This window comes from Pararge aegeria, chromosome 20, assembly GCF_905163445.1.
Source record: "Pararge aegeria chromosome 20, ilParAegt1.1, whole genome shotgun sequence".
Lineage (NCBI taxonomy): Eukaryota > Metazoa > Arthropoda > Insecta > Lepidoptera > Nymphalidae > Pararge > Pararge aegeria.
In genome coordinates, this window is record NC_053199.1 from 13,019,219 (window position 1) to 13,091,307 (window position 72,089).

Consider the following 72,089-nt stretch of genomic DNA (forward strand, 5'->3'; position numbering starts at 1 on the left):
ATAATAAGTATTTATATATATTATTCATTAAAATATTCATCAGTCATCTTATTACTTACCCATAACACAAGCTACGCTTACTTTGGGGCTAGAAGGCAAATGCCAGTAGGACTCGCACAAGTAGGGCTACGTGCCAATATTTATAAAAACGGCAAAAAAATCACGTTTTTTGTATGCGAGCGAGCAAAAAACACAAGGTTTGCTATATGGGAGCAAAATATGTAACAATAACTCATAAAAATATGTAGTGCAGAATATTTTGGCAAGTATATAAAATGAATTACTTTAAGTGAATTCAACTTGGAAGACCGAAATGTATCCAAGAATTTAATTCCGCCTTTCCTCCGAATGAAAGTTTTAACAAAACAATATACTTTGAACTACAACGCTGAATTGTAACCATTGCAGCTAGGGAGAAGTCACACAAAATCGTGTGATATATCACATAATTCATACATAATTATTTAATTTGTCATGCATAAGCATGCAAATATAATGCATTTCCTATTCTTTGTATTCGTATTTTCCTTGTAACTAAAACCAAAGTTTTATAGAATGCTACGCGAACGAGTTAGTAATCGAAAATATAAAGCGCTTCATAACAGAAATTGTCGGAAAGTCGGTTACTAACGTCACGGCCCAAAATAGTGACATAATTATTTAGAGTATGATCTGGCTAGAAAATGGCTCAGTTAAATTTTAGCGTCAATATAACTTAGTATTAAAAATAATTATTAACATCCAAATATATCATCAATCTTCCGAAAAAATCATAGAGTGATAGTTCCCCACTCTTCTTTGATTCCCATTTATGAAAAAAAAAGTTTGAACCTATTAGAAACAGAAAGGCGTAAGTTTGACGTATCTGTATGCGTGCGTGACTTGACTAGTAGAATAATGTACATTATATTGAAAAAAGGCGGTTATTAATTCTTCATTAAATTTATTACTATAACGTCAGTCGAATCGATAAATAATATAAAATATATACTAATTAACTTGCTAGTTTCGTTTACCTTAAAACAGAGCTTACCAAAGTATGCTGCATGTTAGCGGCATGGCCGAAGCTCTCGAGCTCCACAATGTAGCTATTTGGAACTCTCCATCAATTTATGATTTAAAAAAAATATTAACAGCAATGAAAGTTACGAATAGGTGCAGTTAGTCCCCAATCTAACATAAGATTCCGCAAATGTCTTTAAGAGGAGAAAACTTTCCCGATTCATTACAACTTCGGCACCTCGTTCTGGTGAGGCGAACTTACACGTCAGTTTATCTACTAGAGTGGATTCGATACCGCCATATTGGAAATCTTGATTAAGATTTAAGATTAAGGTATTGCCAATATACAGTGTAAGTTTTCGAAAGAATATGGCTAAGGAACAAAAATATTATGGCTTCAGGCGGCTACTGTATTATTTATTATTAAAAATTCTAATTAAGAAAACAATATCTGTAGAGTTTTTATTGTAAAAAAAAATTGCCCTTTTATAATTCTTTTTTTATTATAGGCATATTATATTTTATACGAGCAATTTTTTTCAAATATTAAAAATGCCAAAGTGTGTTCATTTGTTTGAACTTGATTTTTGACATAGATTTAGTTGAAAGTATGAATAGACACATATGCTACTTTTAATCCCAGGACAAAAAATGTATCCAATGGGAATTATAGAAAAACGTAATAAACGCGGTCGAAGAATGCGGGTAACAGCTAGTAATTCATAAACTATCAAAACCTTTTCGTACGGGACTCTAATACTACTAATAATCACACTTACGATCCCACTACTGGGCATCGGTATCCTTTGACATAAGAGATTGCAATGGAGAATCACGGGAATCAAATAAGGGTTAAAGAGGTGACAGTTATCAGGACTGACGCCTTAACTTGCTCTCCGAGACAAGTGAGTATGAATAAACTCACTAACCTAACCTAACCAATGTTTCTACTCCACCCGGAGTAGAAAAATTGGTTAGGTTACAAATCTTAATTGGTTAGGTCAAAAAAAGAACTTACAAATCTTCCCCCGATCTGAAAACCTAACCTCCTCAAAATCCGTTGTTAAAGAAACACCCATTAAGATCAACATATAAATTATTAAATGTTTATTGTTGTTATTAATTATTATTAATTTTTATTGTAAATAATTAGTAATAATATCAGGATTCAGAACATACAGAAACCGTGTAAACGGCTAATAACGAAGTATCAAAAACCACTCAACTTTAAAATACTTTCTTTAACAAACAGTCACTTCATACCATTTAGCAGAAGGCAGTTATTATTTCAACTTACATTCTAAACGTTTACCATAAAATGGGAAAATGGGAAAAAAATTGTGAGCTAGCAACATTCCGAGGGGCGTGGGGTGTTTTCCCTGATTTTGGACACAATACACCTCATACAATAATGGCTGGATAGGGATTCGGTATATTCTTAAAATCATTCGAAATGTGGTTATGCAGAAAAATGCTCAAAATAAAGTGGCAAAGTTTCACATCCAATAAGAAAGTACTAAAACTAGAAGGGAAAGACCGAGAACTGATGTCCACCATTATGCGCAGAAAAGTAGCTTTCTTTGGCCAGCTACAAAGAGGAGACCAAGTTTCCTTTCCAAAACTTGTACTAGAAGGTAAAATAGTTCGGAAAAGATCTCCAGGACGTCAGAGACGCAAATGGTTGGACGATATAAGGGGTTGGACCGGACTTTGTTACCGAGCTCTAAAGAAAGCGGCACTTAATAGGGAGGATTTTCGATTCTTGAACGCCAAACTTCAATTAAAAGAATATGGCACCTGATGATGAAGATGATAATGAATTATAAACTTGAAAGCCCACCAACCAGCATTGGGACGGCGTAGTGAGTCTACGCTCTAGATCCCTGGCCCAGCATTGTGACTTTAAAAAGCTAATATTATCCTGAAAAACTATGTTAGGTAATAAAGGGAAATGAAGGTGACCTCTAAATCGGTGTTAGACATCGACATTTAGTGTAGAAACATAAATCACAGAAAGTGTTCTTACAATATTTGATAAGCTTAATGTTCCCCAAATTCCCAATACCATTTTCATAGACAATAATCTTGTCATAATAAAATCGACAATCCAAATAATAACTAAGTGTTGGACAAACACCGAGCATGGAGGGTCTAAATGAAATTTCGAACTTCCCTTTATTTTCACAAAGGCTTCAGTTTTATTGTTTTTGCTTGGACTCGGGCCAAATGGCTTTACTATTCCTTAGATTGATGTCTTAATACGGGAAAAATATCATGGAAAGATGTTAATCCTGATGTAATTGGTAAAAAAGTGGTGAAAATGGGAAAAACACATGAAAAACAACGTTTTTTCAACGTGCTATAAGATCAATACCACATTATACTGCCTTTTCACCTAGAATGTAGTATAAGGAATACATTTCGTAGTACCCACTTATAGTTTCAATGTGTTTTCGTAGCATACCTTATCATAGTTGTAGTAGAAATGGGTCAATGCTTAGTTCGTTACTTACATTTTTGCTGAATGATGTTTCCGCCGCGTTGCGTTCACAGTTGCTATAGAGTCTTTTTTATGAACCAAATAATTAATTATTTGATTTTATGTGTGTGTTTATGAAATTTTTATTTTTCTAGCTAAATTATTGTAAGCTCTTCTTGTAAAGAACATATCCCTTTAGCATTAAAAGCAATAGATACTAGATCTATTGAGCAACATAGAGTGTTATTGGCTGCAAGTCACTTCTTTTCCTCTAACGAAGTGGTAGGCAGACATTTTCTATGTATAAAAAAGGTATGCAGAAAGAAAAGAATAAAATATAAAAGAATAGAATACATTCTTCCTTTCTGTTATAATGTTCGGTAATATGATATCCCAGTTTTCTTCAAGGTATGACACCTTGAAGAAAACCGTAATCATATTACCGACGTCGCAGTTTGAAGGTGATTCAAGTTGTAGCTCTGTTTTGGAACGGAACGATGGGTAACTTTCTACGCGAATGAAGTTGATGATTGTTACAAACCATTCGAGATTCACTTTTACATAAATCGACATGTGATTAGAAAGTTACTTACACTTATCCATATTAATCGACGAATCTCTACATTGTATCCAAGTGGTTCTTGGTATACAATAGATTTGTTTAAATACATTTTACTCCCGCACATTTCACAAACGGCTCTTACACGTTTCACAACTAAGCTCCGGTCTCTCGCACGACTAAGCTATCTCACTCACCCTTTATGGAAAGGCAGCCTAAAACACGGATGTCATGAATGGTAAAGTTAATGGTGGATTTGATTTATAAATCGAAAATAACATAGGTCGGTCGTTAAATTGTTAAGCGGAAGCCAGAATTATTTAGTTGTTATTCGACTTATCGTGTTTTGGGGATTTTGTTGGTCGAAAATATCACGTAGGTAATAACATGAAGTTACGAAATAGCTTGACCTCGTCACGTATCTAACTGTACAGAATATACGTACAAACAGTAAATTGATTATTTATTTCCTTATTTTTATGTAAAGTAAGAAAATAACTAACAATTATTTACTTAACAATCATTAATTGCAATTTCAACATCTCCTGAGGTTGCTCCGGTGTCGGAACGAAACGTGCGTAGAGGGCACATTGCCAAAGATCTGTTTGGTGTGGAATATAAAGATTGAACAAATTATAAATTGCACCATACAAATTCTTTTCGCGCAGTAGAGCAAATTAAGCTTAACTTTTATTACATATCATGACATTCCGTCGGCCGATTGGCGCAGTTTGCAGCGACCCTGCTTTCTGAGCCCAAGGCCGTAGGTTCGATTCCCACTACTAATGTTTGTGTAATGAGCATGAATGAGTTTCAGTGTCTGAGTTTCAGTGTCTGAGTTCAGTTTATACGTATATTCTAAGTAGTTATGTATATTATTCATAAAAAAAAATATTCATCAGTCATCTTAGTACCCATAACACAAGCTACGCTTACTTTGGGGCTAGGTGGCGATGTGTGCATTGTCTTATTCAAATTCAAATTTTCAAATTCAAAATTTCTTTATTCATGTAGGCCTATCACAGGCACTTATGAAGCGTTCATACATATTTGTTTACATAATTGTAACGGGATGGTGATAACTTCGTTCGCCAACTTAAATCTAAAGCTACGAGGGTTCCAAACGCGCCCTGGTTTAGACCGTTTGGAAGAGCCCACAACAAACTTAGCCGGGTAAAACAAACTTAACTTAACTTAGTTTATTTATTTATTTATTTTATTCAATTCCGCAATGTAACGCCTGCTTCTATCCAATTATTTAAATAAAAAAAATATTCCCAATTTTTGTCTTCACGATTGTATTCAAGTAAACTCGGACCGGCGTACCTGCGTTAAAAACTTTGTAGCAACTTGAAATCGGACTTATTAATTTGCTATATCCAACATCTTTACATTATCGTTTTTAATAGTTATTTTTAGAATGTCGTAGTTTTTTTTAGAATGTTGTTACAGTCATTTGCTTCTGTGACTTATGAATAAAAAAAATAAATATGAAGATGACACGCGGCATAGTAATGTTACCGCTATAAACTTATTACCTATCATCATCTTTAACTCATTACCGGCCCACTACTGGGCACGGGTCTCGTCTCAGAGTGAAAAGGGTTTAACGCGTAGTCAGTAGTCACACAACGCTGGCCAAGTACGGATTGAAAGGCTTCACATAACTAAGAGAAAGTTAAGGAGAACTCTCAGACATGCAGCGCGATGTTCATTTCCTCGCGATGTTTTCCTTCACCTTTAGAGCGAATTGATATTTTAATAGCTTAAATTAAAAATGCACAAAACTCGGGAAAGTTAGGGTCTCCCGACAAAGAGACTGAAGTTTTAACCACTAGGCTATCCACCACCACCACTTCTATTAACAAGTTTCCGGTTCATCCCACTACAGCGCACTTAGCCCTTTACTCCTCCCACAATAAGAAGGGCTTAAAGCCTTAGTCCACGACGCTGGCCCAGTGTGGATTGGTGGATGCCACACACCTTTGAGAAAATAATGTAAAATTTTCAGGCATGCAGGTTTCCTCACGATTTTTTCCTTCACCGTCGAAGCAAGTGATATTTGAATTACTTAAAACGCACATAAACTAGAAAAGTTAGAGGTGCGTGCTGGGATTCGAACTCGGCCCCCCGAATGTGGTCAAGCTCCTACCCAATGCGCTATCGCCGCTTCAAGACTTTGCTTATATCAAGATAAATACGGAGCTCTATATCTAAATAAAGCTTTATTTATTAATTAAACTCCCCAAACTACAGTTGTCCATCTTAACACAATTTCTCACATCAGGGGTTACTGTCCCTTAGTCTCCGAACAATTATGGCGACATTAATTTTTGTGCCATTCCCGATCCTCATTTCATTTGACATCTCTCGTGTGGATAGGGGATGTGTTTTCCTTGATAGGTACAAAACAAAATTGTATTTCGTATAATATTATATGTGGTTAAAGCCAACTTTTAGTGGAAGCCTGCGAATTCGTCCGGGTTATTTTGGTTTTTTTTCATACCGCAGGAAACTTTTTATTTTCCCGGGGTATCTCCGTGCTATTTAGCATTCCTATCCAAAATTTTAACAAGATAAGTTAAGCGATCAAACCATGCATGGGAATAAATACTATTGTTTAATCCTGTGGATAACTCTTACAAGCTGATTTTCGGGATAAATAAAATAAGAAAAAATATATAGTACAACAACTATTAGGTACCTCGTGAACACAAGTTGCACATACGTCTCAGTTTCTAAGCACATGTTAATGCACGTAAAGCTGAAACTCTTATGATGATTAATTGAACGCCGACGATTTGATCTTGCGACCATTTGCTTCGTTTTCAAAACAGGGCCAAAAATTAGATAACAAAAAAAAAGCCCCCATCTCCATCTTTTGACGACCGATGAACGGTGGGTAGCGACCCTGCTTTCTGAAACCAAGGTATTGGTGTGATGAACATTAATGTTTCTCAGTGTCTGGGTGTTTCTATTAATACTTATTATATACAATAATAAGTATTTACGAGTATGTATATAGGTCATAAAAATATTTTCATCTGTTATATTAGTATCCATAACACCAGCTACGCTTACTTTGGGGCTAGATGTCGATGTGTGTTTTCTTGTAGTATATTTGTTTATCTAAACAAACTTACTGATACTGACTTTATAATTCTAACATGACTCTGAAATTATGTCAGGCTCCAAAATCTTTTTATGACTGTTTTATTTTTGAGCTTCAACCAACCTTTATTTCACTTTGCAATTCTCTCGGGCGGAAAAAGGGGTGTATTTTCCTTGATAAGTACTTAGCAAAAGAAACGTGTACGGTCGGGGTAAGGACGAAGTCCCCGTCAAGGACGAGGTTTATCACGCCTTAGTTTCTACTGGGAATTTAATCTAATATTATTTAATTGTTTACATTTATTGAAGGAACGGGATCTTAGAGTTACCTTGGCCAAAGATGGTTTAAGGTAACCTGCTAGCATCTTGGGTACTATACGGTGGTACCGAAGGTGATTTAGATTTAACTTAATTTTGTTTCGGAACACAGTGTTAGCAAATTAATTTCGAAGACGACCAAAATTTGTGAACTAATCTTAGTCGGTGTTAGTCATTATATAAACACCAGCTTATGATAATAAAAAAATACCTACTTATTGATGAAATGTTGTGTCCTATCAGGAATCAGTGTTATTACAACAGACATTTGTATTTATAAAAACATTTTTACAACAAAAATTACGTAAACATGTTATGTAATTAGAAAAAGTATGTTGATAGATAAGTAGTTAGGTAGATAATTTCCAGCCAATTTATGAAAGAGTTAAGATAAGATAGATCTTACTTTTCTAACGAATGTAGATTATCAGTGACCAATCAGTCAGTATCAACTTAATCTGGAGTAGTGAATAAAATAACAACATTTACAAGACATTAATTATTGATTACCAAAATAGGCCTATAAAATATCTATAAAGTAGTGAATATATTTCGAACACAAATAGTACTTATCTAATAGGAATAGTGTTACTTGGTACACCCACAAATATAGGGTAATTCAATAAATGTTAAGGCCAGTGCAGTTACTCTTAATAGTATTTCCCGGTCTACTGGTGACCGTCCCTTGGCCTCTAAATAATTAACAAAACGACGTTCATTGTCTTTATTCGTCCTATTTCTGTTTTACTTGGCTTAACTCGTGTAATTATTTGGATGTGAATTTTCAGTAAGTATTTTTATTTTATTATAACTTAAGTCCTATCTGATAAAAAAGATATTTAAAACACAAAATTCGTCGTAATATAGAATTATCACTGCATTCATTTATTGATTCTGCATTATTCTTCTTGCGTTGCCTCTCCGACTAGCGTAGGTTGGCAGTTAGCTTTGTAAATTCTTGTATATTTTTCGCGAGGCAAATTCGCCACTCTTTGATTTTACGATACCAGGTCTCATCCTTAGCAGTTAAAGATTACGCACGACAAGCATTCGTATCTTCATTAGCATTCAAATTTAAATTCAATATCTTTATTCATATCACAGGAACTTATGAAGCTTACAAAACTGTGACGTGATAACCACGTTCGCCAACTACGAGGGTTCTAAAAGCCCGCTACGCCAAGAAGAGCCCACATCAAACTTTTTTTTTTGTTATCACTAGCTCACAGTCAATTAATGTTAAACTATGCATTTAGAGCAATTAACACCCAAGCTTTCATATCGTTTAAGTTAAACGTTAATATTATAATAAGAGTTATCTATTAACTTTGAACTTATTGAGAGATATCTCATAGATTTCATTCGGTAATTTGTTATTAAATAATATACAATTTCCCTTGAATGAATTACTAATTTTATGTAGCCTAGTAAACTGCACAATGAGTTTATTTTTACTTCTAATATTCGCATTGTGACAATTCAATTCATTTCTCTTTAAATTAATTTTGTTACATTATTATGTACATAAATTAAATTTTCAAATATGTGCTGACTATACACCGTCATTATTTCAACTTCTTACGATTCGATTCGATAATACCTCGCTGGTACATGATTCATCCAACCTAGATTCTAAGCTCTCAATGAAACCTCGTTTGTTTGTAACAATATGAATTAGATCACACCTTAAAAAGTAGCCAAGGTATCAAACTTTGTCTGACTAGAAAAAATGACTAAGGCGATAATAATTTGTATTCAGAATAATATGATACCGAAATGTCTTCCTTAAACTAGGCAATCTTTATGATTCTAACTAACCAAAACTATTTCCAAAGTATGTATGTATATTTTCTTTTTAGGTAATTTGATCGCAAATAACGCTTTAATTTTCAGGCCAGGGTAATACAATTTCCCGCTCCGGCGGCGAAAGTCCCCCGGTCTCTAAACAATTAGTAAGACTACATTTATTTTTGTTCCGCGACATTCTTGATCGGTGTATCTTTAGACATTCCTATGTATATAACAAAACTCATAGACAGTGTAGGAGACACTGTCTACTTTTTCAAAGTTCAAAAAAATCAAAATTAAAAATTCATTTATTTCATGTTGGCCTAATATGAGCACCTTTGAAACTTCAAGTATGTCTGTTTGTAGTGACTCTACCACCGGTTCAGAATTCAGATTTTACTGATAAGAAGCCGGCAAGAAACTCAGCAGTTGTTCTTTTCCAATATTTTACAATTTAACAATCATTGTTCTATCTTATGTGAGATGAAAGCGGAGCGGCTTGGTTCCTTGTTATTAAGAAGAAGTAACCTCTATGTATTTAATGTGTTTTTATACATTCTTTAAACTTATGTTATGGTAAATCTAATATAACCTGCACTTATCATGTTATAAAAGCATAAACTAAGCCCCACAAAATGTTTCTGTATTTTCAACCAAGACGATATGCTGATTTAACAAATTTATGACCGTTTCTAGTGAGTCGATAGATTACTTTTTTTTTTTTATAAAACTTCTCTACGAGCTTACCGCACCGAAGTAATTATGCCTGGTTATTGTTTTTTTATAGAAAATTCAATGGCGAATTTGCTTAGGCGCTTCATAATCTTGTTCTTCCAGCACCATTCTACCACAAAACAGCGAGACCCCGCTGTATTTATGTGTATCTCTAAGGTTGGGAACGCTCCTCCGACATTGTTGTTTTCTGCCACATACAACATGAATGCCTCCAAGGCAAGAGTAAACAGGCAATTTCTAGGCAAACACGTCCCAACTTAGCATGAGCTTATTGCTCTCCATCAAGTATGGAAGTCGACAAGCATAAGCCTCTATGTAAAAAAAAATATATAAGGGATGTATCATCATTATAGGTAAAAAACGAAGAAAGGAATAAATTAACTTTTATATACTACAGGGCACGGGTGGTGGACTTCAAACGTCTTTAACAGCATTATGGAGAGATTTCGCGGTTTTCCTTCACCGTTAAAGCAAGTGATATTTAATTGTTTTGAACGCACGTAACATCTAAAATTAAGACTGGTATGAGCGAGTCGGAACTCGGGCCCCCCAAATCGCTTTAAATATTGATCAATACAATGCGTTCTGTTCGATTATTCTTAGTGTTGGATATCGTTAAGATAGGATGTAGGAATTTTAGGTCGCTGGGTTTTGATGTAAATTCTGTCCAGCCTTCGTCGTACGTGTAGATAATAGAATATAACTTAGACTTACCAAAAAGGGACAGTTCAGCGCTATACCACACGAGCACACCAATGGTTTTAATCTATGAATTAATTCTTCACAAAGCCGGCCGGCACATCTTTTCTTGGTTAATAAAAACAAGATTATTAAATAATTTAAACATGTGAGGAGGATATTCCCTTCACACCGTAGTTCTTGTAACCAGTCACTTGAACTTCTAATGGCCACGGTAACAGTTCGCACGAACTTCTCTCACACCCGATTGGCTGTTGTTATGTTGGTACTATTAAGTAATACAGGGAGGACAGCGTAAAAAAAAAAAGATAAAGTATAAAACATAATGTCATAGACAATTTAAGTAAAACATATAGATAATTGAATAGTGTATACAAGCTGTTGCTCCCGACTTCGTCTGCGTTTGATTTTGTTTTTTATGTGGCCTTAAATTTAGTTGTAGATCTTATAAAATTTAAAGTATTCAGTATCGCTAAGCCTTAAATGAGGGGTTTGCTGCTGTTCGCTGAGGAGTTCTGTCCTCTATCTCCAACTACATTCAGATCCATACAAAGTTTTGGCAAAATTAAACACATAATATAACCTCTAGAGTACAAAAATAATTATTTAAATCAGTTATAGTTTGTCGGAGTTATGGTGTGAAATCGTCATACACTTTCATCCCCTCTCCCAAAGGAACCGAGCTTAATATCGAGATAAAAAGTATCCTATATTACTTCTAACACTTCCGAGAATGTGTGTACAAAGTTTCATGAGGATCGGTTAAATAGTTTTTGCGTGAAAGCGCAACAAACAAACTTACATTGACATTTATAATATTAGTAGGGATAGGGATTAACTAACAAACTGAATATTAAGAAACTGAACACTTAGTATTATCGTCTATCCAAACCTAGAGTCAAATATATAGAATTTACTTTCATCGAATTATAATTAAACCGTGCTGTGTTGTGACGGCAGATCAGAATACATTTGTCACACCTCTTCTTCCCGCGGGTGTCATACGAGGCGACTAAAGGAATGGAATGGACAGCGGGAAGCAACGTCCTCTGTGCTACTACTACTATCTACTGCGATCACCGCTTGTTTAGCGTGGTGATAATGGGCAAGTCCTCAAGTCAGGAAAGGCCTTTAGTCCAGCAGTGGACTTTAATAGGCCGTTGATGATGGAGATGATGACTTATAATTAAGACATAGGTTCTACGAGTTTAATTTGATTTCGCAAGACTGACAATGTTTACGACCTAACAAACCCAGCAATACATTTACATAATTGGTTTTAGTCAGATCGTTACACAAATTATTGTCGCTGTGTAAGCCAATTTGCTTGTCTTTGTCGTATTAGCTATGCCAATTTTCCCATTAAGTTATATTATGTCGTATAACATGTTTAAAAAAATACCCTCAATGTAATGCGCATAATAAAAGTTGACCAATAAAATCTATCTGCAATAGTGAAAGGAGCTTCGCTATTAGGCTTGAAGAATCATCATCAAATTATATCATCATCATTATATCATCTTAATAGTTTTAAGCAATTAAAATACCAATTACTTGTACAGTACAGTGAAAAAAAACATATTGAAGAAACCGGCATGCCTGAGTTCTCTTTAATATTCTCAAAGGTGTGTGGAGTCTGCCAATCCGCACAGGGCCAGCGTGGTACGACCTAAGCCCTTCTAATTCTAAGAGATGACGGGATACTAGATCGTGTCGTACGCTGACCTTTAACATGCCGTTACACAAAATTAAGTTTTACAAGCATTCGCTCATTGCCAAAGCTACTGAATTGTGGAATGCACTCTCAATGACCATAAGACAGTCTAAGACACTCGTCATCATCAACATCACTCCAACCAATTGAAGTCCACTGTTCCAAAATCCACGGTCCTGGGCCGATAGTTTGCATCGGCTCCCAGCGACTCGTTTTATGTCGTCTGTCCACCTCGTTAGGGGCCAACCAACGCTGCGTTTATCTGTGCGGGTTCAGCATTCAAGCACCTTGGAACCCCAATGTCCATCGGTTCTCCGAGTTATGTGCGATACCCATTTCCACTTAAGCTTTGCTACTCACGGAGCTATGTCGGTAACTCTGGTTCTTCTACGGACCTCCTCACTCCTGATTTGATCACGTAGAGATTACTCCCAACATTGCTAACTCAAGCATATATAAGTATTTATGGTATGCTTTTTTTATATTTATATAATAGTATTGTTGTAATGTAATAATAATAATATTAATAAAAGCTTTGACCAACATCTTAAGAAGCTTTCGCTTGGTTGTTGGATCAAGAGTCGGATACAGAAGGCAGTAGTCCTTGAAACGGCGCGTATTGTGAGGAGGTTCCTCACTCTGGAGCCCTGACCGCCGGTTGCTTGGGCATTCAAAAGCCCCGCCCCGCAAGCTGAGGGTGGATGTATTTTTTTTATAAATTTTTGATAGTGTTTTTTATTTTATTTTTAAGCATTGTTAAGAATTTAAAAAAAAAATTAAAAAGAATAAATGATAGAAAAAAAAATTAATAATATCTTTATTTTATCAAAATAAACGTATACATTTCATGAGTGGGAAGCCCTGTCTTCTGCGGTAGTTTACACTGTGTTGCAGGACGCAGTGTCTTCCCTATGTCTATGAACTTATTAACAAACGTTTGACTATTTCACAGGGAAAATTATATAAAGGAAAAAAACAAATTAATAAATGAAAAAAAAGAGAATTATATAAATGTGTATTCTGGTTTATGTATTAGTATGTAGTTATTTGTATGTATGTTTTTAAACAGTGTACCCAACTATTCGTTTTCTTTTTAGTTTTCCTAATCCCAACTTGTCAACAACTCGTTACTTAGCGATAAGGCCGCCTTTTGTATCCTACTACGTAAGTACTTAGTTGGGTACAAAATCGTGTGTTCTTTTTTTGTTTTCTTAATTTGATGTGGTGTACATATAAAGAGTATAAATAAATAAATACAAATAAAACTTGATGTTTATGGAAAACAAAGCTATCCATGTAATCTGATCTGGATAAACTTTAACGGGTTAACGTATTAATATTATTTTACAGGGACTCAAATAATAATAAAGATAGAGCCACTTAAACTGTAGAACATCAACCTATCATAGCCCATCAAACGACTGGCCCTAGCGATATCGCTAATATAAGGGGACTTTTGTAAATTTTATTATACGCTTCAGTCATTATGCAGCACTGAATAGTCATAATAATTAAACTTTTGTCCTTTGGGACAGACCTAAATTTAATTACTTATTTGACCTACCTCCAGAGGACAAACTAATGAGAAGATCACAGATTATTTAGCGGCAGCTATTAATTCGTTACAAGCAAAATTGGTATTTAGCATAAGATATAAGAATAATATTTGAGTGTAAATATACAATATTGTTTATTTTTTGCGTGCTGTCCCTACCTTCTGTTATTTCACTGTATTGGTTAGCCCAATATATGAATTCGCCTGTATCTGAGACATTTGTGATGGAAATAAAATAAATAAATGTATGTTTCTTCCGATATTGGCAATTTAAATGTAAGGTAAGGTGTATTGTATTATTCTATTTACCTGTTACCTACTTGATAGGAATACCTTCTTAAATCTTTAATGTAAGATAACATTATTTTGAGAGTGTGTGGCGTTCACAATATGAACGATATTGAATGATATTGTAGACCACCTCGCGTTATCTAGTTTGGTTACGTAGAGACCGCTACATAAACAATATGACTTCGAAATAAAATGTCTCACTTTTTAATGTAACTGTATATTTTAAATTATTGAACTCTGATTTTAAAATATATTTTAATGCGCGTTTTTATTTGTGAAAGTTGGATAATAAATAAATATATTCGAGTTTCATATTTTTACAACACTTGCATTACTTAATTGTAAGAGTTCAGCCCTACGTGGGCAAACGGCGTAATGGGACAGAAACAGATGCGAGAGCGACGAAGTGAAACTACCGTGAAAGCAAAGCGCGGCGTGGTGGGAACGAATGCATCAAACGTGGCGTCGTGGAAAAGCAGATATTAGTGCGTCTATTACAAGAAACATCCTTCAAGAGCAAGAAAAAAAAATTGCATTACAATCAAGAAATAGCGAATTAATTATAGTACATAAAGCATATCAGTACATATTATATTTATGTATCATTTTTAGTCATACCAAAAATAATCGCTATTGAACACACTAAGCTAAGCTTGTTTTTGTGTTTGCTAGTTTATAGGTATATTGTGTGCGTATTTAATATTACTAAATCTTAAAATTCAACATTACGTAATAATATATACACGTAATACAGATTATTACTAATTTACCTAGGATCACAAAATCCCAGCGCGTGCAGCACCAATTTATTTTTAGTAAATACTGGGTACTGAAAGTTCACCTAGCTTCTACAGTAACGTATTCACATTGAGCTAACAAATGTGCTGAAGAGCCAACAGTGAGCGGTAAAAGGTAATTGTTTGCTGGCGTCTGCCTTTTCAGTTTCGTCGATACTAGATAGTCAATAACGAACCGTTGCTAACTGCCTTTCCGATACTCGATACCGCACATCGGTTCCATAAACGCACGAGAAAATACTTTTAAAATAGCTTCATTTTTAACTTTTTACAGCGGCGCCATTTTCTGTAATTACCAGAACTGCGTATGCATGGTAATGACGTAATGCGAATCAAAGATGCTCAATTGATTGCGCAATTAGTGTTCGCGGATTCTCCTGCACTAATAATATCACGAGGACTACTATACGAGGATACTTAGCCGTGATTATTTACATTTGAACTCAGAGCAAATGCAGATAATAAAATAGAACGTAAACGATTACAATGTAAAAGATAAAAAAATAAAAAAGGTTCGAATTTAATTTTGAATTTTCAGACACACAACTCTTAACATTCAGATGTTACGTGCGTTTTAAGCAATAAAATATCGCTTGCTTTATTTCTACGTATAACAAGCGAAGCGCTTACGGAAACTGCCCAGACAGAAGAAGAAGAAGATCGCTTGCTTTAACGGGGAAGGAAGTCGTCGCGAGAAAACCTGCATACCTGATCTATAATGCCCATAGATCAGGCCTTTCCAATCTGCATGATGATGAAAGATGATGGCTAAATAGTTTTTTGCGTATATCTTTGACTTACCTACCTTCAACTTGTTTTAAATTGTAGTTTCATTGATGTTTTAAGAAGACAGTTCTAAAAAAGACCAACAATTTTTGATGGGCTAGTATTAATAATATAGTTACGAAGCCAACTTCTAGGCAGTTACACCTATAATAAACAGACCTACATTCCGACATATCAACTTAATGGCAGCTATAAACATGCCTTACGGATATGAGAACACATTTCCCTTCAGCTTTAGGTCAAGGCACTTGCCCTATAGGAAAAAGGGCAATACAATACCATAACAGTAATGCCCCGATACATTCCCTGTACAGAATTCAATAAATTCCGGTACTTAGAACTAAGAACAGTGATTGGTACGGTAAGGACATCTTGATATAAGATTGATATGCTGACAACCGTAACTTTGCTTTCGAGTGTAGAAACAGTCGTTGAAGTAAAATAAACTCAATATTACTCGATAACTAAAGGGTTCTAAGACTCCTCTGTCCGTCTGTCTGTCCATCTGTAACCAGGTGGTATCTCATAAACCGTGATAGTTAGACAGTTGAAATTTTCACGGATGATGCATTTCTGTTGCCGCTATAACAACAAATAGTAAAAAACAATAAAATAAATATTGAAGGGGCTCCCATACAACAAACGTGTTTTTTTACCCGTTTTATATTGATAATGGAAATAGGTAGACGCTTTAAATATTTACAGAACATTTAGTTATATAATTACTATATATATTAAAGGGACGGAAAGGGAAATACAACAGACGTAGTTTCTTCCGTTTTGATAGATAATGGTATGAAACTTTCGTGTGCGAGTCCGAATTGCACTTGGCTGATTTTTTTACAACATGTTCACCTAGAACTCGTAACATTGTAAATGAAAGTGAGCTTTAATGCCATTACTAAAAAGTTCATTTTACTTTGTTATTGTAGTGTTTCTATACTATAAAACGACCCTACGATAGCGAGCCACTTAGCCGCACTCGTCCAACCAGACAGTTACACTCAAACAAACGTAGCCACTACAAAATATGAAATGATTTGTATTGATAGTGCCGTGGCCTACCGCTAATTACGCACAGCTAGCAGCACTAACCACGGTCCTCGTGTATAGTATATTCATCGTCTATACTTTAAACATACACATAAATTATTTAAATGACGAAGCTGTTGGGTGAACAAATATTATTTTTCATTTCTAATGTTACTTATAAGGATTGCTAATCGAATTAAATGTTTATGTGTCGGTGAATTTAACTTGTTTTCATTTAATATCACTTGGCATTCAGTTTAACTGATAAATGATTTTTTTTTAAATTATATTGTGATGCTGCAGAATTGAAGAAAGAAAGAAAAACCGATAATTACTATATACCATGACAAGACCGTTGATAAAGATTTCTATTTATTTGGTTTTACTTAGAGAAGACTAATATTTAAACAAAGAGAAAGATTTTCGTATTCGAATTAAAAAATGTTTTATTCATGTAGACCTTATCACAAGCACTTATGAAGCATTCATACATTTAAAAGTTTACACTTATGTTAGCACATGATGATAACTGCATTCGTTAGCTTGAAACTAAAGCTAGGAAGGTTCTGGTCTAAGAAGAGCCCACCACAAACTTAGCCAGGTTTTTTTTTTGTTATTACCATCTCACAGTTTAGTTTATGTTGAGCTATGAAGTTAGAGCAATTCATACCCAAGATTTTTTATCATACGCTATTTAAAAGCTTACGTTTTATATCAACTTTGAACTTACGAGAGACATGTCAAGGATTTCATCTGGTTCGGTTCTGGTTTTCATTAGAATCTGGAACTGCTTGAGCGGTAATAATCCTGCTTGCAATTCTCCCAATATCTTAATTAATCTCCGTATACCCAAGTAATTTCCCATTAATACACTTGCATACATTAATACAGCGCCTACACATTTGTCACACGGATCTGCATTATTGACGTAATGAGAGACGTAACCACTGGACACGGCTGAGTGCATAAATTAATTTGCTCTGGTTCACGGACCATAAATCTTGCTTGAATAACCATGTTCGTACAACAAAGTGCTATATGACCTGTTAAAGTTTACATTGACTTTACTTGATTCATTAAGCATATTTTATGCTAGAGGGTGGACCCCTAGTTACATGCCATTATCATACGTTATGTTGGCACAACATGTGTTGTGTGCGCATATGTTGATCTCTAACATCAGTCGTTAAGAACATGGTAAACAGTAAAAAATATATTTTTCTTTTCAAAATTGAAGTAAGGATAAGCCCACATATCCACAGTTATAACGTGAGGGTACTAAGAGTTGCGTATAGCTCTTAAAATAAAATGAAAACCAATAATTTAATTAAAGCTTGAAAAGGCAAAATGAAATAGAATAGGGAAAATTCTATTTTATATTTTCATTGCATTCCGGAAACGCCATTGCGTTGCGGTATCATAGGTAAACTGGATCTCTTGTTTCAATTGTTTTTTGTAAATAATATAAATTTACCAAATATGAAGCGGTGACAGCCCAGTGGTTAGAACTTCGGATTCACTTTCGTTTGCCGAGTTCAAATACCGGCACTTTTCTAAGTTTTGTGCGTTTGAAGAAATTAAAATATTACTTGCTCCATCGGTGAAGGAAAACATCGTGAGGAAAACCGCACGCCTGAGAGTTCACGACGTCGTGTGAAGTCCACCAATCCGCATGTGTTAAACATGAATGTTTTTTAATATGTATATTATTCATTAAAATATTCGTCAGCTATCTTAATACCCTTATCACAAGCTACGCTTACTTTGGGGCTAGATGTCGATGTGTGTTTTGTCGTAGTATATTTATTTATTTTATGATATGATAATGAAACTTTTGGAAAAAAATTCTACACAAAATTAAGAGAATTATAAAAAAATCGAAGTGGATTCTTCTTTATTATATGAATTGGATAAAATTAATATTTTTTATTCACTGTCCATAGGTGTAAGCCTATGCTAAAAGTTTCTGAATTCCCCGCGATCCACTCCAGTTTATATCCCGGAGAATGCAATTGGAATTGTTGGAAGACAGATTAGAATGTGGTTGATTTAAGATTGTGGAAGTTTGTACATTAGAATTGTTCCTTTTAGGTTAACATCAGGAGTTGAAATTTGTTCTCTATCTCGGGTAAGTACTTATTTAAAACTTATTGTTCGACCGTCATGATATTTTATTGCTTAGAGAACAAACTACATAATAAGCATCCATAGATTTTATACACAACAATATAATATTTATTTAATACATATATAATTACATATAAGCATACAAATACACTACAATAAATACATAATTTTTTTACTGTTATAACCATCGTTTAATTGAAAGATTTACCTATAGCAGAATGAGCACCGTTCCATTATGACATTGAAGTTATGATAACTTTAATAAATTTGAAAACATAATATAAAGCTATAAATATTATATTGAAACCATACAAATGAGAAGCATTAAAATAATGGACGATAAATTAAAGAGACCATAGTCGTCGAATATAAAAATTACGTTAGTGCTACGAATACATTAATTTATATAAAAGGTTTTTGGGGAAATTTTATGGTTATTGGCTATAAAACTGGCACATAAATTATGACTTTTAAATTATTTGGATTTAGCCTTAATAATAAAATGTGGATGAGCTGGCAGTGTAAGCCAAGTCTCACGAAATTTCGTTGGCAAAATATTCACCTTAAGAAATAAAATCAGGAGAGCGATTGTTAAATTAGGTATAGTATTTTTTAACAGCAAACACCTGTACCGTAGTAGTTCATTTCCAAAATATAAATTACAGTGATAGCTTCAGTAAACATTTTTAAACTGTCAAATCAAAATATACTCAGGCGAAAAAGTACCAGTTTTAGAAAGATCGAAAATATTATGATCTTTATTAAACACGGCAATTTAAAAGGGCAGAGTATAATGATATTTGTTAATCAAAATCCATACTAATGTATTAAATGTGAAAGTGCGTTTGTTTGTTTAGTTCAACCAATACAATGCATCCTTGAAGATGGACAAAATACTTATTTCCCGATTAGTAGTTGTATATTTTTATGAATTATTTACATAAATTTATATAATTATTATATAAAAATAAACGCAGACACTGAAATACATTTATGTTCATTACACAATCATTTTCCAGTTGCGGGAATCGAACCCACAGCCTTCACTCAGAAAGCAAGGTCGCTCCACACTGCACTAATCGGCCGTAAAATAAAAAAATTAAATTAAAATTGTCGAGTTGAATTGGTAGACGCGTAGCACGTCTGAGAAACCTAACGTAGCACAACAATTCTACGCAGCGTAGCACCTCGTAACTGTGACGTAGCACCATCAGTAAGTAGCACGACCAGTAACCACATCGTAGCACGACCAATAAGAATGTAGTAGCATGCCCGGTACATGCAATGTATCAATACCATTAAAGCAGCGTAGCACTACAGGGTATCTCGATGCGATCATCATCATCATCATCATCATATCAACCGATAGACGTCCACAGCTGGACATAGGTCTTTTGTAGGGAGTTCCAAATTCTACGGTTTTGTGCCGATTGAATCCAGCGGCTACCTGCGACGCGCCTAATGTCGTCCATCCACCTCGTCGGCCAACGCTGCGGTGATCGCCAGCCTGCTCATCAAAGACGCGGCAGGTTTTTGGAATATTACGTAAAAAACATCCAAACGAGCATCCGCAAACACAACCGACGCTTCTGCCACACCGACCTCAGTGACACGAAGTGCGCAGTAGGTTCTCTGCGTATGCTTGGCAGCATGTGTATAATGATTGGCAGTATGCTCTTAACAGGAGTAGGCAACACAACGTGTGTTGCGCATAGTGCAAATGTGCGGGCCAGCATTACCAGCATATTGCCTCGAGCCGACAGCGCCCGGATCTGCCGCTTAAGGTCGCTACCATCCACCGGCCTGTCAGCCTGTTAAGGCTGCCATTCCAGCATCTTGGGACCGCAACGTCCATCCCTCCTCCGAACTATGTGCCCTGCCCATTGCCACTTCAGCTTCGCGACTCGTTGAGCAATGTCGGTAACTCTGGTTCTACTACGGATCTCCACATTTCTGATTTGATCACGTAGAGATAGAGAGATTCTCTCTCCATCATTCTCTCCATCGCCCGCTCAGTAACTCTGAGCCTTCTTATGAGGCCCATAGTTAGCGAACATGTTTCGAAGCCATAGTCATCATCAATCGATGCGATATGCAGACGTTATTAGTGTGCTGTGGCATGCTCTTGGAAGGGTTCATGTCCAGCAATTAACATAAAGATACGAAAATGAGCTGAAAGTAACAAGTTCCAAGTCTTTTGATCAGTTCTTTTGTGCAACTTTAGTTCTCTACGAAACATGTAGCACACAGCGAATATTTCATAGTCATCCTTTTTCGCAAGAATTGAATTAAAAATGGCTGCATGGAAGTACTGTTTTTTACACAGTTCACTAGAATTTTCGCAAATGGACAATAATCTATTTTCAGCCAGCATAAAGTTGAATTTTAAGGTTTTAATGAAACTTTTTTTTTGAACTAAGCTTTAATATATTTCTTAAACTATTTAGGGTTATGCATAGCTTCATTAAAACAGTACAGTCGCATTAGTATGTAAAAATATAAAACACATTGGACGACCGATTGGTGCAGTGGGCAGTGACCCAGCTCTCCGAGTCCAAGACCGTGGGTTCGATTCCCACACCTAGACAATGTTTGTGTGATGAACATAAATGTTTTTCAGTGCTTGGGTGTTTATCTATATATTATAAGTATTTAGTGATATTATTCATAATAAAATATTCATCAGTTATCTTACACAAGGTACGCTTACTTTAGGGGTAGATGGCGATGTTTGCATTGCCTCAATATATTTATTTTATATTTATTTATTTACATTACTTTGCGGCAGATCTAACCACATTACGCAGCATTGATTGTTACACCTATGTGTTTAATTAAAAGGTACTCTTATGGTTATAATATTTAGTTGATTGTTTAAACCCGTTAATTTTTTTGTAGTCAATTTATGTCCATCATCTATAACTATGCATTGATAAAAAAGCTAAAAATTTTTTTTTCTGTAAGTAACGAAAAAAACGAAAGTTAAGTTTGTTCGGTCTTTTTGGACATAGCTTTAGTTTTAAGTTCACCTCGTAATAACCCTTAATGATATATATAGATGCTTAATTAGTGTCTGTTATCTGCCCCCATGATTATAATTTTTTTTGATATTATATTAAATTTGTATTTGTGACAAATTTTTTCGGTGTCAAAGAACATAGACCTTTGAAATCTGTGATTACAGATGCAAAATGTTGATGAAAGCGCACTGCTGAGGAAACACCACACTCCTAACAACTGCTCAGTAACAATTATACACGTAGTGTGCAACGAATACAACAACATCGTGGAATTGAATTAAAAATGGCAACTGGGGAAAATGCTGTTTTTCACGCAGCACGCGCGACTGCCCGCAAATGGACAATTAGCCGCTTTTTTCGTGGAGTAATATAGAGCCGAATTGACCGAAATCTCTAATGAACGGGCTAGTTTTTTGGCAATTTCTGTAGATACATCCATCAAGCTGCTGTTGTACCTATGGCGGATAGCTCACATAAATAGAATTTTCAGGCATGTGTGCTGAGCCTCATATGCCGGATATTCGTTAAAGTTATTTACATTACAACCTATGTAGGTTAGAATATCAAACAATTTTATAGCTTTTTTCTTCTCGCTTGCCTTAAAAAACATCATCACCATCAACCCATTAACAGCCCACTCCAGGGCACGGGTCTCCTCTTAGAATATGAAGGGTTAAGGCCGGAGTCTACTACGCTGGCCAAGTGTGGATTGATAGAACTTCACACGCCGCTGAGAACATTATGGTAAACTCCCGGACGTGCCTCACGATATTTTCCTGCACCGTTTAAAGCAAGTGATATTTAAATTGCTTAAATTAAAAACGCACATTACTCCGAAAAGTCAGTGCGTGCTGAGGTTCAAACGCGGTCTCTACGAAAGGAAAGCCGATGTCTCACCCTCATCACTGCTCGTTAGCACCGCTTTACAAAAAGAGTGTATTATTTTAGGCTTTTTTATTTTTACTACGAAAATAAAATGACACACTTAGTAATCAATTAAAATAGTTCAATGTGCCAGATTTAAGACGATGTACGCTAAAATGTGTCCTTCCGTATTCTGGTATATAATACTTCAAGTGTCAGCAAGATTTCCAGCAATGTTCATAGCCGGTCTACAACTCACTAAGGTTTTTAGTGAAAACATTGTAATTTTGGTCGCGTACCGCCAGCTAGTTAATGGTCACGCTCCACTATCGACCGTGACCCGTATTTTTGTGCGACGTTTACCAACGTGATGGCGTGTAAAAACATTTTGACCCTTGATGACCCTTGATTACTGTTGCCACTTAAGTGGGGAAGTTTGTTTAGGGTACAGATTCGTGACTTATGAATGTAACTTTGGAAGTATAATTTCGCTGTGCTCTATACATTATGGCGTAGGGATCATAATAAAACAACAGTAATAAACTTACTTTAGCATTTATAATATTAAGTAGGGAAAGGGATATGTGTATAATATCATGCTATTCATTGTCCCACCTGCCACATACGTCTATAGAATTTCCTTTGGTTTGCCTAGAATTAGTCGGCCGATAAGCGCAGTGGGTAGTGACCCTTCTTTTTGAGTCCAATGCCGTGGGTTCGATTCTCACTACTAGAAAATGTTTCAGTGTCTGGGTGTTTATATTATGAGCATTTTTGTATATTTTTATAAGCATTTATGTTTATGAGTATTCATAAATTATTGATCGGTTATCTTAGTGCCCAAGCTACACATAAGCTTTGCTTACTGCGGGGCTAGATGGCTAAAATAATTGGATAAAAAAATGGATTAAAAAAAATTGAGTTTCAATATGCTGCTACAAATCAGATTGATAAACTTTAACGAATATTGCACTTACCTAATCAAGAATTAGAGTCAAGACCACCGGCTCAATGTGCTCATTATGGCACGTGGGTTACGCTTATTTTATAACTAACTCCGCACTGGTAGGTATTGAGAATTTCTCGACAGAAAAACCCAATACCAAACAAATAACTAGCTGAACCAGGAATCTAACGCAGGACCTCGATATCCTTAATTTAACAATCTAACCACTACGATCTATTACGATATCACAGGCCAACGCACTTCAGATTTATTTATTCATATAGATACATATCTAATCATAAGATTCCGATCGCATAATAAATATATTGCCGTCGATTGCGCCGGATAAACACAAAATACCATCCTCTATAATGTGACAGACATCTATAAAGTGAGGGCCGACCCCATACCACTTATGTTATGCGATTGATATTACCACATATATTGCTGTTCAGAAGAAAATTGAGTATCCTGTCTATTCCTATAAGCCTACAAATTTGCATAAGAGTTTGAAAGGATCGTGCGATAGTTTTTGTCCGACTTTCTTACAACGGGTATAGAGACGAAAATGGCTTGGCGTATTCTTAACTTAAAATAACACTCGATGCCGCCAAGCAATTCCACGATGGTGCATCCAATCGCTTTCTTCCATCATGTGATATCGTTATTTGCATACTTTTAGACTATTTTTTGAACGCGATAGTTTCCCGAGGTTTTGCGAAATTTTAAACTTGCTTTTCGCCTTTGCACGTGTATTACCTATCGCAAGGAATCTCTTATAGGGTTAAAGTGAATTCTTATAGTTTTCTAAATTAGACTTAATACAGTTTTCAAGATGTTTAACCACAAACGTTAACCGGTGATAGCTAAGTGGGAAAAGCTTCTGCGTACCTTTTGGGGAAAATGGAACACCTAAAGTGCTTTACCTAAATATCACTTGCTTCAACAGTGAAGGAAAACGTCTTAAGGAAACCTGCATGCCTGAGAGTTCTTTGTAATATGCTCAAGGGCGTATGAAATCTACCAATATGAACTTAACCAGCTTGCTGGACTAGGCTTATACCCATCTCGCTCTAAGAGGAAATCCGACGACCTATAGTTCGCCATATAGTGGGCTCCTAATGAGCTTTACCTATATGTCAATTGCTTCAATAGTGAAGGAAAACATCGTAAGGAAACCTGCATGCCTGAGTGATCTCCAAAATATTCTCAAGGGCATATAAAGTCTACCAATATGAACTTAGACAGCATGGTTGACTACGGATTAATCCCGTCTCGGTCTTAGAGAAAACCCGTCCCCCGTGGGCTGATGATAGGTTGATGACAATGATGTTGAAACTATAATAAATTTGTTCACAATGAATGTATGTATGTTATCTTCTTTAAGAGACTATAAATGAGAAAAGGCAGCAGCGTTCTTTGTGCTTCTATGCATCTAATGCTATCACCAAGCTGTCTGCCTAGAAGTGATTATGGTCTCTCTCTCCCAACTTTCCTGTTGAGAGAGGCCCTTAGCCCAGCAGTGGCCTTTATAGGCTATTAATCGAACATATATAAAACCTACCCAAAAGTGTAATTTTCATAACAAAACTAGGGTTAAGGTGATCGAGAATGCTTCAGACGAACGAAACGTAGATTTTAATCAACAATCATTTCCATTTCATAAGGGTTCTATTTGCGTGGCACTATCAAAATGCGGTACTGTTGGTTGAGCTCTCGAATCTTGAAGCGAATGATGGAATCTTTCCATTTTAATGCATTTACTTTTTTATTTATAACTTATTTCGATTTTACTAAGAATGGAAGCATGAAAATATTATTTAATGGAACTTTTAGATGGAAACGATTCATATCGTTCTGATTGGTATTTTCTATTATTTATTCAAGCATACTATTTTCCATAGTTTAAGCCTGTCTTTATGTTTTTTAACCGACCTCCTTTAAAAAGCTATGCTAGGACATACTTACTTACTCCATTATTTATAGACTGATTTGCCAATTATAAATTCGTTGGTTTCAAAAGGGGTTTATTTCGAAGTTGTACAAAGTTATTTGTAACTAATTACCGTACAAAATACATAACACATTTACAGTAATACACAATAGGGTGCACAATATGATTAGTATTTGTAACTAGCGGTCCCTCGCAACTTCGTCGGCGTATAAGTCAACCTTATAAGATTGTCGCGGACTTTATTTAAAACTTAATTAACAAAGATGATTTTACGAAACTAATCTTTTACGCAGCGCCCGTAGCGGAAGCTCTCAAAGGGAAAAAAAACCCCAATTTGAAACATTCTTTGTTTGTGCTGTGCTCTTATTGGTCTTAGCGTAATGATATGTAGCATATAACCTTCCTATCTAACACTAAAATATTTTTTCAAATGGGACCAGTAGTTCCTGAGATCATCGCGTTCAAGCAAACAAACACACACTTCAGCTCTATATATTCAGTATAAGATTTAACAAAACAGATATATCAGGTGATTCTTAGTATTAATAACTTTGCCCCAAGACACTAGACTGTTGATAGCCTCGAGCTAAAGACAGATTGTTTTGTAAATAAAACATTTTAATGTCATGTCATTTGATACTTAATTGAATTTGGATTGTATTCGAAAATAAAATTATACAATTTAGGCATTTTCTCTTTCAAAGTTACTTTATATTACAAAAGCGGTGATAGCCCAGTGGGTAGGACTTCGGCCTCCCTTTCGGGGAACCGAGTTCGAAACCTTTACTTTTTCTAAGTAATGTGCGTTTTAAACATTTGAAATATCATAGGAAACATCGTGAAGAAACCTGCATGCCTAGGAGTTCTCCATTAAGTTCTCAAAGTTGTGTGGAGTCCAACACTCCGCACTGGGCCAGCGTGGTGGACTAAATTGTATATTGGAAGGAGAACCGTGCCCTGTAGTGCCGGTAATTGGTTGATATGATGATGTTGATCATAAAATTGAAGTAGCTGTTGCCCGCGACTTCGTCCGCGTTTTTTGTGGTTTTTAAAGTATCTCGTAAAATGTTGCTACTTCGGGTTACATTATCGCAATTATTTAACGTTCAGAACTATCGAAGCCCATTCTATTTAGATAAAAAAACAGACAAACAAAAAAATCACCCTCTTTCTTTCTAAAATAAGTAATAAGTATAAGTAAATAAGTATAAAACTATATAAAAAAATGCTACCAATATCGTCAATCTTAAAATACTTCTTTTGCGTCCGAGATTCGCAAAGCTCTTTAGAAAGGCTTTAGATCTCGGAAGTTACGTCAGAAGAGATAAAAACTACCTTAAAGGCAGTGTAGAGTGAATTTTAAACGGCAAATGTACAGCAGTAGACAATTGAATCGATGCATAATGCATGCAACCAGGCGCACCGGTCTTCCGGTACAGACTCGCTAAATATTAGTGGAGAAAATATATAGTTTTCACGTTCTTTTGTACTTAGAATGCATATTTCACCATCGGAGAGGCATACAGATTATCATTCTATATCATTATTAACATAATAATAATGATATAGAATGATAATCTATATCATTATTAACTGAAACATAACTAGATTTCAGTCCAATGTTAATAATAATAATTATAAGCTTCGACCAACATCTCAAGAAGTTTCGCTTGGTTGTTATATCGAGGGTCGGATACAGAACGCAGTAGTCCTTGAAACCTGCATGCCTGAGAGTTCTACATAATGTTTTTAAAGGTGTGTGGAGCCCACCAACGCGCACTGGGCTAGCGTGGTGTGGGAGGAGACCCGTTTCCTATAGTGGGCCGTTAACGGGTTTATATGACGAACCACTAAACCAACGGTAGCCAGGGTGTACAGCAATAGACAATTGAAACTACAAGTATGCATAATGCATGCAACCAAGCGCTTCGGGCCTTCCGATACCGACTCGCTAAATATTTGCAGGGAAAAAATATAATTTTCATCTTACTTGTATATTTTACTCTGTTCTTTGTTCGTAAATATTTAAAAAAGGGGGAATATAAATTATAAAATTTCTCTTCTCCTGAAACATAAGCGGTAGTGCTGTTTTATCATATAGCTTTCGCTCGCGACTACGTCTGCGTGCTAGTTTTCCCGGGATAACAAGTAGCTTTTTTCATTGACTCTAAAATCTGAGTGCAAAAAATGGTATTTTTTTTTTCACTGTAAATTACACCGTGAGTGCAAGTATATTTTTGGCTTTACCTAATCTTTACTCAAAGAAATAAAATAGAAGTGGATTTTTGTAATCTGGAATTAACTGCCTCACTAAACTCATTTAATTCTTTGAACAAAAATCCAAAATGAAATTTTTATCTTCAATTTTTCTAAGATGTTTTGTTTTGTCATAAATCTAAACATAGGACCGCCCTTCATACCAAGTCAATAAGAAGCAATCATTAAAACCGGTTTACAATTCACGGAGATATCGCGTAGCATACACAAATAAATTGCAGTTGAATAAGAGTTTCCTTATTTTTTTAAAGTCGGTTATATAATAAATTCGTGAGTGTAGAGAGAGTGCGACGTTTTATATAATGTATAATGCAACGATTTTATTTATTTATTATTATTATTTTTATTTACAAGTTAGCCCTTGACTGCAATCTCACCTTATGGTAAGTGATGATGCAGTCTAAGATGGTAGCGGGCTAACCTGTTGGGGAGTATGGTAGTCATACTACAACTAATCGGTTTCTACGCGACATCGCAACGGAACACTAAATCGCTTAATGGCACGTTATGTCGTTCAGGTGGTAACTAGCCACGGCCAAACCTAGAGATTTAGACGTAGAGAATTAATTCTCAAATTTTCCTTGGCCGGGAATCGAACCTGTGACATTATTTGAACTTTCGACTCTCTAGCAATCGTGGTCTGAGCGCTTTAACCAATTAAGCATCGGCTCTCCTACCGTCGATGATAAAATTAGTAAATGACTTTTGCAATAGTTTTATAGCGACTGTAGCGCCATCTAGTTGGAAACATTGCAGTTTCGATCTACTTTTTCAGAGATCCATATTTTGAAAAGTGAACCATTTCGATCGTGTTACTATCCAGACAAAGCCCGGTTCTTAAATTAGTAACGTCAACATAAATACATCTCCGATTGCGCCAGGCACCAGCTATTTATTCACGAAATTGAATGAAGGGGCGTGCCAACCGAATAATTTATCAACAAAATGTGTTACATTACACTGCGTCTGTAAAAAATTGCACCGTTTGCTTGTGGCGGAGATTTTTCATTTAAATAGACTGTTGAATCAATCATTTGCCGGATATAAATGGCTTTGGTTAACGTAAAAACGTGCTCGTGTATAACGATTTATGTACGTGCTTTTGTATAAGGAAGTTTGTAATTAGGCGTGATAAGAGTAAGGTTTACTATCAAAGCAGTTTCATTTGGCGATTCTATTTTAGTCATGACGCTAGTAATCATCCCTATAGTAGGATCCCAGATAGATGATAACCATACTAATTATAGTAATTGTAAAGGGGTGTTTGTACGTCCATTACGCCCTAACTGAGAATCAACATGATTAACTTGACTTGGGCATAGAGTTAGTTCAAAGGAAGGAGAGCAACATAGTATAAAAATACTAGGAAAAGAAACGGTTCTAATGGGATTTGTAAAAAAAAAGGTAATAAAAGAACGCGGGCAACAGGTAGTAAGTCCTTTCTTTTTAGTACTTATCTATACTTATAACAAAACTGTAACTGGAAGATTTCTGTACATTTAAAATATTTTGAAAATTTTGACCGGGGGATGCTTTATAATCGACACCGAGTCCAAAACAGATATTTATTTAATTTTTGTCTGTCTGTCTGTCTGTCCGGGCATCACGTGAAAACTACTGAACGGATTCAAATAAAACTTGGTACAGTGGTAGTTGATATTCCGGGTCAACATATAGGCTACTTTTTATCCCGATAAACAATAAGTTTCCTCCGGGAAATGGGATGAATTTTTTTTCAATTTTATTTAATAGCTCCGTTAAATTTAAACCCATTTTAATAATTCTTATTTTATTTGAAAGTGTATACTATCAAGCATGTATGGTCTTATTTTATTAAGGATCTGATAAATATTGTCTTAGATAAAGAACATAACTTATCACAAATAACTGTTAGTCGCAAGGCATATGGGACAACGATCGAAGGATGGTAATCCTACTGATATTAAAAATGCGAAAGTTTGTGAGGATGGATGTGTGGATGGATGTATGTATGTATGTATGTATCAACTAAAATACCACGTAAAATAATAGTATGAACATACCCACGATGATTATGATGTTAGCATCAGATATATTCTAGCTTATCGATTGACTCATATGCGGACGAAGTTGCGGGGGTCCGCTAGTATAATAATACAATTCTTCTAATTCGGTGATTCCTAAAGTCATACGGTCGTTAGAATGACAAAGTGCTATATATTAGGTCATTAACAAAGCCCACCGATCTAAGAACTTATCTGTGAAACCGAAACACCAATGGTTTCAACTGCCATAGTTTTTACTGAAGAATTAAAATAAAGTGACTCTTGTTACTTCATTAGGTACTTGTCACGTAGCGTAAGTACTATGTACGTGTCGGTCTTTTATCTTCAATAGGGTTGTGTCACGTTGCATAGTTAGTTATAATTTTCTGAGTTATTTTTATTGCCCTGGGAAGACGAATCAGGCCATTGTGATGTCTGCTCGGGGTCATAAGTATTGTATAGGGAGCGAAGGGCGTTGGCGGTCAGAGGGAATATGTTAGCTCGCAGATTTGCTCACTGTACAAAAGAGGTGAAGGTTCCGTGGTTCAAGTCCTTTTGTCAGTGTTTCTATACCTGCACTCTAAGGGTTATTATACCCAAAGGTCTCTTAACGCTCTTCGAATGCAATATAATAATATCTTCCGGATAATACTGGGACTGCCTCGAGTGCATCTGGTATGTATGCGGAGAACCGAGAAAATTATAAATTCCCACATTAGCCATGCCGGGAATCGAATCCGGGACCTCCTACTTAAATTCATAGCGATAATCATTGCGCCAGGGAGGTCGTCAAAGCTGGAAATAGCCAAACAGCGATAAAAAGGTATTTTTTGCCCGCTGCAGTCGGTTATAAAAAACAGCAGTAGGCACGTAAGATGGTGCGCGTAGTGAGGAATTTCCTCATTCTGATCATCTGTTGCTTGGATCTACCCCCAGCATATTTTTTATAACATTTTGTATAACATCATGATAGTGGGAGAAATAAATAAGAGAAAATAAACACTCCAATGACATTATAGGTTTCGTTTTATAAAGCTTCTCGTTAACGTGAAAAGACAGACGGCAAATGACAAAAACAAAAGAGAAACACAGAGCAAGGACAAAGAAAAACTCTAGAGCCGCCACTAATGCCCAGTGATACGGAGAGGATAGGAAATTAAAATGTCTTTTGTCCCCTTTTATTCTATAGACATCTCGCCAACAAAACGTTGCGTGCATCGTGAAAATGCATCGGCAAGCTCGTTGGAAAAACAATTGAATAAAAACCCGTAGCAAGGAAATGTAGTTCACGCTGCACTCGCAAATGGGCAATTATCCACTTTCAAAATGTCATAACAAAAAGTCCTAAGGTTTGAATGGTAATGCATGAAACTACATTTTCCTACATTTACGTGAAATGATATATTTTACGCAGGAATTGGAAATGGATGAAAATCATAAAATTTTATTATTCGAGACTAGTTTGCCTTTTACGATAATCATGATTTATGGTAAGCAACGGTAAGATATAAGTTTGGTTGTTTAATATCGAATGTTAATGACAAATACCCATAAATACAACTTATTATTGATATAAAAGTCTCTCTCTCCCTCTATGATCGTTTCTACTTTACTAAGGACTCTGGTACTGGTGAGATCCTAGCTAAGAACACTTAAATCTCAAATCATTTATTTCAAGTAAGCCAATATAAGCACTTTTGAAACGTCAAGTCAGTCTATTATGAAAATAAAGCTTAATTTGCTAAACACCGCGAAAACCGGAGAATTCATTGTAAAGTCAACATCTCCTGAGGATGCTCCGGTTCAGGAGCGAAAGGTGCGCGTAGGGTATATTGCCAGAGATCTGTTTGGTGTGGAGTATAAGGATTGAAGAAGTTATAAATTACACTATATAGATTCTCCTGCTTTTCGCGGAGTATAGCAAATTGAGCTTAATTTTAATAACATATCATGGAATTCCGCAAAGTAACGCCTGCTTTTATCCAATATTCAAGTCAGTCTGTTTGTAGTGACCGGTGCGGAAGGCAAATTCCACCGAGAAGAGCCGGCAAGAAACTCCACATACTCCACTAAATTGGCTTCTGTTGGAGGCCATTTTTACGATGGTAGAGACACTGCATGAGTTATGACTCTTTCAACTGGTCAGCCCATCTCGTTGGTGATCGGCCTATCGGTTTTTCTGCCTTTGGCATTGTCTTTTTCAGACGAGGGAGCGAAATTATACTCTTTGTTTATCCAATATTCATGAAAAATTTAAAATTTAATACGCTTAGTTACCTATTCCCTGCAACACCTTGACAAAAAAACGGTACTTTCTTTTAGCTCTTTAGAAGTTCTTAGATTTTCAATTCTCGTATTGGTCTTTTTTCCCTCTCCGTTTCTTGAATTCGGTTTTTTTTAGTTGTTGCTATTTATTATTTTTACTTAGATACAAATACATTATATTACTTATAATGAAGTCAGTTTTATATTATAGAAGCCGTTGCCCGCGACTTCGTCCTCGGTTGTTTTTATTTTTTAAGCATCACGTAGAAGCAGATTATTTTAGAGCCGTATGACATTTTTAAATATCCAATTGAAATTAATTAAAAGGTATTTTCTGCTCCATAAAAATCCTTGATGATAAAACTATTTATTTGTACAATAATTAATACTGTTTAGAACGCAAAAGCTGCTAGTGCGACTTAATAACTATGATACTCGTAGTTAGATAAAGTTCCCACGCTAAAACATCTTGAGGAAACCTGCATGCCTGATAGTTCTCCATGATGATCCATGAGAATCCAATAAACTACCAATTGTCATCTTGGAGATGTCTCTTAAAAAGTTCAAAGTTTGTATTAAACGTAAGCTTATAGAAAAGTCCTATTATAGTATAAAGGACTACGTAAACGATAAAAAGCTTGGGTGTAAATTATTGCTCTAACCAGGTTGCTCTTCTAATAATTTAAAATGACATTGTGAGATGGTGATAACAAAAAAAAAAACACCCGGCTAAGTTTGTTGTGGGCTTCTTCTTAGACCAGGACGCGTTTGGAACCCTCGTAGATTTAGTTTTAAGTTTACGAATGTGGTTATCGCCATCATGTCACTATATATGATGATAATGATAAAGATGATAAAAGCCGTTACTATATCCAGCAGTCTATAGGTTGAAATTATTAATCTTAATATATATAAATCTCCTGTCACGATGTTTGTCCGCGATTGACTCCTAAACTACTTAACCGATTTTAAATTAAATTGGCACACCGTGAGCAGTCTGGTGAAACTTAAGAGATAGGATCGCTTAGATCCTTAATTATAGTCGCAATTTTATTTAATTGCAAATTATTTGTTTATAATTAATTGACAGTCACATGTTTTATATATATATACTACTATATATACTCATTTAAGGCTTAGGGATACTGAATACTTTAAAAACAAAATCAAACATTTAGCGACTTGGTATTGGAGGGCCGGTGCACCTGGTTGCATGCATAATGCATAAATTCAATTGTCAACCGCTGCACATTTGCAACTTAAAATTCAGTCCGTACTTTCTTTAAGTCTTAAGTTTTTAATATTCGATTTTAAGCGACTGAAAAACAGTTTATTTTCGTGACATATGCTCAATCATTTCTTATGTTATTTATGTAAAGGTGAGTTTGTTTCGTTGTACTACCTTAACGCTCTTACTGAGCAACCATCTATAAATAAATATACTATGATAATACACGAAAGTAAGCGTAGCTTGTGTTATGGGTACTGAGATAACTGATGAATATTTTTAAGAATAATATACATCAATATTTATAATAAACAAATAAACACCCAAGCACTGAAAAACATTCATGTTCATCACACAAACATTTTCCAGTTGTGGGAATCAAGCAATCAGAAAGCAGGGTCGCTGCACACTGCACCAATGCTTGATTTTGGAATTAAAGAAAAGACGTAAGCCGGAGAGTAATGTAGCCTTTTATCCCGTGAAAAAAACGGTTCCCACGGCATTTGAAAAAAAAAACATTTATATAAATAAATATAATTTGGAACACTATATTAATAGACAGGTGGACAAAGGAAGACTTGACCGTCCATTAGTTGCCATGGTGATGGCATATTATTCATACCAAAGATACTCGATTGCTTGGCGATACAATCAGTCGGCTCGTCTCGCCCTGCGATTGCTATGAGGTGCGATGCGATCGGACGCCCGGCACTCCGAAGCCGGATTGCTAGTATTGTGTCCATATCATATGCAATACATTTCGTATTGCGGATGATGTGTAAATGGCACTGTGGAGACAAAAGCTTCAAATATAAATTAAATACTGCCAGTAATTTGAACTTTTCACGATGTGGTTGTTAAGAGTTACGATTTGTGACTAAATCGATTTATCTTAGCACTCTTTACGTAGTGTTGTGGAAGGCATAAATGTGAAGGAGTTTCTATGGTACGGCGCCTTACGGCTCCGATAGTGATAAAGAAGTAAAGGCGAAATATGATCTAATACTTAGGAGTGTTATTTGTAATAACTTTAACGGAGCGATAGTGTAATCTTATCATTATTTCAAATGATACTCTAATACTGCTTCCCTCTGTGATGCCATAACATGGTAAACTTATTGTGACACTAGAACGTGATAAACCCAATATGATGCTGTAACGTGATAAATCTAATACGATTCTGTAACGTGGCAAACCTAATATGATTCTAAAACGTTTGTAGCGGTCTCCACATTACATAACTAGACGGCGCTACAAAAATCCTGCATCTCGCTAGCGAAGTGTTTACGAAGAATGCCTATATATACAGCTTCCAAAAATGAATGATCGGACCTCGGTCCCCGAGCACGATCACCCGCTCGGAGGAAGATCTTCCTATTATTACGGTCGAGCGTATCACCATAGCTCCCGTACACGTTATACACCTACTGTGATTCTTATCTATTGTTTCATGTTAGGGTGGGTTTAGGTCTGTGGCATACTAGTCCCCCCATGCCTTGATGTCAAACGAGTAGATACCCAAATGCGGAACACACTTCTGTGTCCATGGGCTGCTTAATTTAAGTACGCGGACCGCACAACTAAAGTTACACTTTCACAAAGTGTTCATGCGCAACTGAAGTAATCTCACTTACTTGTTTTTGAGGTACGCCAAACGTGGTACGCACTGCTACTTGTTTTAAGTCCGAGCTAAGGGTAGGAGTCCACCGTTGCGCTGCCTGTGTTGGAGCTCGCAACTACCATTATTTCAATTAGAGATAAAGGTACCATAAAAGACTTCATTCTCTAGCAAGGGAGAGGAGTGATACACAGTGAATCCAATATGCCGTTAAACGAAGATATAAATGTCTGATATAAGGAGATGAAGTAGAACATTCTATGAAGTATTGATATGATAAGATGAAGGAGATATTGTATTTATAATAGGATCTGGCGATTGCCTTAATCCTATTTTTATGCCATTTAGGGGAAAATAAGGTGACTCTGGTCTAGGGAACTTTTTATCTCTGACGATTTAAAACTCTTGAGTAATTATGTCTGGGGTCTTAGCCTCTTAATGATCATGTTCTAATATTATTTAAAAAATTATGGAACCTAACGAAGAGATCGATAAGAAATAGAAAATTTATAATGGATTATTTATTAGATACCTTTGGGCTAGTTACACCTAGTGCGGATTGATGGACTTCACACGCCTTTGAGAACATAACGGATAACTCTCACGATTTTTTTCCTTTACCGTTGAAGCAAGTGATATTTTAATTACAAAACGCGCATAAATAAAAGTTAGAGATGTGTGCTGGGATTCGAACTCGGCCCACCGAAGTTAATCCGAAGATAATCCTAACCACCGGGCTATTTTGACGGCCGATTGCCGCATTGGGCAGCGGCCCTGCTTTCTAAGTCCAAGGCTGTGGGTTCGATTCACACAACTGAGAAATGTTTGTGTGATGAACATGAATGATTTTCAGTGTTAGGGTGTTTATATATATTATAAGTATTTATGTTTATTATTCATGAGTCATTTTAGTACCCATAACACAAGCTAACGCTTACTTTGGGGCTAGATTGCGATGTGTGTATTGTCGTTGTATATTTATTGTTAATTATTACCACATTTAAGGCATTTTTGAGTACACAAATTGACCTTTCTGTTCATCAAAATGTAAATATAAATTCTTAATACAATGTTTTAAGTCGAAACTCAAAACTGAAGTAGGTAAACAAAGTAAAAGATAAACAAAACCTTTATTTCGTCGCGAAAGCGGCTAATTGTCCATTTGCAGACTATCACGGGTGCTGCGAGAAAAACAGAATTTTTGAGTTGCCATTTTTATTTTGAATGCTGCCATTATATTTTCGTTGCATACAACTGCTAAAGGCAAATTTATTTTTAGTTTACTTTGTTTCATGATATCTAGATTGTTTTTAAATCTTTCAAAGGAACTGACTGACTACCCCCCCTTAAAGGCAGATTATTGATTGCCTATTTAAACAATGCTACTGATTACAGACTACTGTTTACTATAGCATCCATTGCACAGTGATTGATAGTTCCGTTTCTATTGTTATTAAACTAACATGAATATTGCCAGTGCTTTTTCATTAACTAGACTTAATGTAAATTCTAAATAATAGTATACTATTATAAATAATATTATACTATTATAAATATTATCATGAAGAGAAAAGCGGTAATAGCCCATGTAGGATTTCGACTTGACTATCGAGGGGCCGAGTTCGAATCCCAAAACGCATGTCTAACTTTTCTAATCTATGTGCGTTTTAAGCAATTGAAATAACACTTGCTTCAATGGTGAAGGAAAACGTAGTGAGGAGACCTGCATGCCTGAGAGTTCTCCATAATGTTATCAAAGGTGTGTGGAGTCCACCAATCCGCACTGAGACAGCGTGTTGGACCACCCTTTCTCATTGTGTGTGGTATATTTTATCATGCAATTCAGTATGCAAATATTACGCACATGTGCCAAATTTATTCAAGGTTGGTGCACTAGTGTAGCCAAACTTAGGTAACAAACAGACGGACGCATTTATATCATTAGTACGGATTGTATAAACAATTCGTTAAAATATGAAAGACTGAGTAAAGCTTGCAGCCTAAGGCTAAGTAAACAGAATTTAGTAAACAAAATTTATTTACCGTTCCCGTAAAATGTAGGTAGAAATAATATATTTACGCCTCATCTCCTCGCGGCCCTTTTATATGCAAAATGGATATTAACCTAAAAATACCTTGGTATTATTTGGGATTTCGCATGTGATGGTTACAGGTGAAGTTTGTTGGGTTAACCGGAATGCCATATTGTTGGTTAGGTCTCTCAAGTAACGTAGGAGTAACTCCACTGGCGATGGAGAGAGCTGCATTCGGAGATTATGTAGATAATCTAATCTGAAATGAGAAAGAAGATCCATGGATAAACCAGTGCAATCAAAATCATCAAACAACGAGTTGCTGTATATCAGCAACTCGTTGATGACTTTCACCAATTTTAGAATTTTCGGAAATTGCAATTTATGTTAAGAAAGCGATATTTTTGGTAATCTAGCAGAAAACTAAATTATCACAGAGAAAAGGATTCAAGGGATTCTGGTGAAATTGAGAGAAATCTTCAAATCTTCATTGTACGTCCATACAAAACCTGATAGTATTTGAGTATTTTTTAAAATAACTTGAGTATTTCTTGTCGAATGGTACCATTTAGTTACGTAAGACTGACCACGCATGGCCACCGGAACTACACGAACGACTTCGTCCGCGAATGAACCGACTTTAAAAAAACTATTCGTATGTTGTCGCGGACTGTTTTATAGAACTTTAAACATACAACAATTCCGACAATTCCGATATACTTACACGTTTTGCGTAACGTTTACCCCCCGCAGTTAACATTCGGCTATTATAACTTAGATATGATTGCAAACCTAACCACTAAAAAGCGTGAAAAAGAATGTTTGACAAAAAAAAAATTACTTTGTAAAATTCTGGTGCTTCTATATGAAAATAAATACGAAGTATATTATGATCTATACATAATAATTTTCTACCTTTTACTTGGCACTGACTTAAAAATGTTGTAGAAAATATTAATTTCTTGCTTTTTAGTTGTATTACAAAGACGGTTATTTCACAATTTTCGGTCAAAAATTTTTTTCAGGATTATACTTTTTGTTTTCCATCAGAGGAGCTTCAGATAATGGTTACTGTGCAAGGCTGTATAGGTTGATACTTTTGCTTTTCTTTTTAGAGTATCGCAAAGGTATCTTCATCGACATGGTTTCCCATTTTAATATTGCTGTCGAATTCATAAAAGTCATTTTTCGATACCGAAAGAAGTAAATAAATAACACGATGACTGAGTTTACTTGATCATGTCTCATCTATAACTCATTACTCAAGGCTCATAGCCAACCTAAAAAGAACATGATTCTATTTCGTTACCAGAGCAGTTAATTGACAAAATTCCAGGAGACGCACGTGCTGTGCAAAAAATAGAATAACCCTTTTGCCTTTTGGCCGTTTTTAATTCAATTTTTTCGAACAATGCGGCTGCTGCATTTTGCGGACGGGATTTCAGAGTCAGCGTGGAACAAGGATGGTAAGATTAGTAACTAATACTGGTAAAATTTTTTTTTTAAAGCTGGCATTCGTATTTTATTTCTAGCTATTAAAGTAGCTTTTGATACAAACTTTCAAACAATTTCTGTTTATAATCTTATACTTACTAATATATAAAGCTGAATATAGAGGAAGGCTTTAAGCTATATAACATCACACTAAGACCAATGAAGAATCTTTCAAATACGGTTTTTTTCCTTTTGAGAGCTTCCGCTGCTTGCGCTGCGTAAACGATTAAAGTTTTGATAAAATCATGTATGACAAAGTTAGTCCCCTTTAAAAGTTCTAAAAAAATATCACGACAATATATGTCTATCTTTTAAGGTTGACTTATACGCAGATAAAGTCGCGAGGGACCGCTTGTATAAGTATAAAAATAGGTATAGATAAAGATAAGTTAGTTTAAACTTGTAAAATTATTCGTAGGGCGTTCAAAACCTCGTACTACCGTAACATCTTATGATTCAGTTTAACTCCTTATAAAAAAATATCGCTTACCATTTATATTATGGCACACGCGACCTTTTACTCCGTTAGGGTTGTAAACCTTGACATTTAGGTGTTAGGGAAATGTACCCATATCCAGAAGGCATACTAATAAAAGTGCCACCATAATATTTGTATACATCGTTATTTTACCGAAAGGGAAAATGAAATATACATTAGAGGCGTTTCCATAATGGAGCCTCGCGCTATGAAATACAAAACCACGCGTGGAACACTTTATTGATAAGAATTCTGCATAAAAAATTACTGTCTGTGCGATATGCCTTCTTCTTGAATATTTATATTTACATTTTGAATGTTTTATATGCTTTCGTCGTCGAATGTCAATACATTCGACGACCGCTCTGGCGAAACAACGAGCGTTGTGGTTTTAGGTGGAAGATCGCGGGTTCGATGCCCGCCGGGGACAATTCGATAATTTATATAGCCAAACATTATATCGGTTAAATTTTGAATACAAATAGTTTTGCACCTCGAAGACCATATATCACATTTTATTCCGCGAAAATAAAGGATTCCTGTAGATTTATTAAAAACTCAGAGTAAACGTAGACGAAGTAGTTTATAATATTTATAATACAATGTCATTTTTAATACCACTTTCACATTTGTATTATAAATATAACCTAAGATAAACTATGTATACAATTTGTAATAGTATTACATAAGGAATCAGTCTGTAAAAATATTAAATCAGCATATTTGTTTTTCCATATAGACGAATTCAAAACATTCTAAGTGTTTACTCATGACAACACTATTGAAGATAAAAGATCAATACGTGCGTAGTACCTACGCTATGCGACGCGTACCTTATAAAGTGACAGGAGTTTTGCATGTGATGTTAGGGCTGTATCTGATTTCTTTCAGTTCAAACTATGGCAGTTGTTTACTCAAAAACTATTAGGTTTTTGGCTTTACAGATAAGTCTCAGAGACAGTACAGAATGAACCTTTGAAAGCATGTGAAGTATTACTTCGGTTTTTATTTACACGTTGTATATAGACTACATATTTATAATAATTGTAAAACTACAAATAGAAATAAAACAGCTATGGATTGGGCTGGATGGATAAACCTGTGTTGGAGAACGTGGGGATGGGACTTGAATAATAGTCCTTATCAGTTATCACTTATTTCATTTAAACTATAATCGAGCAAAACTTCTTCTAACAAATATTTGTTACAAATTGATCCTTCAAAATGTACTGCTTCTACTTTTATACGACTCAAGTACCGTTTACAAATTAAAAACAAAACGAACCAATAATAATATTTTACGATATTAGTTTCCGGTAAGTTATTTCACAAAATATATAGTTATTGGAATAAAAAATATTTAGATAAGAATTATTACGATTATATATATAAAGCAAATTATTAATATCAAAGCAATTCTATATTTATATAAAAATAGTTTGATTTTAATTGAAATTTAATTTATTTTTTAATTGAAATTTAATTGATGGTAATTTTTAATTCTAGATTTTAATTAATTATAGTTTTTTTTTTCTTTATTTATTTTTAAAATCTGTCTTATATTTATTTTGTGTTAAATTTTGTATATGGGTCCCCGACCTGAAATAAAATGATTTTATTTTATTTTATTTTATTTATTTATAAATCTTCTAGTGACGTCACAACATGTTTACGTAACGTAAGGGACAGCCCGGTGGACAACCGCTAACACGTGTTCTATAATGAATGAATGAATGAATGAATACACTTTTATTGTACACCACATAAACATATAGAAAATTTAAAAATAAAAATTTAACAAAAAGTATACAATTTGGCGGCCTTATCGCTACATAGTGATAATTTTTTTTTCACACATATCGTTATTACCTACGGCAGCGCCACTTACACTAACTAGATGGAACTAACTAATGTATGGATAACTATAACACAAAAGAAAGAAAGATCACATTAAACATCATAAAATACATGATATTAATATTTATGTGATAATAATTATTTATACGAACAAAACAACGCCCAATAATCTTTTATTAAACATTGCAATTAGCAAATTGAACTTCGCGTACAGACTCCAGTGAATAATTCATACTGGCTTATTTGTTTCATATTTTATTTACTTGCACCACTTCCACTTTAAGTAATTGGCAAATAAGAAATGCTCTTTAATATCTGAATAAACTGCAAATATTAAGTATTCTTTAGATAAAATAGTTAAAGTAAACTAACACTTGTTTATTGATTAATTTTGTTGCCTTAAACCGATGTTACGGATAACGTAGGATTGAAATACTTTTACAACGGTAACGAATAGCATAAAGTATGTTTTCTAGCTATCTATAATTAAAATGTCTGTAGGTTATTATGTTAAGCAAGTTAACAAATAAAGTAACAAACTTACAAGAAGATAATTAGACGGCCGATTGGCGCAGTTTGCAGCGACCCTGCTTTCTGAGTACAAGGCCGTGGGTTCGATTCCCACCACTAGAAAAATGTTATATATGTGTATATTCTAAGTATTTATGTATATTATTCATACAAATATTATTCAGTCATCTGCATAGCGATGCGTGTATTGTCGTAGTATATTTATTTATTTATTTATGGCCCGACACACTCCTTTGTTCATTAAACCACTGCTACAGCATAACGCTGAGGCGATACTCTGTTTGGGAGGAACAACACCACAGATATGTCACTGCCAACCGGGAACAATTTTTGTTTGTTTTTAGTTTATTTAAGTATATTTTGTTACCTAATTTTAAGATCCTTTTTTTTATATATAGTTGTCAATGTCTTTTTATATATCGTTGTAGTTAAGTTGTCAATGACAAGTTTTTGTGTAACTCTTACTCTATATGTTAATTGACGTGTGTTGTTTTTTTCCAAATAATTTTTCTTATTTTTTATTTATTTATTTTTACCAGTGGCGTAAAATAACCGCCATTCGCATTTGTGCATATACGAAATGCACGCCACAGCTCGTGACCATACCATCGGGCACGGCTCTCGGTTAGTTTATTATGATATAGGCACGACTTTGAATCTACTGCGGACATGCTCGTTTCGCACTTTGTCCAGTCTAGACACACCTCCAGGTCACCTCAGCATCTTCATCTCAAGAGTGTGAAGCTTTTGCAAGTCATCATAGCCGGCTTCACAGCCGTTCTATAGATCTTGCATTTGGTTTGTATTTTGAATTTCTATACGACATAAATTATGAAAATTAGGCTTAATTTGCTATACTCCGCGAAAAGCAGAAGAATCCGTATGGTGTAATTTATAATTTCTTCAATCCGTATACTCCACACATATCTTCGGCAATGTACCATCTACGTACGTTTCGCCCCGAAAACGGATCATCCTCAGGAGGTATTGACTTTACAATGAATAATTCTTAACAATTATGTTATATGGAATGGAATATTTATCAAAGAATTCCGCAAAGTAACGTCTGCATCTATGCAATATAAAAATTAGCGCTACTTGTTAAATGTCTATTAATAAATTATTTCTACTATCAATTGTTCAAAATTCGCTGCAGAAGTGACCAGAACATCGATTCAATTTAAGCTTACAACCCGCAGCGGAGTTTTTGGTCCTTAATAGAAAAATTCGTAAACATTTCACTGACCTCGGATACAAGCAAAACTAAGCGTTTGCATACAGTTGCGAACTCAATCTAACTTTAAAATAGTTTTGTTGCGTCCACGCGCAGAAAACTGGACAAAACAAACCAAATGAAAATACTTAATAGTGTATTTTAAATTATTTTGTTCATAGTGTTTTTATTAGAGGTGTGGGGAAACTGCAATAGAGGAAATAATCCTTTTTCGCTAGATAATCAACATTGGTCTATGTCGGGACCTGGATGGATGTGCAATTTACATTTTCCCCGTTGCCAGAGTACGGGTTAAACCTTCGATCTTGGTTATTATAACTACCACCACAATAATCTTCACCGCAATCAGTCCGCGATCTCACATCGGATAAGTGCGATCTAAATTAAATCTATGAGGGCACACTTTTTTCCCGCCTACGCTAAATTGTGTATCAAACCCTTAATCGTAAACCGTACTTAGTCTACACATTATCGGGTGAAAAACTGGCATAGAGGATCCATAACGCCTTTTCCTTACGTGACGATTTCTATCATTTATTTCCTACCTAACTACCAAATTCGTTTAATCCCTACCCCTATCCCTACTAATATTGTAAATGTCAATGTAAGTTTGTTTGTTACGCTTTCACGCAAAAACTGCTTGACCGATCCTCATGAAACTTTGGAAACACATATTCTTGGAAGTGATAGAAGTAATATAGGATACTTTTTATCCCGACATTAAGCTCGGTTCCTTTGGGAGAGGGGATGAAAGTGTTTGACGATTTTACACCATAACTCCGACAAATTATATTAGATTTAAATAATTATTTTTGTACTAAAGAGGTTATAATATGTGTTAAATTTTGCCCAAACTTTGTGTAGATCTGATGAAGATAGAGGACAGAAATCCTCAGCAGACAGCAGCAAACCCCTCATTTAAGGCTTAGCGATACCGAATACGTTATTTTTTTTAGAACTACAACTAAATTGAATGCCACATCAAAAAACAAAATCAAACGCAGACGAAGTCGCGGGCAACAGCTAGTTATAATATATATTAATAGCTGTCCCGGCGAACTTCGTACCGCAGATCATTTATTTTTTTTGAATGTTATATTTTAACACTAAATATCCTATTCCGGTCTAAGAGGAATCCAAAAAATCTAATTTCATGAAAATTGTTCCAGCCATCCTTAAGTTATAAATGGTGTAACTAACACAACTTTCTTTTATAAATAGGTATAGTTATAGTAGGTTTAGTTTCTATTTCCTATAACGAAAAGAATGGTCTATGCATGGTATTTTGATTTTTACGCAATACAACACGTATCCTCAAAAAAATCGCACTTTCCGTACCTACGTTTCTCTCTGATATCGTATTTACACGGTATCATAAAAGAATTTCTTTTCATTTCATTTTCTCTTGCCTTTCCCTCACACATAAAAATAATATAAGTAATTTAATAAACCTGGAATAATTTAAAATTTTCAAATTCGAAATTCGAATTCATAGCATCATCGAAGAAAAATGATTTCAAAAAGCCTCACTTTGATCCCAAATTCAATTTCAACTTAAACTTCAACACCATGTTATTGATACTTTATTTTTACGCGTGAACAAACTTGTTAAGGCTTTCAACTTTCCACGTGCCGATGGTACGGTGGAAAGTTTGAAGGAATTTCTTTTAATATTTTATAAAATAGAAGCTTTCCAGAACGGTAATCCCTGAAGTTGGGAACATTTACTTTCATATTTCCCACTCGCGTCCGTTTACAGCATCCGCTTTGGTTTTTGCGAACTTCTTCCTAAGGCGCCTCTTGTAATTGCGTTTTATATCTTCAGATGTTTATGGTCCAGGTGTCGGCTTTTAAAAAGAAAACGTATCATATACAACGTGTGAATAAAAACCGAAATATTACTTCCAAACGCTTATAGGTACATTATTTACTGTCTCTACGACTTACCTGTGAGACTGAAAATAGTTTTTAAGTAAATCACAGCCATATTTTTCTGAAAGAAATCAGATACAGCCCTAATATAACTCATACGATGATACTCAGCGATGGCTCATACTGATGACTTTTTTGCCATCAGAAGAAATCGAATAGCACCCTTGATGAAAAGAATGTGGGTAAGCAGTAACGGCATTCTGAAAGCACTAATAAATCGATGCGACTCTCCAATTTACAAGTTGTATATTAAACCACGTAGGGCTGCCTGGACGCAGAAATTTTAATTTGTAAGTTTTTTTTTATTTAGTTTAGTTTTTAATTATTCTATTTATGTTATAGTGTAGTGCGTAGTGATGGGTCATAGATACCAAATAAATAAATAAATAACTATATAATGTGGATATAATGTGAATATTATTTCCACTTGTGCACCAGTGCTCGGAGAGCTGATAAAGCTGTGAGAGAAGATAAATTTTTATTTCTTTATTTATTCTCTTTATTTGCACACAAATAAAAATACAGAAGAAGAATAAAAGAAAACACAGACAGAAGAAGTATACAAAAGGCGGCCTTATCGCTTTGTAGCGATCTCTTCCAGGCAACCTTAGGATAAGAAAAACAAAAGGATAACACACTGCAGGTTGTGCATATTAAAAAAAATACATACTAATAACTACATACTAATACTTAAACTAGATTACACAAATAAAATAATACATAATATATTAAATATTAAAAAATAAAAATAATAATAAGCTAATATATACTATAACATATCATAAATACATTAACAACAGTAAATACTATTACAAGTCGTCTTCAATGCAAACTATAGTACAGTTTTGACAGCTTTCTTAAAAATACAAAGTGACTTAGACTGCCTTATGTCGAAATTTTGTCGTTTTCCCGGGGAGATAATTGTCTCTTGCCCATGCTAGCCATGCTGTCACTTTATTAGGTACCCGTCGCGAAGCGTCGATTCTTTGTACGTGTTGGAAACGAACCTAAGACCTGCTATTTATAAGACCACAGTTCTCACCACTGTACCAGAGAGCTCGTCAAAAACTTAATGTGGAATTTAAGAAAATTTATTTGTTGTCAACTAGCTGTCCTGGCGAACTTCGTACCGCGGTTTTTTTTTATATGAATGTTTATTTTAATACTTATTATCCTATTCCGGTCTAAGAGGGATCCAAAGAGTCAAATATCATAAAAATTGGTCCAGCCGTTCTTGAGTTATAAATTGTGTAACTAACATAACTTTCTTTATATATAACAGATTTTATTTGTTGTCAATTTTATTTGTTGTAGTTTTAATATAACAAAATGATTACTAGTTTTATATAAAAGGGCTCCCTATAGTATATTATGTCTAAGTGCCACTTATAAAGTAGGTAACGCAACGCGAGCACGTATACCAATATTCTGAAAGCATGCTTAGATATTCAGCGCGGGTTTAATACGTAACACTGTATACAAACTGAATATAACACCGACGTATTGAGGAATAATAAATTTGTCAATAAATATGTTACAGAATCAACGAGGTTAGGTTGAACTGAGGTAACTTACTAAGCCTGTAGGTTAATACAAATTACAACGTACTTATTTATCTATGATGCATTCATAATATACTGTTATGTTATATAGTTTGTTGATTTGGAAAGAGAACGCATTCAGTACCAAAGTTTCAGAACACACTTCCAATGTCCAGACCAGAATGGTAGCCGAGGTCACTATATTTAACACTTAAATTTTATTTTACTATACTTAGTGTACAGAGCAGTCTGAGTCAGTGGCAACGGGCAACCGGATTTTATACCTCTTCGGAAGCCTAGAACCTTCTTCACTCAGAAATCTTAAACAAGTAACCAAAAAGAACGATCTAGAAACATTTCTAAGTATGCCTATTCCCTGAATTACTTTGTTGTTTCGGAGGTACTTATTCGACGCAAATACGTTAATCGAGCGTGAACGTGTCGGTAACGCGGTACGTTCACGCTCGATTATGAATTTTACGGTCCTTGTATTAAGGTTCTTTGTAACATGATAATTTTAAAAGCATGGTATGTTTTTCAGTCAGTCCAAAGGATTTATTAAATGTTAGTTCATTAGAACAATATGATACGTATATATATGTCAACATAATTTTAACTCTATCAGAAGAATGAGTAACTTATCCGTTCTTATAAGTTTAAATAAGATTATCTATTTTTTCTGTTATAGTAAGTAGACTTACTATAACAGAAAAAATAATGATGTCTGATTTATTTGCCTTAGGATAAAGTTAGATAAAGTAGGCCAATCTTAAAAATAGGAACTCCATGAAGCTAGAGATAGATAGATAGATAGATAAATTCTTTATTGCACACAATTTATAATATAAATTGAAAACATAAATACAAGAAGAATAACAATGCGCAAAGGCGGTCTTATCGCTTTAAGCGATCTCCTCCAGACAACCCTTAATGAAAGAAGAACAGGAGTATGGAAACGGGATAGTGCAATTTTAAAAATATATAACATAAACTACATCTACTATATATAACAATAATACATAAACAGCTAATACAAATACAAATAATACAGAAATAAATACGTACACATATAAACATATATACAAATATATATATATATATATATATATAAATAAATATAAATAGAGCTGAGACAGTTTAAAAAAAAACACTATTTACAGCACTATTAACACGAAAAAGAAAGACAATTGTAGTTGGTTTTTGAAAAATCAAGGAATAAATTAATATTACCATGAAGTTGGCGAAAACATTTTGATAAATTAGAAAAAAAATTAAATTAAAAAATATGACAAACAAAGCAGTGTTTATACACTCTTTGCATAAAAAAATATTATCACCTAAAGGTTAGATATGCCTTAATATGATCAACAATACTAGAACCCGGATGCAGAAAGTAAATTATAACTACATACTTTCTTGCACAAGTGCAGAAAATTGAGTTTTAGTCCGCCTACACTACTTACTTTTAGGCCTAGTACTACTTTAAGAACATGAGAAGAGTAAATAATAATATTAATGGGTATCCTACTACCTACTACAGAAAAAAATATAAATTTGGTCGGATTCGTTTGCAGTAAATAGGACGTCACTCACTCCTTGGTTACCAATAAATACTCTCCAATCTTAAAAATAAGAAGTCCATTAAGTGGAGCTGGGGCTGAATTTTAAGCAGCGTCAACTGCACAGCAGTAGACAATTGAGAGCATGCATTATTCATGGAGTCGAACGCCGCTGGGTTCTCGATAGCGACTCGCAAACGTTTATGCGACAGTAACGGGAATTAGTGTGTTGTGTATTTTTCTTTGGCCTTTCTTTTGGGAGCTTCGCCTTCTGACAAAGAAGATACAAACACTGCACTTTCTGCTCTGTTTGCTCAGGTATCTCAATTATAAACTAGCAGGCACACTGGCAGTGTTTGAGTAATTTTAAAATAAATCTTTAAAAAAAAATCAAAAACAAAATCTCACGGAATGGCTAATCATGAAATCTCAGAAATGATGGAAGTATGGAGACCCAGAAATGGTATATAAAGAAATTAGGTTCGTTCTAGAGGTCCAGGGTTCAATCTCTTGTAGGTCTTTATGGTTGCCTGCGGGTGGCGAATTCATGGGGAGTCGGTAACCAACGACCGACGACCAACTAACGACAGGCCTGAGAAGGCGTTTAGCGCGCGTCTCCCATTTCACGCGGGTTCCTCACATCGCGGATTCGACAGCGACCAAGCCATCGACGATGGAACCCGCTATGCATTGGGGGGGTCAAAACTTAGGCGAAACTGCGGTGAATACGACAGTTCCGTACTCTCACCTATAGGTCTATCGAGGGACAAACAGAGTTTTTAGTGTGTGCATGGCCCACCTAACTACTTCGTTTCCCCCAAAAGAGTGGTCAGACATCAGTAAGTGCGTCAGGCATTTTTCTGTAAAAAAAAGGGGGGTTTGGTCACATATTTTCGCCACTACTAAACTAGTGTTACAGGATAGTTAATGGGTAAGACTCTCTTACATAGGCTACTTTTATCTAAAAAGATCAAACTCCCCTAGTGCTGAAATGGCTAAATGGATTCTGATAACATTACAAGGAAATGATTAATCAACGTGAAGTATATTAGGATAGTTACGCTGTTTTTTGTTACGCTCTGACATTTGAAAGGTGCTGTCAGTTGGAGTGTGTCAAAACACTGCATTACTAATCCGACGTTATGCCAGGATAATTAATAAGGTCCACAGTTTAACACCAGTGTTGGTTTTGAGACCCAATAATTGTCCTTACTTCCTTAATAATAGTATAAATGATAAAGTGTATTTGTTTGTTTGTTTATTTGTTTATTTGTCTTTCTTTTACGTCCTATTTAAGCAACCAATCTTGTTGATTTTTGGCATGGAGTTAGTTGAAAGGGCAGAAAGTAACCTAGGTTTTTATCCCAGGAAAATAAACAGATCCCTCGGCATTTGTTAAAAACCGTAGTAAACGACGTCGACGCAGATGGCGGGCAACTAGCTGTTGTACAAATAAAAATCTCATTTGTCTCATAATTCGTGTAAAGCCAGCACTACACGATCCAGTAATGAATCCAGGGCCCCACTAAGGCAAGATACATGTCGGTTCCCTAATGGAAAACATCACGACATTGGACATGACAGTCCCGCGGGGCTTCTGCGAAAATATCCGACAGACACAGGCTATAATAAAACAAACTATAATAGAGAGTATAATAACATTAAAACGACGTCTTTATGTGGTCTCTGAGGCATAGGAGATGAACACTGCAAAGTTTCTAACTTCACGCTCATACTGAAAATTTCTGGGCAGAAAAACATTTTAGCCTTTTCAGAAGTCTAAAGAATAAGCCCAATCGCCGTTACAATGTAGATTGGTGGGTTTAACCAATTACAAATTAGTGATAATAACCGTGGCTCATAGAAGACTGGGACATCGCCAATTTTATAACGCCAGGTACCGGAAAAAACTACCTAAGTAACCTATAATACCTGAAAATTTTGGCCCGATTATAGATCCAACAGAATAACACATTACTGAACTAATTAACTCTTTTTTTATTTTTATTTATTCTTTAAAATAATTGTTTTATAAATATAACCTAAAACAAACTATTTAAAACGAAACTAAACTATATGGACATATTAACATTATGTTTAACATATTTTATTTATTTATTTTTTTATTTATACACTTTATTTGTACACCACAAATAGTAAAAAAGAACAATGGACACAACAAAAATAAACTTAAAAATTAGGATACAAAGGGCGGCCTTATCGCTTAGTAGCGATCTCTTCCAGGCAACCTTAGGATTAGGAAAACCAAGGGAAACCGATTGGTGGGGTGTATTATTATTATATACATACTTACGAACAATTACACACTAATACTTATCAAGATTACACACATAAAATACTAATAATAATAAATATAAAAAATAATAAACTAATATATACTAAAACATACTTAAATATGAGTAAGAGTTAATCTCTGTCGTCTTTATTGCTCAAGATAATGGGCTTTAACAGCATTTTTGAATATGTCTAGTGGCCTTGACTGTCGTATGGTTATTGGGAGTGCATTCCACTGCTCAGTAGCTTGAACAATGAATGAATGCTTATAAAACTTAGTTTTATGAAACGGCATGCTCAAAGTCAGCGTACGACAAGAACGTAAATCTGACTGCACTCCAAGAAAATTAAATTTCTCCTTTACGTAAGAGGGAGTTTTAAGGTTAAGTAACACACAGTACTGAAGCGACAGAACATGCAGATCCCGGCGACTTCGGCAACGACGAATAGGGAGCCACTTAAGCTTTAATCTAAATTCAGATACATGATCATATTTGCGTAAGCCAAATATGAACCGAATAGCGAGATTTTGAAGACGCTCAAGTTTGTTCAGTTGGTCCTCGGTCAGGTTAAGATAGCTTGCGTCCGCATAATCAAGAATAGAGAGAATAAGAGAATGTGCCAACATAACTTTGGTTGGAATTGGAACATACGAGTATATCACATATTATGTGATATACTCGTAGAAAGCATCACGGAAAGAGAATCGAACGCAAGATGGAACAATTCAACGCAATACAGGCAATCGAAATTGCTTCTCAAGTCATTCGACAAGAAGAAGACATAACAACTTAGGTCACAGAGCAGAACCAATATAGCACTGGTAGCAGGCATAACCACAGGACATTGCCTATTAAATAGACACCTAACGGTAATGAGAATTGCAGAAGATCCATCCTGTCCAGAGTGTGGCGAGGTGGAAACCAGTTTTCATTTCATAGCTGAGTGCCCCATGTACGCGCGGTAAGATGGGAACTACAAGGTAAGGACAGTTTAAGTGTAGAAGACCTAACAAACCTCTCTATAGGAGATATTCTGAGGTTCACAAAAGAGACTGGTAGGTTTCAGGGGGGGATGCTGCCGGGACACCAGTAAACCTGTGTCTCAACATGGGGAATAGGGTGGAATAGTCCTTACCGAGGACTGATCACCCGTCTGGCAATGGCAGGCGTCCCCGCTATAAAAAAAAAAAAAATAATAATAATATAAAATATTAAGTGACCTAATAAGTATAGCTGAGCTGCGATATCTAATGCGACAATAACCGAATTAGAATTGACTTTAGAAGATTCTCTTCTAGCGCATCTACTTGTGCTATTGAACACGCATTTTTTGTGAGGCACATATTTAGCGACCATGTTTTACAAAAGCTGCGACCTATAATACTCGGTCCTTTGATTTCAGCGACCATTCGTCATAGGTTTTAGTTCAGTCGAGGGAGCGATGTCATTAATCTGCAGAAAACGCTCGTTTTGTCATCGGACCACGGTGAGTGTAGCGCTTTCAGAATACGAGTGCGCTTGAAGAGCTATTTGTTATATCTGGTTTGCTGGATTGATTTATGGCTATGTTTGAGTCATTATTATCACCCATTACCCGGTCCACTTCTAACCACTTTGAATTACTTCTATGGCGTAAAGAAGGATTAGAGTAGATTGACAGAGCAATTCAAAGCAGAGGCGTTCTTTTCTCAAACTTAAGAACGCTAACCGCAAACAAGGCGATTAGTTCTTGATATTTAAAGATGGGAAGAAGTGGCATTTATCTAGGTATCAGATAAGCACCACGCATTGGGAAATTCTGGCTGAAATTCTAAATTCAATAATTCTGAATTCAAAATTCATTTCTTTCAAGTAGGCCTAATATAAGCACTTTTTAAACGTCAAGTCTGTCTGATGTAGTGACTCTACCACAGGTTCGGGAGGTAGATACTACCGAGGAGAAGCCGGCACGAAACTCACTTGCCCTTTTTCAACATCAACTGTTTACATTTTACATTTTACATTTTAAAATTCATTTTTCTATCTTGTGAGAGATCAAAGCGGAGCCGGATGCTTCCAAGCAACCTTGTCATTAAGAAATTCATCAATTTTATATATATATATATATAACCTCGCTGTAATAAATGTGTTTTAACATATTCTTTAAAGCTTTTGGAGCGAGCTCGGCTGGCTGGAGTGATCCAGCGGGGAGCCGCATCAGTGGCCATACGTACAACGGACGGTCCCAGACCAACCAAGTGCGGAAAAGGCCGAGGAACAGAAGAAGAAGATATTCTTTAAACTTATGCATTGGTAGGTCAAAAACTTCCTTAGGAATCATATTATAAAAAGCGTTATTATAAAACGAGTAAACACTTTTATATATTTATGCTTACGGTTATGTACCTTTTGCAGACGATATTATTTAGATCACACAAATTTATGACCATTTCTTATAAGTCGACTGTTTATATCCACTCAGGCCGCGGTTGCCAAAGAGTCGCAGGTTCAAATCCAATCGGTTTGCGGCTCGGGTATCCGAAGTATTTATATGCATGTTAAAAATTATAAATTTGATATTTCCTTCAAGTGCAGGTTAGGAAACTATAAAAGAAATGAAGTAAAAAAATGAAAAGAATTTATCTTCTAATAACCTGATGCTTGATTTGAAGCTAATTCTTTTTTTTCCAACTAACTAATGCTATAAATGCGAAAGTGTTTGTTTGTTTGTCCTTCCTTCACGCTCTAACTGATTAATCAAGGACTCGATTTTACGCATCAAATTAGTTGTGAGGATGGAGAGTGAAAAAAACGGTTCCCACAGGATTCGTAATTCGTAAAAAACCGACATTGACCTGATTGAGAACTAAAAACTAGTATAATTATGTTTTAAAACTGGTAGCTAACGTTAAAGAGCTACCTTTAGAGAAAAACGTAAAGGTTCTGAACCAGAATGTGTTATATCACGTTCGCAAAGGGGTGATAATGACATGTGAGAGTGACATATTCTTCCTCAGGCACTTAAACCTCCTTTCAACGCAGGGATTTGACTTTACCGGCGTACTATCCAACTTTCGCACGTTTTAGATAAGAGGTATTTGAAACTTTTTTGCTTGATACATCTTCATTAGAAGTGGGTAGGATCTTGACTTTTCGGGGTGGGGCCGAGTTCAAATCCCAGCCTCATTTCAACCCCTATTCTAAGTTATGTGCGTTTTAAGCTATTAAAATATCACTTGCTTCACCGGTGAATGCTGCATGCCTGAGAGTTCTACACAATATTCTCAAAGCTATGTGGAGTCCACCAATCCGCACTGGGCCAGCGTGGTGGGCAACGGCCTCAGCCCCTTCTCTTTGTGGGAGGAGACCCGTGCAGTGGGCCGGTAATTGGTTGATATGATTATGATGATGATGAGAACAGCGATAACTTTATCTTTTTTCTTTCAGTGCCTATCCGCTAGGCTGTTGGCCATCTCGTCATACAATTTCCTGCCCTTCGCTAAACGGAAAACTTTTCAGTTAATTCTCGGATATTTCTAAGCCACGACTTTCTTTTTCAACAGACACTTCTCTTTCTCTACATTTTGCCAATCATGATAGTTTGAAAGAGATGTTAGCCGTGTCTGAGAACATGCCCCAGTAAACTTGACTTTGACTTTTGACTTTGACTTTTACTTTTGACTTTGACTTTTCTGATTTGTCCAAACATGGATGCAAGTGATTCAATTATATAAGGATAAGTCGAAGTCAGACTCCCCTCCATTATCATCCTCAGCATATAACACGGTTTTAATATCTTAGCCTCCACGTTGGTGTATGACAGTATAGGTTCGCGGAATTAAGCGATCATATTTTTGACGACATCTCTGAGCGCAGAGGTCAGCTTTGTAATCTAATTACAAAGTGTGAGGGTTCAACACCCGTGAGGCAATTGGTAATTTGTAATTTTTTTATTTCCTCTGTTTTGGCCTGGGCTTCGGCAGTAGATTGTTATCACCTTACTTACAAAGACGTGCTATACAATTTATCGTTCCGGTACGATGCCGTTTAGAACCCAATTACTGCCATACCTCCAATAGGTTAGCCCGCTACCATCTTAGACTGTATCATCACTTACCAGGTCAAATACTAGTTATATGCAGTAGAATAAAAAAGATACTACCAAGTCGCTTGGCTACAAAATAAATAGGTAGTTTTTGACAACCATACATTAGTATTTTTCATGCCCTCACCTTTTCCTTTGTTGATACTAAATCAAGATAGATGAGGCCGTGACATATGACCTTATGTGGCGGGGAATCAATCATACTTTAAGGATTACTTACTATCTGGGCGAAAGTGGGAATGCCACTGATCTACTTTATTGATATTGTCACTTACAACTTATCTTACTTATCTATAGAAAGAAGAAACGGACGGACGGACATAAATCAGTTATATCAGTATATCATCTGAGAAAAGTACAGAAAACCTTTGAGGGGCTGAGTTTAGCTATTATAACATGATACCTAAGGTAATATGAGATAATTTGCATAAGTTTACAGAATGTATGAAAACCAATCGAGCTTACTATACTGTTGATGAATTTCTTAATGAAAAGGTTGCTTGGAATCAAGCAGTTCCGCTTTCATCTCACACAAGACATGAAAATGATTGTTATACTGAAAATGATGTTGGAAAAGAGCGATTTCTGGATTTCTTTTGCCTTCGGAATCACTACCAAACAGTTATACTTGACGTTCGAAAAGTGTTTATATTAGGCCTACTTGAAATAAATGAGTTTTGAAATAGTATTTGAACTATAAATAAAGACAAATACATATTTATTTTTTATAATAATTTGCTGCGCCACTACCCTACTGACAAAGACGTGCCGCTTACCATTTTAGCGTTCCGGTACGACGTCGGTTAGAAACCAATTAATGGTATGGGCTCAACATAAACTGCTATACCTCTAACAGGTAAACCCGCTACCATCTTAGACTGCATCATCTCCTAAATATTTACTTATGACAACCCTATTGAAGATAAAATACTGACACGAGCATAGTACCTACGCTACGCGACGCGCAATTAATAAAGTGACAGGAGCGCCATAATTTTAATTTTGCATGTGATGTTAGGGCTTAATTTGATTTCTTTCGGTAAAAACTCTGACAGTGGTTTACTCAAAAACTATTAGGATTTCGGTTTCTCAAATAAGTCTCAGAGACATAATGTACCTCTAAATCCTGTGAAGTATTATTTTGGTTTTGATTTACACGTTGTATATATTCAGCGATAGCATACCTAGTGCTAAGCTTAAGAGAAGAAAAATAACTCTCGTTAACGTTTACAGCAGCCGTATGTAGCCGTATGTATACACATGCCAAATAGTAGCTATATAAGTTTATATTAGAGTAAGCGGATTGTAAGTTATGGGAAGAAAAAAAAAATGGTTATCAATTTCCTACTTGGCTTCTTAGGTTCATACTATTTTATTACCCACCGTCCCGTCTGTCGTCCATGCAACTGGGTGGACCAATCCAAAATATTATTGTGGTGTATGTACCGGAACTGAACTATATTTAAGAAATATTTTTATTACTTTTATTAAGTTTTATATTTATTTGCACAAATAATTATGTGATGAGTCCTTAAAATAAAAAACGAAAGAATTCGAAGGCAGGATAGAAGGATAAAATGTAGATGGATCGGGTAAACGAGTCTCCATTACCGCCGCCTATCTCACATTCGTGACCCGCAAGATAAATGATGCAGTTCGACATTTTGACAACCCTTACTAGCGAATTGAATGATTAGTTTTACGTTACACTTTAATAATAATAATAATAATCTAGTCTTTATTGTGTCTCCTTTACCACGGATTCTTCGGGTAACAACTGTATTAGTTAAAAACTGTTTTACAGCTATTAACGCGCACCTCCGGGTTCGCTTAAATACAAAAATACTAAAACAAAGTAAATTAAAATATTACAACTAACTAAAACAATTCAACTTACAATTTTATTATGTACTTCTTCGTGTATGCGTTCGTATGCGACAGTGTGTGCGTGTTTATGCGAGTGTGTGAGAGTTTCCGTGCGAGTGTGTGCGTGTGAGTGTTGTGTGTTTTGCAAGCAGGATTTGCAATCTTATTGCGCTTAATTTGAAATGACGATTATTTCCGTGTCAGTATAGGACAGCGTCTTAAGACACTTGGTAGTATAATATTCACAATTTCATCGGGTATATTTTTTAGAAGTTATTTATTTTTTATACTTCTTCCAAAGATAATTCCGGACATACTTGCCTACGGACATATCAGATACAAATAACCGGCAGAAGTATGCAAATATTTTAACAAAAAAACCAATATCAAAATCGGTGCATCCGTTCGGTAGCTACGATGCCACAAACAGACAGTCCTTAAATTTAAATTACCCAGGAAACGACGCCCTTTAAACCGGAACAAAGCAATGCTGCTTAGCGGCAGAAATAGCATGAAAGTTCCCTGACGAGCTCTGTCATAAAGAGCTCTCCTACTACTAAATAATTTTTCTTTTGTATACAATTTCAATTATATATGGAAACATCTAGCTCTGCGTAGAATAAGACTTAAGTATACATGCAAGCGAGTAAGGTAAGCACCGGAACGTTGCCACGTATGCCAATATTCTGAAAGCATGCTTACATATTCAGGGGTAGCTTAATGCATACTTTACGTACGCTACAATAATAACTTATAAATAAAACTCAACTTCAGTGTACTTACTATATGAAAGTTGATACTAAATGGTATTTTTTTAAGGGTGAAATAGTACGCGGTCACTGACCTCTGTTAAGAACTGTGTGTTGGCTTTTTTATTTTATAATAATTGATGCGGCATGCGTTAGTCCACCTGGGGTAAAGCGCATATTTTTGCACATTGTGCACTTTATGGCACAATCAAAAAAACGGTTTTGTGTACGTAATGCTAAAGCATTTTCTAACAGCCAACCCTTCGGACGTGCGAGAAGAACAAGTGAGGCACAAACATTTTAGAAAGTAATAAAAAATATATATAAATAAATAAATAAACTTAGACAATACACTCACCGCCATCTAGCCACAAAGTAAGCGTAGCTTGTGCTATGGGTACTAAGGTGATTGATGAATATATTTATGAATAATAATATTATATATACATAAATACTTATAAAATACAGATAAACACCCAGACACTGAAAAATTCATGTTCATCGCACCAACATTTATTTACCAGTTGTGGGAATCGAACCCACGGCCTTGGATTCAGAAAGCAGAGTCACTGCCCACTGCGGCCATCGGACATACATATAAAAAAAAAATTTAATATAAAAAATACATAAAAATATATATAGGTATATACAATTTAAAGACACGTGTTGATTTATATTCGAACTATTATCTATGAATAGAGCAAACTTTGTAGGGCATGTAAGGTAAACATCTTGCAACGTGTCTCCCCATGAACTTTAATCTGAGGCATAGGTGTTAAGCATCATTTGTCAGCAACTATACCGGAAACAACGCCCTTTAGATCGGAGCAATGATGCTTGGTAGCAGAAATATTCGTGACGGTAGTACTTCCCTGAACGAGCTCTGTCACAAAAACCACCACTTCTAATACCCTGGCTAAGTTTGTTGTGACCTTCTTAGACCAGGGCGCGTTTGGAACCCTCCTAGCCTTAGTTTTAAGTTAACGAATGCAGTTATCACCATCACTAAAGTTAGTGTTAACATGTTATTATGCTTCATAAGTGCCTGTGATAAGGTTTACATGAATAAACGTTTTTGAATTTGAATTTAATACCTTATACAAATTACAGCAGAAATCTTGCCCCGTTTAAAGCACCATATATTATGACAGACGGTTATTTCTGAAACTAATATGATAGTTAGTTATTCAAAATTCAGTTCCTGGGATACTCAACACTTCAACGAAGCACCTTCAATAATGTCTAAACGTATCACAGATCACTGTAACTACTCCAACGCTAAACCACGTTTATTAATAACGGGTTATAGGCTAACACCCGAAGTGAATAATCAACCTAATCCAAAATCTTCAGAACGCAGATGAAATTTAGTATTGCTATCCTTATCTAAATGTAAGAGTAGGATAAGGATAGCACTATTCAATACAATTAGTTCTAGATGTTTTGGATTAGATTGATTTGTAATTTCGGGTATTAACACGCAATATTTGGATCATTAACTTCTATGAATATCACTGTTCATAATATGGCCAGATTTTAATTTCGTTACCAGGGCTTTAAAGATAAATACACATTCTTTTATATCAAGTAGAAATACTTTTCAAGTAACTAGGGACCCACTAAAGACAATACAAAATAATCCTCATTTTTTCTTTTACGAAATCAACATTTCAAACAGCATCTCTCTATGCTAATATTATAAAGCTGAAAAGTTTGTTTGGTTGAACGCGCTAATCTCAGAAATTACTGGTTCGGATGCCAAAAATATTTTTATATTGCATAGCTTATTTATCGAGGAAAGCTAATTATACATAAATAAAAAACTTCCGATGCATGCAATGCGTGTTAAAGTTAAACCAAAATATTTTTTGACAGAATTTGACTTTAAAAGTTCTAGAAATATGCATATGTCAAGCTTTATTATTTAAATCTGGTAAATCTGGTAATAAAAATGATATAAACAATTACAGACCTATCTCAATCTTACCAGCTCTTAGTAAGATATTTGAAAAAAATATATTAAATCAACTCTTATATCATTTTAATGTAAATAACTTACTACACCCTGAGCAGTATGGCTTCACTAAAGGTCGTAGCACAACGGACGCAGGCGCTAAACTTATAAAACATGTTTATGATGCCTGGGAATGTTCACAGAACGCCATGGGTGTTTTTTGTGATCTATCTAAAGCTTTCGATTGTGTTGATCATAAAACCTTGCTTCTTAAGCTAAGCCACTATGGTATCCAAAACGTTGCACTAAATTTGGTTGCCTCTTATCTCAGCAATAGAACCCAAAGAGTTTGCATAAATGATGCAAAGTCTCAGGGTTCAAATACCTCAATGGGTGTCCCACAAGGCTCGATCTTGGGTCCTTTTCTATTTTTAGTGTATATAAATGATCTACCGTACCATGTCAGTGGAACATGCGACATTGTATTGTTTGCAGATGATACATCTCTAATTTTTAAGACTGATAGGAGTAAAGATAACTCTGACGAAGTAAACCGTGTTATGTCGCATGTGTCGCACTGGTTTACAGTTAACAACTTACTTTTAAATGCAAAAAAAACAAAGTGTGTCGAATTTATCTTACCAAATGTAAAGAAAATTGATAAAAATATAATGATAAATGGTGAATCACTAAAAATAGAGACTTCCACAGTTTTTCTGGGCGTGACCTTGGATAATAAGCTACAGTGGGGTGCCCATATAGATTCACTAGCGGGTAAACTAAGCTCGGCTGCCTACGCAAAAATTAGACAGATTACTGACGTTGGGCTAGTTTATTTTGCGTACTTTCATAGTGTTATGTCCTATGGAATCTTGTTATGGGGTAAAGCAGCTGATATCGAAACTATATTTATATTGCAGAAAAGAGCTGTACGGTCAATATATAAACTTAAATCACGCGAATCCCCCCGTGAGAAGTTTAAAGAAATAGGCATACTTACTGTAGCTTCACAATATATTTATAACAATATAGTATTTGTAAGACAACATATTAGTCTTTATAAACAAAAAGTGGACATAAACAGTCGACTTACAAGAAATGGTCATAAATTAGTGTCATCTGCATATCGTCTGCGTAAGGTACAGGGATCATTTGTGGGATTGAGTATACGCTTTTATAATATGATTCCTAAGGTGATTTTGGACCTGCCAATGCACAAGTTTAAAGAATTTGTTAAAACACATTTATTAGAGCGAGGTTACTATACAATTGATGAATTTTTTAATGACAAGGTTGCTTGGAAGCATCCGGCTCCGCTTTCAGCTCTCACAAGATAGAAAAATGAATGTTAAAATACAAAATGTAAATTGTTGATGTTGGAAAAGAGCAACTGCTGAGTTTCTTGCCGGCTTCTTCTCGGTAGAAACTGCCTTCCGAACCGGTGGTAGAATCACTACAAACAGACAGACTTGACGTTTCAAAAGTGCTTATATTAGGCCTACTTGAAATAAATGAATTTTGAATTTTGAATTTTGAATTTGAATTTTAAAGGTTGCCTAAAACGCGGGAACTGCTAGTCATTATTTTGTTACGTGTGGAGATGAAAGCATAGGTGGTTGCTTCAAAGTATCTCTGTTACTAAGACATTCATATATTTTTTTTTCTTAATTTAATTATAATTTTAATATTAAGGATTACTTGAATGATATGAAAGCTTGGGTATGAATTGCTCTTACTTCAAAGCTAAATATTTATTTGACTGTGTAGTAATAGTACAGAACAGTTTTCTGAACTATTCAAATGTCTCTTTCAATGTACAGCACTCTATAATACTAACTTAAAACTGTTCTACTAAATATATATAATGTATATAATGTTTCGTGTTCTACGAGACACGTGGTTTGGCAGTATCTAATTGCGTTCTACTACGGAGAGTTTCTTGATAAAAATAAATAATTAAATTAATATAATACGACAATACACATTGATATCTAGCCTTAAAGTGTATAGGTACTAAGATGACTGATGAATATTTCATGAATAATATACTTAAATACTTCTCTAAAGTAATACTATACAGATCAACACCCAAACACTAAAAATCGTTCATTTTCATCACACAAACATTTTCCTGTTGTGGGAATCGAACCCACAGTCTTGGACTCAGAAAGCAGGGTCGCTGCTCACTGCGCCAATAGGCCGTAAAATTCAATAACTACTAGTACGCAATTATTTATTGTAGAATATGACCTTCCTATTTCACCTACCAATTTTCTGTATTTGTTTCATTCGCCATTGGTTGTCTGAAAGAAATTTCTATGAAGCGATAAGGCTGCAAATTTTTTTACGTTATTTTGTTATACGTTTTTTTTTCAGTAAGTACTTTTTGTGGTGTGCTATAAAAGTTTATTCGTTCATTCATTCATTCAACATGCTAATCAGTTGGTCTTTTTATATTCTACAGTGTTTGAGAGTACAAATGCAAGACCGGGAAGCGATCAAGTGACTAAAACACAATAATATATATGACTGAAATCATAGCTTTACGTTTCTTAACCACCAAGGCTTCAACAATCCTACTAAATTAAATACATTGGCCTCAATTGTGAAACCTTCTTAGATTTTGAAGCGGTGATAGCCCAGTTGGTAGGACTCCGACTTCACTTTCGGGGAGCCGAGTTCGAATCCGAGCACGCAGCTCTTACTTTTCTCAGTTATGTGTGTTTTAAGCAATTAAAATATCACTTGCTTCAACGGTGAAGGAAAACATCGTGAGGAAACCTTCATGCCTAAGAGTTCTCAATAATGGTCAGTCCGCCAATCTGCACTGGGCCAGCGTAGTGGATTACGGCCTTCAACCCTCCACATTGTGGGAAGAGACCCGTGTCATGTAGCAGTAGTTGGTGAATATGAAGATTTTAAATTCATAAACCATATAAATTTCACCGTAAAAAAAAAGTACGTGTTATCCTTCCCTTCTTTTATTCCGACACCCAGTTTACAGACCCCCGATTTAATTAATCCAATTTGGAAACACGGCTGGATAGTGTCGAAAAACAATGGCGTTAAATTTTAGTTCGCAAGAGGGAAAATTGAATTTCCCGTGAAGCCCTGAAGCTCGGGGTTCGAATATCGAAGATATTGATGTACGGCCGAAGCCGGACGGTTACGCGCTGATTGAATTTTTCGCGACGGATCACTGCGAAATACTAATTCAGGAATTGAGAATTGCAACTATAGCTTGCAAATTGGGATGATTAGGGATTTTCAACAGATTACGTAGTCATAATTTTTAACGCTAAGAGCGGTGATATCCTCGTTGTAAATTTAAAAGCAATTAAAATAACCCGCTTTAACGGTGAAGGAAATCATGAGGAATCCTGCAAGCCAGGGAGATGTTATCAAAGGCGTGTCAACACTAACAATCCGAACTTGGCCTGGTGCATGGTGGACTATAGTCTGTTCAATTTCATGGTGTCGGTACACCGACAGGAGAATTTGGCATTTTACATTAATGCTTTTATTGTTTTATGAAAAATATGAGTAGATAAACGAACGTAAAATAGACACTATTTTTCATCACGCAAAGTGTTGGATTCATTTTATAATATACTAATTATAATAAATGATCCAACGGCAATACGTTCTCAATCCATACTTAAGTGTCTGTTATTATTGTTTTTACTTTTACTATTACTGCATGCATCTATATGGAGTGACCGAAATCGCGGCATCGGGAGAATGTTTAATATTTATGTGGACTTTATTTATTTATTTATTGGGTCTACCAGCGATTTTACATAAATTAAATAATATTCCTTATTATATATACATTAGGTACACAGAGTATGCAAAACCATTTAAAGGTAAGTGAAGGAATAATAAAGAAGATCAAAGACCATAGACTGAGGTTGATCATTATAATTATTAAACATATAGGTATTTCAAAGTAGTTGAACAAAAACGCAGTAAAACAATCTCATGCTTTCCCTTTCTACCGGAATTCCGGAATGTGACATTTTATGAGAGCCATAAACTTTCTTATCAGGGGTGCTTAATTAAATAGCAGGAATATTTGAATTTTTATTAAATCGTTCGAGTTTTATTCAATCATAAACGAAAGAACGGAGTAACTTCGTTATTCAAATTTACCCCGGAGTTACCTAAATTAATAGATTGATTTGATTTGTCTGTCCCCTTGGAAAGTTTTGAGACAAACTGAAATAAACTTCGGCCGTTTTTTTTCATAAATAACCTTTTTTAATTAATACGAAAGCAAATTGAAACTGTTTCTAATTAAGAAACACGGCCAATTTGTAACTTTTTTGTCGTTGTTTTGATCTTGCTTAAGGCTACCGAATCTCGTGCCCATTAACAAGACAACATTTCTATTATTGTACGGAATATTGTACAAGCGAAAATAAAGGAGATAAGTAAGTAACGTTAAGGGTTCTTCGTGTTTATGCATATTTTTTAATGCCTGAGCTGAATGTTTTAATAGTATAAGTAAGGATATATTTATTTTTGTTTTCGACTGCCTTTTTAATATGACCACAATTCTGAATTTCGCGACAAACTCGAGTGGCTTCGAATTCGCCTTCGCTGGAAAACTCATATTCCGTCTCTCTTATACTGTGTTCTGTTCAATCTAGCTACTCCTCCATATATTAAAGAACGGTTTGAGTTTCTCAGTGATTCTCACTGTCGCTCTCTCCGTTCTGAAGATAACCTTATCCTAAAAATTCCTTCGCATAGTACTTCTTTCTATGCTAAAACCTTTTCAGTTAAAGCTATGCTATGGAACTCTTTCCCCTTTCAAATTAGTTAATCAATTATTGCGCAGTCACTACCGATTTTCAAGAGACTCTTAAAAAAATTTTATGCCACCCTAATTTGTCAATTTTTTTTTGCTTCTGAGTCCCTTTCCTTTTTGTTGTAGACTTGCACTTTGTATGATATACTAATTGATTGATGATATATATACACACAAGAAGCAGTTACAAAATTTAAAAAAAAAAAAAAAATATATATATATATATATATATATATATTATATATATATATATATATATATATATATATATTTATTTTTAATTTTGTAACTTCTTCTTGTGTACAACCTAACCCTTAAGTCTTAGTGTTTTTTTTTCCCTTTCCTTTGTTGAGTTGCCTGGCAGACATCGCTTTTTAGCTATAGGGCCGGTACAATGGGCCACCCAAAAAATCAAATAAAACTGGGAAATGCTAGACAAATAAATGGTGACTATAAGTGTATCAAATCCACTAACGCATCACTGATAAAAATGAAGCTCAAATCAGGCTCACAGGCACAAATAAAAATTACGTATAGGGTCGATGAAAAATTATCACAAAAAATCAAATAAAACTAGGAACTCTAAATGCAAAACTAATAAATAAAAACTAAAAATGTATCAAATCCACTCACCCATCAAACGTTAAACCAAATAGTTGACGCGATTGATAAAAATGAAGCTCAAATCAGGCTCACAGGCACATGCGACATTGACGTTGATTGATAGCACGACACAGCTCCAGGGAAATTAACACAATGCATGTTTTTATATTGCACGACAGCAAACTGTAGATGAACCGATTTCACAATAACATTATTGTTTGTACTGTGGTTCTTAAGTTGTCGACCGTATAACGTAGTAACTAACCACGACCAGTATATATATAAAAAAATCCCAAATTAAGCCGAACAAGAGATTAAACCTCACGTTTAAAAGCAAAGCGAAGTCGTGGCCTTCAACTTGCTTTTAAACAAAGTATGCGTATTGACGGTAATTGAACCCGCATCTTTTGAGCGATCGCAGCCTAAGTGCTTTTCCTATCCTTATAAATATCAAACCTTACATAATGGTTATTATTATATCCTTATTTATCTGTAAGTGACTATTAACGCCATCTAGTAGGATACATTTTAGTTTTGTGAACTTTCCAAAGATCCATATTACCGTACCATGGAGGAATACGTCTGTCATATTGCATGCACTATGTTTGCTCGTCAGACAAAGGTGTGAGCACACACCTCCACCACTTCATGGCCACCACTTTTTCTTCAAGACGACGGAACGGTTGTCCTCAACCTCGTGACCATCAGCAGAGCCTGATTCTAAGCGCAGGCATCTAAAGCGCCGAAGACCACGAAATTCATAAATAAACATGCATTAAGACATATCGTGGGAACTATAAAATCATGATTTTATTATGTCGTCCAGTGTAAAAAACACAGTGCGTCCCGGACAAAAACAGATCTTACCACGGATAAACTTGATCGATACATGGCTAAAATAGCTTGCGGTAGTGCCGTAATTAATGGTTTTCGCGTATGAAATCAACTGTGAAATTAAGAAAAATAAATTAACCATTATAGTATTTCGCTTGATTGGATACATTTTTGGTCTGCTTGTGAAATTGCTGCCTACAGGATGAGCTCTTAATGAAAATAATAAAAAATGCAGCTATTTTAAAACTGAAATATACATGTATTTTTTATTTTTATTTTTATTTGTTAGCTTTTCAAGGGAACAAATAGTACTATTACATCACTTACTTCGTGGAAACTTCATTGGTTTACGTAAGATATCTTACGTAAACCAATGAAGTTTCCACAACGTAAATACATATTATTTATTTATTTATTCGTAATCAACAGCGTTACAATAAAAATATATTTATAAATAGTTTCAATTAAATCTAAGGACACAAAGATTACAGAAACATAGCATTTTGAAATAGTACGGTTTCGGATTTAACATAAAAATAATTACGTATTTTGAATTAATAAATATGTAAAAGAGTTAAAAACAGAAAAGTGTGAACAAGACGTAAAGAAACAAAGAAAACTATTAAGACTAATCGATCAAAAACAATCAAATAAAAATGTATTCGTCGCAGTATGAAAAATCACATATTTGTGTATGCGTGCGTGCTTGCGTGCGTGCGTGTTTATCTGTGTCTCTGTGTGTGTGTGTGCGTGCGTGCGCGTGTATGCATGCGTGCCTGGGTGTGTGTTGCATACTTTATAGTGCGGTGCTCCATGTAAGCGCCTGATTAAAATATACATATAATTGATGTTATGTGTAAATACATGTTATTAAAATTCTTCGATTTTCTTGATTTATATTATTAGTACCTGTCCCGTCGAACTTCGCACCGCGGATTTTTTTTTTTATGAATGTTTTATTTTATTACTTATTATAATATTCCGGACTAACAGAAATCCAAAAAATTAAATATCATAAAAATTGGTCAAGCCGTTCTTAAGTTACAAATGGTGTAACTAATACAACTTCCTTTTATATATATAGATGTACAGAAACTATAAAAGTTCCTTAACGTACTCAACGTGATCTCTGATCAGACAACAAACTAAAATAACCGATGCCCTCGCCTATACTCTAAAAGCAAAATGGAAGTGGGCTGGTCATGTGGCTAGACTTACCGACAATAGATGGACCCTCAGGTTAACGAAATGGTAACTCCTCCCTCAGGTAACCGTGCTAGAGGCACTATCGGTGGGAGGACGACATCAAAAACGTGGCTGGACCAACCTGGATGCTGAAAGCAAAAAACAGGCAGCGCTGGCTGTCTCTGGAGGAGGCCTTGACCTTGAAAAAGGGTTCTTCATAACGGAGTTTTATATTTTACTATTATAACTTTTATTTTTTTTATTTTTTTCACTTTATATACTTAAAATTAAGGATAAATATGAAACTATGTAAATGTATGAAGAAATAAAAGGCTTTTTTAGTTTTATTTTTATTTTATTTATATAACGTACTCAACGTGCATAAGTTTAATTATTGTTTTAAAATCATTTGATGAATCGTGATACGATTGATCTATTATTTCTTAACGACAAGGCTGCTTGGAAACAGGCCGCACCGTAATAACAAGATAGAAAAGTTCTGAAGATTGTTAAACTGTAAAACGATGTAGTAAAAAGCCACTCTGATGAGTTTTTTGACGGAATCTTCTCGGTAGAATCTGCCTTCCTAACTAGTGGTAAAGACGTTAGAAGCAGACGGATTTGTCGTTTTCAAAATTTGTCGTTTTTTGCTTATAAAGTAGGCCTACTTATAAAAAAAATATTAATTTCTGTTACAGTTTATGCCTTGTAAAGATACGCTAAACATAATATGTCTTACAAATATAACATAAACTTGTAATGATATTCTAAGCTGCATAAATCTAGAATCTACTAGCGGACCCGCGCGACTTCGTCCGCGAATGTCGATGTTTTATAGAACTTTAAAGAAACAACAATTCCGACAATTCGATATACTTACTACATACTTCCGTCGTTTGGCGTAACATTTACCGTTCACGCATCGCACGGATCAGAATCTCTTAAAAAGGATATTTTTTTGCAGTTTTTGCATTTCTTTTTGCAACATTTCTCAGTAATGATAGTAGCGTGGTGTTATTTAGCCATAATTGTTACTACAAATCAAAAAAAAAAAAACAGCATTTTCTGAGATTAGCGCGTTCAACCAAACAAAATTTAAAAGCTTTATAATATTTCAACTATGCCTATCCAAAAAACCACGTCCATCTAAAACTCCGTTGCACCGATTTTGAAAGACAAGTACGGAAAAAATAGTGACGCTATCCTGTAGAAGCTATTTGCTTTTCCGGGATAAAAAGAAGCCAATGAGCTTTTCCAGACTATATTGTAGGTATCTGCCAGATTTTAGCCAAATCGGTTCATTCGTTGTGGCGTTAAAGCGTAACAAATGTCCATATATACATCCAACCATCCATGCATCTATCCTCACAAACTTTCGCATTTATAATATTAGTAGGATGGTACGCATGCATTCGATCGTTGTCCCATATGTCTTGCGACTTGCTGTTATCTGTGAAGGTTTATGTCCTTGATCTCTGCAAATTTAACGGAAATATGAAGTAAAATTGATAAAAAAAATCATCCCATTTCCCGGAGGAAACTTATTGTTTATCGGGATAAAAAGTAGCCTAAATGTTGACCCGGGATATCAGCTACCACTAAACCAAATTTTATTTCAATCCGTTCAGTAGTTTTCACGTGATGCCCGGACAGACAGACAGACAAAAATTAAATAAAAATCTGTTTTGGACTCAGTATCTATTATAAAGCATCCCCCGGTAATTTTTTTTATAATATATGAAATGTACAGAAATCTTCCAGTTACATTTTTATTATAAGTATAGATATATAGATAATCGACTATTGCCTCGTCTCCGATTTGTCTTACACCACCAAGACGAATTCGTAATCCAAATCATCCAGTTAGTACTTACTTTGTATAGGAATCCATTAAACGGCTGCAATACTCCAAGCAAGACCAAGCCTTATCGGAACAGTTGTAGCGTAAAATAACGCCTGACTTTATTGAAGGTACCAAATTTTATCCTGGAATTATAGGAAACTGAATAAAAGTACAGGCCAAAGAGAGCCTAATGCTCTCTTTGGCATAAGCACGTAGCACGTAGCATAAGACCTTCGTGAAAATCCCTACTAGGGGCGCAGAACCGATGTTGGATGTCTGTTTTTTTAAACTCTATATTGCACACCAAAAAAAAAATGGTTGACAAAAGGCGGAATTAATGCTAAAGCATTTTTTACCAGCCAATGTGGAAAAATAAAACTTATGATATTATAAAGTATTATATGATATATATAGAGATATATATGTAAAGGTTTAAGGTTTTGGCATGGATGAAGCAGTCGCAAGCATGTCTGTGAGCACACAGGATCCCCCGAAAACCAGCGCCGCAGGTCGCTGCGGCTTCGTACTGCGGCGGAACCCTATTTGTCCCCATGCTAACTATTAGTTTTTCTGTTAGTTATATTTTTGTATAAAATTGTTGTTATATATTGAAGTACAATAATATTGAACAGCTACACCCTTTTTTATGACAGATAATTGCTTCATCATCCATGTTAAATGAGCAAACAGTGTTCCACCGTTTAATTGCAAAATGTTACTGCATTTAAAATATACAGAGGACCGCGACAATGTACCTGTGTTAATTGAGTTCTTTGATCAAGTCCGACCTTTTGCAAGTTCTCGATTTCCAATCAAGTGCAAGCTTTAACACCGCTGTTCGAACTGTTATTGCTGACTCCGGAGTTATTGGTGTCATAAAGGGTGGCAAGTTCGGATTAAATCGTTGTAATTGAAATACAGTTTGATTACATTCGTTTGTAGCTATCGATTATAAAAAAAACCTTTGCAATACATTCACACACATCATCATCATCGGGTGCTATCTTCTTTAAACTGAAGTTTGGCGGTCAACAATTGAAAAAAAGATAAAAAACATAAAAGATAGAAAAGCCGCCCTATTAAGTGCCGCTTTTTTAGATTTCGGTAACAAAGTCCGATCTATCCCCTTATATCGCCCAACCATTTGCGCCTCTGACGTCCTGGAGATCTCTTCCCAAGTAGTTTACCTTCTAGTACATGTCTAGGGAAGGAAAACTGGTCTCCTCTTTGTAGGTGGTCAAAGAAAGCTATCTTTCTGCGCATACTGGTGGACATCAGTTCTCGGTCTTTCCCTACTGATCTTAGTACTTTCTTATTGAATATTTGTAAACCTGATTTTAAGCATCTTTCGGTATTCACACAAAACAGTAATGAACTTTGAATACTAGCCTAAGAGATATTGAGATGTATGGATAGAGTATAAGCAGTATTATTGTAAGGTTTATTTATTTTTTACCTTGCTTCAAAGCTATTTAATATCTAGTCAGTATGTGTAGAGTATTCTATCTCATTTTCCCGTAAACATTTTTGTGTATGTTTCTTTATCTTTGGACGGCTGACTGGCGCAGTGGGCAGCGACCCTGCTTTCTGAGTCAGGCCGTGGTTTCGATTCCCACAACTGGAAAATATTTGTGTGATGAACATGAATGTTTTTCAGTGTCTGGGTGTTTATCTTAATATTATAAGTATGTATGTATATTATTTATAAAAATATTCATCAGTCATCTTAGTAACCATAACACAAGCTACGCTTACGCGATGTGTGTATTGTCATAGTAATTAATTATAAAAAAAAATTAAAATAAAAAATATCTACATATTAAGTTTCCATGGTAAGTAAAAAAAAAGGAAAAAAAAAGTGTAATTTATTTTATCTGATTATCTCGTCTCTATCGTTACGCATTTTCGTTTCAACGAGCTTCAAATCACAATGATTCAACTTAGACAGGTGAGATTGCAGTCAAGGGTTAACTTGTAGTGGAATAAAAAAAAAAACTTCCAATTATAAAGTTTTGTCAATGTCGTCAATAAAGTTTTGTCAAAATCGCACCGTTAAAGCTGCCCGTTACCGGTCAGTTGATTGTAGACCTGAAGAGGAATGGTTATGCCACAGAATTACGAACATACAGAAACCGTGTAGACGATTCACATTGTAGCATCAAAAACCACTCAACTTTAGTAGCGTTCTTTAACAGTCACTTGATTTCATTCAGCTGTTGACAGTTATTATTTTAATTCTAATGTTCCAAACGTTTACCATAAAATTGGGAAAATTTAATGCGTATGTGAAGTGAGACTTGCGCGGGGAGTTTTCTCCGTTTTTGGACACAATGCACTGCATGCAATTAAGTCTGAAATGAGGGTTCTGTGTGATTCTAATTCTGTGACCGCTATTAGTCAATCGTCAGACCCTCGTTGGAAAGTCGGCTGGGTGCACCAAGGGCAGGTGAGGTTATCGGTTGGAAAGACGGTTGAAATCCCCCTTACACCCCTAGTTACAATATGTAATAAAACATGAAGAAAAAAAATATTTTACTTACCAGACAGTATTTAAATTAAAAGTTACTTAGCTTGATCATATTTGTAAAAAGCTTCATAAATATCAACAACGTCTTTTGTTCAAAAAAGAATAGCTGAAAAAAAATAAAAAGATGTTTTTTTTATATAAAAGAGGTCTATTACAAAATAATGTTCCAGCAAAAAGGGGCATATTGTTCGAATGTTTCCAAGGGTGTGTTTTGCTGACCTACTTGTTCAGTTCACTGGTACAGTATTAATGAAGCAAACTACGGGCACTAAAATTCATTCAATTGACAGACTGCCACTCACTTTGGGCTTTGTTATAATATTATTTATTTATTTATCCCTAATCTTACATTTTTATCATTACAGGAAAAAGTTATCCTAACGTGACAATGTAGCATTGTTTGTAAATTTTCATGATATATATAAATATAATGTAACTAGCTGACCCGCGCAACTTCGTCTGCATCAAATCGGTTATTATCGGATTTAATATCTTTTAGCATTTCTATACCAGTAGTAACGTCCAAACGATAGGTCCAATTTGAATAATTTAAAGAGAAATTATTATTTATTTGGATCTGATAGGAACGTCACCATCTTAAGATTGTACCCGTACTATGATTGACAAATTATAACAAAAAGCGGTTATTGTGTCCTAACAATTAGGCATTTAGCCTCCCAGACTTTTTTGTAGATAATAATGATTACTTTAAACATGTCAATCTATCCATCCATACATCCTTACTTACAAAATTTCGCATTTATAATATAAGTAGGTTGGTACGCATGCATTCGATCGCTGTCCCATATGCTTTGCGACTCGCTGTTATCTGTGAATAGTTATGTCCTTTATCTCCGGCAATATATATCCGATCTTCATTAAAATGACACAATACATGCTTAATAGTATACACATTCAAATAAAAAAAGAATTATTAAAATCGGTTCAAATTTAACGGAGCTATGAAGTAAAGTTGATAAAAATTTTCACCTCATTTCCCGGGAGAAGCTTATTCTTTATTTGAATACGTTCAGTAGTTTTCACGTGATGCCCCAACAGACACACAGACAACAATTAAATAATAATAATAATAATAATATACTACTACAATACACACATCGCCACCTAGCCCCAAAGTAAGCGTAGCTTGTGGTATGGCTACTAAGATGACTGATGAATATTTTTATGAATTATATATACATAAATACTTAGAAAATACATATAAACACCCAGACACTGAAAAACACTTATGCTCATCACACAAACATTTTCCAGTTGTGGGAATCGAACCCACGGCCTTGGACTCAGAAAGCAGGGTCGCTGCCCACTGCGCTAGTCGGCCGTCAAATAAAAATCTGTTTTGGACTCAGTATCGATTATGAAGCATCCCCCGGTCAAAAATTTTCAAAATATATTAAATGTACAGAAATCTTCCAGTTACAGTTTTATTATTAGTATAGATATGATAAAATCCAAATCTCTATAT